General features: G+C 50.0%; 3 protein-coding genes across 16 annotated transcripts; 2 read left to right on the top strand and 1 right to left on the bottom strand.

Moving 5' to 3' along the window:
• The first annotated feature begins 6,465 nt into the window (after positions 1-6,465).
• On the top strand, positions 6,466-13,836 carry RFX5 (regulatory factor X5). Of its 3 annotated transcripts, XM_026486756.4 has the most exons (11): positions 6,466-6,557; positions 6,750-7,194; positions 8,039-8,167; positions 8,364-8,397; positions 9,303-9,385; positions 9,640-9,759; positions 9,953-10,072; positions 10,211-10,292; positions 10,613-10,814; positions 11,060-11,160; positions 11,303-13,836. In XM_026486756.4, exons 2-11 carry the CDS (start codon positions 7,061-7,063, stop codon positions 12,308-12,310), a joined length of 2,013 nt encoding a protein of 670 aa, XP_026342541.1. In that variant the 5' UTR covers positions 6,466-6,557; positions 6,750-7,060; the 3' UTR covers positions 12,311-13,836. The 3 variants fall into 3 exon arrangements, with proteins under 3 accessions (XP_026342541.1, XP_048076544.1, XP_048076543.1); XM_048220587.2 differs by lacking the exon at positions 6,466-6,557 and having other exon boundaries at positions 7,192-7,254; XM_048220586.2 differs by lacking the exons at positions 6,466-6,557; positions 6,750-7,194 and adding an exon at positions 7,531-7,635.
• An 8,032-nt stretch (positions 13,837-21,868) lies between these two features.
• PI4KB (phosphatidylinositol 4-kinase beta) lies at positions 21,869-48,039 on the top strand. Of its 11 annotated transcripts, none has more exons than XM_057310277.1 (12): positions 21,874-22,288; positions 29,676-30,612; positions 35,109-35,153; positions 37,553-37,780; positions 38,848-39,075; positions 40,889-40,998; positions 41,539-41,643; positions 41,866-41,989; positions 42,756-43,021; positions 45,559-45,691; positions 45,945-46,065; positions 46,432-48,039. In XM_057310277.1, exons 2-12 carry the CDS (start codon positions 29,704-29,706, stop codon positions 46,569-46,571), a joined length of 2,409 nt encoding a protein of 802 aa, XP_057166260.1. In that variant the 5' UTR covers positions 21,874-22,288; positions 29,676-29,703; the 3' UTR covers positions 46,572-48,039. The 11 variants fall into 11 exon arrangements, with proteins under 11 accessions (XP_057166266.1, XP_057166260.1, XP_026342434.1 ...); XM_026486649.4 differs by having other exon boundaries at positions 47,176-48,039; XM_057310279.1 differs by having other exon boundaries at positions 42,915-43,021.
• A 233-nt stretch (positions 48,040-48,272) lies between these two features.
• On the bottom strand, positions 48,273-60,596 carry ZNF687 (zinc finger protein 687). 2 transcript variants are annotated; one of them, XM_026486644.4, is made up of 9 exons: positions 56,833-60,596; positions 51,670-53,792; positions 51,354-51,532; positions 50,838-51,014; positions 50,587-50,749; positions 50,105-50,437; positions 49,898-50,010; positions 49,538-49,679; positions 48,273-49,392 (listed from the first exon to the last, which is right to left on the bottom strand). In XM_026486644.4, exons 2-9 carry the CDS (start codon positions 53,773-53,775, stop codon positions 48,895-48,897), a joined length of 3,711 nt encoding a protein of 1,236 aa, XP_026342429.2. In that variant the 5' UTR covers positions 53,776-53,792; positions 56,833-60,596; the 3' UTR covers positions 48,273-48,894. The 2 variants fall into 2 exon arrangements, with proteins under 2 accessions (XP_026342429.2, XP_026342430.2); XM_026486645.4 differs by lacking the exon at positions 56,833-60,596 and adding an exon at positions 56,627-56,774.
• Positions 60,597-60,948: the final 352 nt, after the last annotated feature.

A 60,948-nucleotide genomic window follows, 5' to 3' on the forward strand; every position in this document is an offset into this window, starting at 1 on the left:
TAAAGGGTACATGAGATCTCTGTGTATTATTTCTTGCAACTACATGTGAATCCACAATTATCTCAAAAGAAAAAAATAATACATAACTCAACTTGAAGGAGTTTCCCCGGCCAAAGACAGAACAATTTGAGTTTCAAAAAGAACGATAATCGAAATAGATTGAAATATGCTAACTATGATAAAATCCAGGAGCTCATGAAAACACACAGAAAAACCCTAACTGATCACTTTCAAAAGATCCTAGAAAACTGTCTTGTTATTCTGAAAACTGGAGAACAAAGAGAAGGAATCGAGTATTTATCTTGATTTTCCTCAGGAACTTGCCTTGGGATAACCAAATAGTTGATGGGGGAAAGTTTTTTGTAGAATTTCAACTAGTACATTTAGAAGGAATGATAGAATTTTAATAACACTGATTTGTAACCTTTAGTGACACGTGGACCTAAGCAATGATCATAAGTGGCTGCTAAACCCGTTAAATGAAACACTAAAATGGAAGTTTATGATGGTTAGAGCTGACCGACAAAACCTGAACACACTAACCAATCTGCACCACAGGAAGGAAGATGACGAGCATTATGTGCCCCTCGAAGTATCCGTGCCAAAAAATCAAACTGAATCTGACCAAGTCTCTAGATCTCACTGTCAGTTTACAGGGAGCACAGGAGACAGAAGAACAAGTTTTAAAAGTTTAAAAACACTACAAAGATACAATCATAAAAATGAAAAGTGTGGGAAACTCTATAGAGCAAATGACCTGTTTCCTCAAGGAATGAATTGAAAGAGAGACGGTATAGATTAGAAAGATTTAAGAAACACATCAACCGAAACTAAATGCAACGCAATGTGTGGACCTTGATACTGATGTGAACATTACAGAACATAGCGTTTTTTGAGAAAGGTGAAGAAATTTGTAGCTGTTCGATGATAAGAAGAAACTATGTTTTATTTTTTAGGTATGATAATGGCATTGGGACTATGTTTAAAAGAGTCCTTATTTTTTAGCCATAGTCAAGTATTTACATGAATACTTAATTATATACAGATGTACTGATACAATGAGTGTCTCCATTAAAATGACCTAGAGCAGATAAGTTGGAGAGTGGAGGGATGCAGATAAAACAAGATTGACGAGATGTTAATAATTCTTTTTTTTTTTTAAAGATTTTATTTATTTATTCGACAGAGACAGAGACAGCCAGTGAGAGAGGGAACACAAGCAGGGGGAGTGGGAGAGGAAGAAGCAGGCTCATAGCGGAGGAGCCTGATGTGGGGCTCGATCCCATAATGCCGGGATCACGCCCTGAGCCAAAGGCAGACGCCCAACCGCTGTGCCACCCAGGCGCCCCGAGATGTTAATAATTCTTAAAGCAAGATGATAGGTATATGTATGCAGGGGATTATATTCTTCTTTCTACTTTTGTATGTTTGAAAATTTTTCATAATAAAAACTTTAAAAAAAGCTACTCACCTGTATCCTGGTCCTGGCTTCATCTCACTATTTCTGACCCTACGCCACTGAAACAGACACTCCAAAGAGAGTCCCTTCTGTCCCAGATGCCACACCCACCTGCAGTATGTGACCCAATCTTCCCTAATCCCTGTCGTACCTACTCGGACAGGACCATCTCTGTTGTACGCACAAAGATTCCACCCCATACCCCAGCACCAGGCTAGAAGAGCATGAATGGCAAAACTGAGCTTACCATGTCAAAGTCTAGCGTATCATCTAGGGAGTCCTGCTAGCACCCTGGTCAGCTCCACGAGTTGGTTTATGACACCATCCGGAAAGTTCTAGAGAGTTTGCTGAGCTCAGGGACATCCCCAGAAAATCTGTAGCTCTGGTCCACCATGACAAAGGATTGACAGAGTACTGGAAGGTGTCCACCCATCATTGGTCCTTTTAGCATAGTTAGCCCTCCCACCCATTGCGACTGGGTCCGTCTTTAAGGACAACCTCAGGTAGTTGCATTTACCTCAGGGATTACTGAGGATCACTGTCCTTCCTGCGCCTTACAAGCATTTGATTGCCTGGCTCCATGTTCTAAATATCTGCTTCTTGCCATTCTCTGGCACACTATTAGAAGTCCCTCTCCTGGGGCGCCTGGGTGGCGCAGTCGTTAAAGCGTCTGCCTTTGGCTCAGGGCGTGATCCCGGCGTACTGGGATCGAGTCCCACATCGGGCTCCTCCGCTATGAGCCTGCTTCTTCCTCTCCCACTCCACCTGCTGTGTTCCCTCTCTCGCTGGCTGTCTCTCTGTCACATAAATAAATAAAAAAATCTAAAAAAAAAAAAAAAAAAAAGAAGTCCCTCTCCTGACTTACTGATTTTAAGGCCTAGCAAACTCTCTGCTCGAAACACTACCTGATTCAGAGGAATATGTACTACATTATGTTAAGTAAACAAATTAAGTTGCAGAGTTATATATATAAGAGAATAGTATAAAATCCCTATTTTCAAAAAAAAAATTGAACAAAAACTTCTAGTTAGGTGGACTTGTGTTTGTAAGAACATGGAAATGGGCCTGGAGGATACTTACCAGAACATGTTGCCCCAAAAGGGTGAGGACTTTTTATGAAACGTATAAGCTGTTTCTAAAGCTAGCCTGGAAATGTAAATGTATAGTGTTCCAGTTATCTGCTGCTGTGTAACAAACCACCTCAAAACTTAGTGGCTTAAAGCAATGGCAACAGTTTTTGTTCACAAATCTGTAATTTGGACAGGGCTCTGAGGGAACTCTGTTCGGTGTCAGCTGGAGCAGCTTGAAAACTAGAGGCTAGAATCATCCGATGGCTCACTCACTCACATGCCCAGTGATTGAGGCTGGCTGTCATCGGCAACCTGGGCTGGGGCTATGACCTACACATGACCTTTCCATGTGGCTGCTTGGCCTCCTCACAACATGGTGGCTGGGTTCTAAGGGTGAGTGTCCTGAGAGAGAGAAAAGAGGAAACTGTATCATCTATTCTAACCTAGACTTAGAAGTCCACATCTTCTACCACATTCCATTCACGGAGATAGTTACAAAGACTTTCTGAGCTTCAAGGAGACAGGAAATAGATTCATCTCTTGATGAGGAAGGGGCAAAGTTCTGGAATAGTCTGTGAAACCAGAAATACTGTTGTGGCCACATTTGGAAAATACGATTTTCTGTATGTAGAAACTAATAATGGCAAATGTTCAGCATCAGATATCAAAACATAATTACATTAATTAAAACAGTGTGGGATGGAGGAATAGACAAATAGAATGGACAGAAGAGCAGAAGGTCCAGAAACAGACCCAACTATAAAAGGAAACTTAGTATACGATAAAAGTATGAAAGGAAACAGCTATAATAAGAAGGAAATGAGGGGCACCTGGCTGGCTCAGTTGGTGGAGTGCGAGACTCTTGATCTCCAGGTTGTGAGTTTGAGTCCTACGTTGGGTGTACAGATTACTTTAAAAAAAAATCTTTTTTTTAAAAAAAGAAGGAAATTATAAATATTTTGAAAAGACTGGCCAAGACAAAAAAAAAAGAAAAAGAAGAGAAAGAAGAGAAAGAAAGAAGAGAAAGAAAGAAAGAAAGAAAGAAAGAAAGAAAGAAAGAAAGAAAGAAAGAAAGAAGAAAGAAAGAAAGAAAAAGAAAGAGGGGCGCCTGGGTGGCACAGTGGTTGGGCATCTGCCTTTGGCTCAGGGCGTGATCCCGGCAATCTGGGGTCGAGCCCCACATCAGGCTCCTCCGCTGGGAGCCTGCTTCTTCCTCTCCCACTCGCCCTGCTTGTGTTCCCTCTCTCGCTGGCTGTCTCTATCTCTGTCGAATAAATAAATAAAATCTTAAAAAAAAAAAAAAAAAAAGAAAGAAAGAACGAACGAACCAGCCATCCATTTGGAAAACAAATTAGATCCTATGGAAGACATTGTTGTTGGCTGAACAACCATTCCTGAAACTCTTTTTCCTTGCTCACCAGAAGTAACTTACATCTTTAATTTTATGGTAATGATTCTATTACTTTTACACTTTACCACATATGTATTTATCCATAAACAATATATTGTTCAGTTTTGCCTGCCATCAAATATTTGTAAATTGCATTGCACCGTATGTTTTCTTCTGTTTCCTCAGTTTCTAAAGTCCATCTGTGTAGACGCATGTAGCCCTACGACATCCCATCATATAAATATACCGCAACGTACCACTCTGCTACTGATGGACATTGGGGTTTCCAGTTTTTGCTAATGCAAACAGTGAGACTATAAGCCTTATTGCCTCTGTCTTTAGAGCATGTCTGTAGGAGTAGGATTGTTGAATCATAGAATATTCACATATTCAACACTATCAAGTGATTCCAAACTCTTTTCCAAAATTATAGCAAATTGCATCCCCACCAGCAGTGAGGCTCCTGTTGGCTCACAGCCTGTCAGCTCTCAGCATTGCCAGACTTTGTAATTGTTTCCAATTTAGTGGGTATGAAATAGTATCTTATTGTGGTTTTAATTTGCACTTTCTTGATTACTATAGAGAGAGAACAACTTCATATTTTTGTGAGCCATTTCTGCTTCTTTTATGAAATTCCTGTTGATTTTCTCTGCCCATTTTTCTATTTGGGTGTTTATCTTTTCATTTGTAGAAGTCCCTTATGAATTCCAGATGATAATCCTTTGTCAATTATGTGTCTTGAAAATATCTTCCAGGGGCGCCTGGGTGGCTCAGTCTGCCTTCGGCCCAGGACGTGATCCCAGAGTCCTGGGATCGAGTCCCACATCAGGCTCCTCTGCTGGGAGCCTGCTTCTTCCTCTCCCAGTCCCCCTGCTTGTGTTCCTTCTCTCGCTGGCTGCCTCTCTCTCTGTCAAATAAATAAATAAAATCTTAAAAAAAAAAAAAAAGAAAAGAAAATATCTTCCAATTTGGAGCTTGATTTTACATTCTTTTCAGAGTGGTTTTTAAAATAAATTTAGGTTTTTAATATTAATTATCTAAATTTATCAATATTGTCTTTTATAGTTTGCTTTCTTGTGTTTAAAAATTCACTCCCAATAGCAGAAGGCATTGTGTCCAGAGCATATTCTGAATCCAGAGAGCCTAGTTTCAGATCTTGGCTCCCTCACTTACTGTGTAACACTGGGCAAATTATTAACCTCTTAGTGCCTTAGTCTTCTCATCTGTATAATAGGGTTAATCACAGCACCTATCTGATAGAGTTGCTATGAGATAAAGTGGCAACATATGTGAGGCCCTTAGAAAAATCCTCAGCACATATTAAGCTCTAGATAAATACTTGCTGTTATTGTGGTGATGCTTATCAGATCATTTTTATTGTTACTTCTCAGGGCAAGGAACATTATACCTTATTCAGCGCTGTATCCCCTGCTTTTAACACAGTGCTTGGCATAAGTGAATACTTGCCTGTTTTTCTCCGTCTTAAGCCTTTCCCCCCATGCAACCTCACCTTCTTATAGTGCTGTCAAAATAATCTCCCTTACACAGCTATGATACTTTTTCTCCCTTTACTGAAGTTTCCATTTATTCCCTGGCACCTGCAAATTCCTAAGCCAGCATAATTTACCCCAATCTCTTTTTCTAATCAAAGTGCCCTATATCTCCCTTCATAAAACAGTGGTGGTTGGGGGTATCTTTCCATCAGTCTATACCCATATTTGTATATGAGTATTTTCAAGTATGTATACACATAGTCTAGGTCAGTGCTCGAGAGAATGGGCTCTGAAGGCAGACTGCCTGTCTTTGGATCCTGACTCCAGCACTTACTACATATATAACTGCGGCCAAGTCCCTTCACTTCTCCGAATCTCAGTTTCTTTGCCTGTAAAACAGAGACAGTAACTACCTACTTCAAAGAGCTGCCATGAGCATTAAATGAGGTGTTTATCATTTGGGATGGTGTCTAGCACACAGTAAACACCAATAAATTTTTGCTGTTATTAGAAAACCTTCTTGTGAGTATATCCTTATTCCCCCAAACTCTGCAATTCCTTGGGTTCTCCAGTACCCACAGAAGAGAGTAGTAGGTTATTGCAGGCTGTAAAGGGCAAATCAAAGGTGACTCGATCAGACAGTATTGCTGTCCTCTTTACAAAAGTACACCGATGATGAGACTAGAGAATGTTTTAAAAGTCGGACTGCGAATATGTTTTCAGTGTAACATACCTGTTGTGCAAAACAAAATACATCCATGCAAAAGAATGTTAACCTACAGTCCCTGACCTCTGAAATTAGATGCGAAACTTGGTCTGCATGTGCATTTTTCATGGCAGAGGGTTCACTGCTTTCGTTTGATTCATGACCTAAAATAATTCTTAACGAAAAGGGTTAAGAACCCATGACCTATACAATACAGTGTTCTCTGAGAGTAGAGAGTTCCTGTGGGCATCCAGCACCCCCTGGGGGTGTCAGTCAAAATTCCAAGGTTCGCTGAGTGCCGAACTACGGGGATGCAGAGACCTTAGCAATTCTTCGTAAGGAAATAAAGTACCCACGGGAAATCCAGGAACGCTTGGCATTTTAATTAAATGCGGTACAGCTGCGGAGGTGTCGAGGCCTCCATCCATCAGAGAGGAATGTAAGCCTGTGTTTGCAGATTTGTTGTGGAGTGCCTGTATGCTGTTGAGGACGGGGGGGGGGGGGTGCTCAACTTGTTTCTCATCAAAAGGAGGGTATGTGAGCTTACAGCGAACCTCCATCACTACTACCCATTATTTTCTAGCTTTTTTTTTTTTTTTTTTTAGTCATCCATTGATTTCTTTTCTTCCAGTAGCTCTGACGATCGAAGGCAAAACTGAAACCCGGAAGGAGGGGGCAAAGGAAAAGTAAGCTCCAAAGGGAACCCAGCGCCTGGTCTTTCGTCCTGCGGTCCCTTTAAGAGAAGAACCTCTTGGGACCGGCAGTCCCAACCGACCCCAGTTTTAACCGAAACCTAACCCGGACTTCCCCCTCTTCACTCAAATAAGACCAACTTTGGATTTTCCCTCTCCTATTGACCAATCAGAATCTGTTACCAGGCAGACTTAAGCTGCCGCCGGTGCGAGCACGGCGCCTTCTGTCTCCGGGTGGTAGCAACGACCAATGAGAGAGCAGGTCGTCGGAGTATCTAGGCAGATCGGGACTGTTCCAGCCATTCAGAAAAAAGAAAATAAAGCAACGCACGAGCCCGCTGGGCCAGGACCGTGGGGCTGGGCTGAAGTGAAGGTGGCTACGAGGTAGTTTCTCTTTCTCCCTTACCTTTATTGTTGCTTGTGTTGGAAGGCGACTGTTCAAAGGTAGGGAGGGGGCAGTATGAGTTGGGAGGAGAGCAGAAAAAGATTTTGGCTGTATTTTCAACAGCTCCTTCACCCATGTGCACGTGCCCGGAATCTGGGACCCCGTTCCCCCAACCGGGTTTCCTACGCCCAGCCCAGGAGTTTGCCACCCTGAAACCCCCACCTTGCAGCAACGCGGGATTGAATGCAGGGGGAAGGGAGGGGGTGCGCCTCAGGATGGGAGGTTGAGGGAGATGACGTAGGGACTGGCGACGTGGGGAGGGGGAGCCGCGGGGGAAGCCGTGGTGAGATTAAGTAATGAGAACTTGGGCCCAGTGTTTTCCAAGGCTGGAAGGGCAGAATATGTCCGTATCCTTTCTGACCTCCCAGGAAAATTCAGGGGTGAGGAGTAGCTTAGAGAATTGGAGAACTTTGTTTTGTGGTTGTTATTGTTTTTTTAAGGGGATGAGGGCAGTTCGGGGCAGAGGCACAGATGGACATGTCTAACGTCGATTCCCAGTCCCTCTATCTCTTCCTTTACGGTTTTCCACATTGAGGAGACTGCAGAAAGGTGGGGCAGATAGAATGGAGATGGCAAAGATCTCTTTGGGTATATGCGGGCCTGGAGAAGTAATGGGATAATTTCTAATTTTTGGAGAAGGCAAGTGGTGAAAAAAAAGACCACTGAGGAAATTCAGAGGCTTTCTTTCTGTTTTTCTGTGTTTTGGGGTAGGGAGATGAGGAGTGTCCCGGGGCCTCCAGGGGAAGGGAGGTTAAATCTTTATGCCTGGTCTCTCAACTCTAGCCCTCATGCCGGGATGGCAGAAGATGAACCGGATGCTAAGAGCCCGAAGACTGGGGGAAGGGCCCCCTCAGGTAGCGCTGAGGCGGGAGAACCCACCACCCTTCTTCAGAGGCTCCGAGGTACCATTTCGTAAGTACTCATCACCACGTCCAAACCTTGCTCCAGGACTGTAGCCCTTCACTGCCTCTCCCTGAGCAAGTGCATCTGAGCATGGGGAGCAGTTGCTGGGCACCTGTGAAGCATCTCATCCCTCTTCCTCTCCCTAACAATAAGACACCAGAGAAAAGCTTGTGTGTGACCTCCAGCTTTCTCCTCTTCTCCGCAGCAAGGCCGTGCAGAACAAAGTCGAGGGAATCCTGGTAAGTATTTTTGGGAAGAGGGCAATAGAGAGGTGGAGTTGGTGCGGGATGAGGACGATGAAGCTATGCATGGCTGAAAGGTTCATGTGGCAGAGGCAGTGTTGTCTTCTCTGTCAGAAGATAATTGGCTTTGCAACTTGTGCCAGTTTGACCTTGGGCATCTTACTTCCTCTCTCTGTGACCTGTTGTATAGACGCTCAGTAGGAATATCAAAGCCGATCTCCTGCGCTACCCCTCTCAGCACGGTAGCTACAAGGGCACTCCTTAGAGCACAGTGAACACCTAGCCCCAAGTCATTTCTAGGGTCCTTTTCGGTCTGACAGTCTCTAAGGCAGCTAGACTTTTGGGGAAGGATCAGAAGATCCTATCTTGCTGACTGGATTAAGAAGTTGTGGTCCGTATATACAATGGAATATTACTCAGCTATCAGAAAGAATGAGTTCTCAACATTTGCTGCAACATGGACGGCACTGGAGGAGATAATGCTAAGTGAAATAAGTCAAGCAGAGAAAGACAATTATCATTAGGTTTCTCTCATCTATGGAACATAAGAACTAGGATGATCGGTAGGGGAAGAAAGGGATAAAGAAAGGGGGGGTAATCAGAAGGGGGAATGAAACATGAGAGACTATGGACTATGAGAAACAAACTGAGGGCCTCAGAGGGGAGGGGGGTGGGGGAATGGGATAGGCTGGTGATGGGTAGTAAGGAGGGCACGTATTGCATGGTGCACTGGGTGTTATACACAACTAATGAATCATCGAGCCTTACATCGGAAACCGGGGATGTACTGTATGGTGGCTAACATAATATAATAAAAAATCATTAAAAAAAAAAGAAGATCCTATCTTGGGTCTTTCTTGGCCTTATTTTTTCTCCTGCCTCTCTCTTCCTCCCTACCTCAGCAAGATGTACAGAAATTCTCAGACAACGACAAGCTATATCTCTACCTTCAGCTCCCCTCAGGGCCCAGTACTGGAGACAAAAGGTAGGTGGGTGCTAGAGTTTCAGATATCAGAGGTTCTGGTTCTTAAAGGAGGGCTCTGTGGGATGGAGCTGGGGAAATAGGAATACCCATAACAGCTGTCCTTGAGGAGAAGAATCGTCCCGGTTCTGCCCTGGTTCACCAGGAAAAGGTGGGTTCTGGGTGAAGTGATTTGGTGCAGTACTGCCAAAGTGGTCTGGCTAGAACCACAACTGTTAGGATCTTAGTAAGGCTTGTCCCTTTTACTTCTCTTGCAGCTCAGAGCCAAGTACACTCAGCAATGAGGAGTACATGTATGCCTACAGGTGGATCCGCAACCACCTAGAAGAGCATACTGACACCTGTTTGCCAAAGCAAAGTGTTTATGATGCCTATCGGTGGGTGAATGGGACGGGGGCAGGGGGTGTGGGTTGGTGGGCATAGAATTACCCCCTCATCCCTGGAGAGCTCCCTGCCTTGATAGAGCCTGACTTCTTAAAGGGTTTCCCAGACGTGATGCCAGGGACCCTCCAAATCTAACCATGACCTCCTTCTCTGAGTGTCTTCCCACTCTGCCCCCCACACACTCAGGAAGTATTGTGAGAGCCTCGCCTGTTGCCGCCCACTCAGCACAGCCAACTTCGGCAAAATCATCAGAGAGATCTTCCCTGACATCAAGGCCCGAAGGCTTGGCGGTCGGGGCCAATCCAAATATCCTTGAATGGAGAGATTGGGGTTGGAGGACCCGGGGAGGAAAACTTAGGGTGTGGAGGGCCGGGAGTGGAAACAGCTTAACCTTCCCACGGGCTTGGAGCTCCCCACTGTTGGCTGCTCTTTAACTCGCCTCAGATATTGCTACAGTGGCATACGACGGAAGACCTTGGTATCTATGCCACCCTTGCCTGGACTTGACCTGAAGGGCTCCGACAGTGTAAGTAACGACCAACCCTCCGATTGCACTCTTCTCCCCAAGGCGGAGGGCTGACACAGCCTAGGTCATTCTGCACATAGCTTCTAGGTATCCTATATACCTAGGATACCTATATACCTATCCTATATACCATATCCATATAGGATATGCCCTTCTCCCTACCCTGTGGCTCAGGCAGAGGATGAAGAGAATTTGTGGGTTTCTGGGATGAGTTACTCCCATCTCCAGTCTGATCTTAACTATGGCTGACATTGGTATCTGAGAGGGGCCAAGGGTTCTTTAGTTTGGAGTGTGATTGGGCATGTTCTTCCCCACTGTAGCCAGAAATGGGCCCAGAAGTAACCCCAGCACCTCGGGATGAGTTGGTGGAGGCGGCCTGTGCTCTGACCTGTGACTGGGCAGAACGAATCCTGAAACGGTCCTTCAGCTCCATTGTTGAGGTCGCCCGCTTCCTGCTACAGCAGCACCTCATCTCTGCTCGATCGGCCCATGCCCACGTGCTCAAGGCGATGGGGCTTGCTGGTGGGTGGAGACTCTCTCATGTCCTAAGAAACTCTCAGCCACTTTCAACTTCATAGGCCCTCCCCCCTACTAGGACAGAGACACCGTGCGTGTGTCTTCTATTCCTAGTGACCCTTGTAGGACATTAGGACATGCCTTAGACCACCTCTTCCCCCTTCTCCACCAGTCAGTCAGTCAGAGTCACCTCACTTGGCCATTGTTCCCTCCTCACCCTCGCCTTATTACCTTTTCCGGCACCTCTACAGAAGACGATGAACGTGGCCCTCGGGAGCGGTCATCTAAATCCAAGAATGGTGTAGAGAGCCTAGAAGGTGGAGTCCATAAGAAACCAGAGAGACCAGCCCAGGTAAGGAAGTCGATGCCCCTGACCTAGCTGCCCTGGGCTGGAGGCTAAGTATCCCCTTTCCCATATTTTCTCACCCTCCTGTGTCTGTGTTTGCTCTGATGTCTAGTCTTCCCACTTACTGTGTCCTCTCTTTACCTTTTAGCCTCCTAAGGAGCTGGAACCCCGGGCTGGGGCTGGCCCCCCTGCACGTGGCGAGCGGAAGAAAAGTGTAGTGGAGAGCCCAGCCCCAGCAGCCAATAACCCACAGGTTAATGCCCTGGTGGCCCGGCTGCCTCTGCTCCTTCCCCGGGCCCCTCGCTCACTTATTCCACCAATCCGAGTCTCTCCACCCATCCTGGCCCCCAAGCTTTCTTCAGGCCTGAAAGTGGCTACACTGCCTCTGCCCAGTAGGGCTGGGGGACCCCAGGCAGCTGTGCCCATCATTAACATGATCTTACCAACCGTTCCTGCTTTGCCTGGACCTGGACCCGGACCCGGACCCGGACCCGGGCCTGGGCAAGCCCTGCCTGGGGCACTCACTCAGCCGCAAGGCACAGAGAACAGGGAAGTAGGCATAGGTGGTGACCCGGGACCCCATGACAAGGGTGTCAAGAGGACAGCTGAAGTACCTGTGAGTGAGGCCATTGGGCAGGATCCACCTGCTAAAGCAGCAAAGCAGGATATAGAGGATACAGGAAGTGATGCCAAAAGAAAACGGGGGCGCCCTCGAAAAAAATCGGGTGGAAGTAAGGAAAGGACCTCTCCCCCTGACAAGTCAGCAGTTGCCATGGACTCTGCCCAGTCCCCAAGGTTACCACGGGAGACATGGGCCTCTGGAGGGGAAAGCAACTCAGCTGGAGGGTCCGGGAGGCCAGGGCCAGTGGGAGAGGCTGAGAAGGGGATGGTGCTTGCCCAGGATCAGGAAGATGGCGCTGTTTCCAGGGGAGGAAGGGGCCCCAGTTCCCGGCATGCCAAAGAAGCAGAAGATAAAATTCCTCTGGTCACCTCAAAAGTGAGTGTCATCAAGGGCAGTAGAAGCCAAAAGGAAGCTCTTCATTTGGTAAAGGGAGAGGCAGACACCGCAGCGCAGGGTAATAAAGACTTAAAGGGGCACATGCTTCACAATTCCTTATCCCACGAGGGGAAAGACCCCAGCGCCACACCCCCATGATAGGTATGTGGGGAAGAGCGTTTATATCCGCATCAACTCTGCCTGCCTAGTAGAGGCCCCTCTGCACTTGCTTCTCGTTTGGCTCTTCTTTTCCTGAGGGAATTCGTTCTCATGCACAGACAGCTGAGGCACCCTGTCTTACACAGTGTCTGGCTCCTGCCTCTGACCATTCCAGCTTGATACCCTTGGCTAAAGCCATTGATAGATCTGTCATGACTGTCCTACCAGGATCTCTGTGCTCTCCTATGGGAAGATAGGGATGGACTAAGTATGATGAATGTACAGGCTAGGAATCTTTTGGTTTTAAATCGTAAAACTAACTCAAACTGGCTTAAAAATAGACTTACTGGCTCACGTAACTGGAAAGTCCAGAGGTAGTACTGGCTCCAGGAAAAGCTGATGCCGTGGCTCAGTGTGTCTCTAAATACCTGATTGATTTCTCCCCTGCTGCTACCTTCTGTAGGATCATCTGAAACCTGGGCCACCTAGTGGCTGCCAGAACTCCTGGGGGTATACATTTTCTCGTTTATATCCAACCAGAAAGGGGGGGGGGGGCATCTTTGCACCAGGCATCCTAGCAAAGCCTAAGATGGACTCTGATTAGGCCAGCCTGGGTCACATGCCAATCCCTAACCAATCACTGTGGCCAGAAGGATGGTGTATGCTAATTTACTCTTTCTACATCAGGGAAAGGCTGTGATCAGCCTCCTTAGAATCACATAGGTCTCCAATTGGGAACTGATGCGGGCAGTTCCTGGGGAGGCAGCTGACACCTGGCCAATACCAGGAAGTACTTGTGGTTTTAGCTTGCTAGGTTGGGATAAGCTACACCTGTTTCCTTTTTCCCTCACCATCTTGCATTTTCCTTACTGCAGCTATAACCTCTTTCCTCTTGTAGGCTCAGAAGGAATGAGAAGGAAGACACTCTCCTTTAGGGACTATCTCTTTTGTCTCATTTAGATGACAATCCCTACATTTCAGAGATGGAGATCCTTCCCTTTCTTGTTTCTGAATGTTAGTTTTCTCCTCATTCTGCTTCCCTATCCCCGACCCTACTGCCACTTTCACCAAGTGGAGTGAAAGATTTACTTCCTAGTCATTTTATTAAATCCATTCTGTATCCACCAGGTGTCAGTCTCTTGTCATACATGTGTCAGGATTTCAGCCAGGATTGTGGGTCTAGGCTAGGTGTATGGCAGGAGGTAGCTTTGCACATCAGCCAGCACCAGTAAGAAGGGAACCCAGACGTTATCCTTCAAAAAGCAGTAAACCAACCAATATTTACTGAGGACCTACGTCGTCTTCTGCATAAGGGTAGCTTCTGTCAGGGAATCTTGGTTCTACCCAGGAAACAGATTTTCTTTCAGGGAGACTTCACTCATTTGTTTCCACCAGATTTTTTAAAATTATAATATGTAATATTTGGTATCTATAAAGAATATATTTAACATGAATAAATTATGAAACATAATATTAAATGAACACCTTTGACCCATCACCCAACTTATACATTAAAACATTAGAAATACCATTGAGTTTCTTGTGTTCCTATCCATTCCTATCCCAGTGCCTCTCCCTAGAGGTGACCACTGTCCTTAATTTTGTGTTTATTACTTGCCTGCCATAAACACACACACGTGTGTGTGTATCTATTTAACCATTATGTATGATATTCTTTAAAAATTATCATTCAATTTTGTTTTTAGCTTTACAAAAATTTTGTGCTCTAATAGTCCCCTGAAGTTTGCCTTTTTTCACTTAACATTATTTCTAAGATTCATCTATGTTGTAAGTAGCTGTAATTCGTTCATTTTCACCTGTGTGATATTCCATCAAGTACATAAACCATGAGTTATTTATGCATTCACCTATTAATGGACATTTGGGTTGTTTCCAATTTTTTGCTATTGCAAACAATGCTGCTAAGAACATTCTTGTAACTGTTAGTGTCTTTTTTGAAGTAAGATTTTTAAAAAGGTTTCTAAGATGGTTCATTTGGTCTATACACCCTCTGAGTTGGGGACTGTTCCCTCTTTTCTTGTTCTTTTTTTTTAAAGATTTTATGTATTTATTCGACAGAGATAGAGACAGCCAGCGAGAGAGGGAACACAAGCAGGGGGAGTGGGAGAGGAAGAAGCAGGCTCATAGCGGAGGAGCCTGATGTGGGGCTCGATCCCACAACGCCGGGATCACGCCCTGAGCCGAAGGCAGACGCTTAACCGCTGTGCCACCCAGGCGCCCCCCTCTTTTCTTATTCTTTGGAACAGTTGACATTAGATTGAAATGAGCTGTCCCTTGACAGTTTGGTAAAACTCAGCTGTCGAACCATCTTTGCCTGGCATTTATTTTGGGAAAAATTTTAACCCTCGATTCAATTTCTTTAATAATTATAGGCTGTCTGGACTTTCTATTTCTTTTTGAGTCAATTTAGGTTAAGAGTTTTTCTAGGATTTTGTGCATTTCATGTCTTTTTTTTTTTTAATGAAATTTTTCTTTTCTTTTTTTTTTTTTTGCCTCTGCTCTCTGGGTAGTCATGTCCGTCTTTTCTTTTCTTTTCCTTTAAGACTTTTATTTATTTATTTGACAGACAGAGAGACAGCCAGCGAGAGGGAACACAGCAGGGGGAGTGGGAGAGGAAGAAGCAGGCTCCCAGCGGAGGAGCCCGGCGTAGGGCTCCATCGCAGAATGCCAGGATCACGCCCTGAGCCAAAGGCAGATGCTTAACAACTGAGCCACCCAGGCGCCCCAGTCATGTCCTTCTTTTCATTTCTACTGTTTACTTTTACCTTCTTATTTCCTCCTCATCAATTGCACCAGAAATGTGTTATTTTATTTGTCTATGTTCAGCTACTACTTTGGGCTTTGTCAATCTTCTCCCTTATGTATTGTTCTCCATTTCATTAATTATGGATATTATCTATAATATTTCCTTCTGCTTTCTTTAGATTTAATTTTATGTTCTTCCATAACATCTTAATTTGACACTTATCTAATTAATTTTCAAGCTCTGTTTTTCTACTATAAGTTTTTAAGGACCTGTTTCTCTACATTCCTTCAAATTTTTTTTTTTTGCTGTATTTTAATTATAACTTAGTCCTAAGAATATTTAAATTACCTTCATGACTTTTTTAAACTTATGAGTTATTTAGAAAAGTTTTATGAATTTCCAAATGTTTGAGTGTTTAAAATTTTATCTTTTTGATATCCATTTTCAGCTTAATCATTTGTGCTCAGAGATGTGGTGCTCTGATACTAACCTTTGAAATTTGTTGGTATTGTTGTGTTTCTGTAACTTATGCTCGATATCTAACTGTTTTGTTTTCTGGTCAGTCTTGCCTGTGGTAGCTTGTTTCCTCGTATATTCTCAATTTGGGGGTTTTGAGCTCATATTTTGTTAAACGTAATCTATGGGAGTCCAGAGAGCCTAAATTGGGGATACTTTCTTCCGGAGAGGATTTGCATTTGCTTGTGCCAGAAGCCAAATGGTGCTCCTGACCGAGACTCTATTAGCCCCTCAGGAGTCTCAGTTCAATCCGGGAGTCCCAGGTGTTCCCCCGTTCCGTGGCTAGGTCCAAGGCTTAGCCTCAGTTCACAATACTGATGTTGGCATTTGTTCCCAAGGGAAACCCGCTGCTCCTGCTGCATGTTGCTCGTCTTTCAGATAGGTTTCAGCTTAATGTTATTTTTTTTCTTCCTTTCATGATTTCTCTTACTTTCTAAAGAGCCCAGCAATGTACTAAACATTATGTTGTAATTTATCCAGGCTTTACTTGTATTTTAATGGGAGAGCCCTTTGCCTTATCCAGGCTGCCAGAAATAGGCATTACTGCAGTTTTTATATTTTCCTTCTTGTTTTTTAAGTGCCAGGAACTTATTAGAAGCCAGTCGACTTAGGCTCTGACTTCAAGTCAATAATGATCACAGCACAGTGGCACCATAACAGTTATGTTAGCATTAAGCACAAAGAGCTGTGGGGGCCCAGAGGACTAGCATATAGGTCACAAGGGGATCAGGGCTGACTTCCAGTAGAGGTAAGTAGGAGTTAGCTGGACAATTCTAACTCATAAAGCAAGGACAGAACAACATAAGACATATGGTAAAAAGAGTTAAATCACAGTACTCATTCTGCATAAGAGCTATTAAGTTCAGAGAGATTACTTTGGGCTGAATAATTTGGGAAAGGTTTCATGGAAAAGATACGCTTGAGTTAAGCCTTTAAGGTATGTGGAGCTTAGGTGAAAAAGAGGAAGACATTCCAGAAAAAGCAGAGTTTTGGGGATGTGAGATGTGACTAGAGGCATGGCAGAACAACCCCCCCATAGAGACCTAGCAGGCAGAAGGGGTGTGTATGAACAATACTGAGAAGTCAACTAGAAGAACATAAAACCAATATTATAGTTACCTGTTGACTGAATGAATGGATGAAAGGTATGAAGTTTCGATTAGAGGATGAAGGAACTGGAATCAGAAGGAACCAGCCAGGCAGACGGTTCCATGTAGGAGGAGAAGAGGGACTAGACCCGGTTGCTGACACATTAGAAGTGACAGGCACATGGGAAAATAAACCACTGGTGTTAGAATAGATGGAAGCATCCAAGGAAACGTCCTTACTTTGGTTGGGACTGGGGATGTATCCATTCATTCAGGGAGACCAGCCCACCTGAGGATTTTGAGATTTATATTTTTTTAAGTTTATTTTTTATTTTTTTAGTAATCTCTACACCCAGTGTGGGGCTAGAACTCTTGACCCCAAGATCAAGAGCTCTTCTGACTGAGCCGGCCAGTACCTGCCCCCCCACCATGGGTTTTTAAGTAGCCTGTTTTTAAAAGTAGCCTATTTTTTTACCTATATTAAAAATCTAACATGAGGGGCACCTGGCTGGCTCAGTTGGAAAAGTGTGCAACTCTTGACCTTGGGGTCGTGTGTTCAAAACCCACGTTGGATATAGAGATTACTTAAATTACTTAAATAAATAAAACTTTTAAAAATATCTAACATGAAACAAGTTATTGTAGTTTAGGCAGTCTTCAGTTTACTAAATGAAAGGTTTGGGGACTGCCTACTGCTTCCTCTCTACCATTCCTTATTCTCTCCCCAGCACCCTACTCTGCACTCCCATGGCCTCACCCACCAAGTGTCATATTTTTTTCATTTTCATTTACTAAAATTTGAAATAATCATTTACTTTTAAATCAAGACAAGCTCTACACGTCTAGTCTGTGGCCCCAAGTAAATGAACTTATTGTTTATTTTTGTGGATAATAAGCAACTTTTTTCAGAAATGAAAGCAAATGCCACATTCACTCACATACTAAACAGGGGGACTAATGTCATTATATACTTGTCTAAGTATTTTATCTCACATTATGATTCCTCAGTAGGCCTATCCCTTCTTTGCCTAGGATTGTCCTGCTGGCTGTATACTAAAGCTAAGCACAACATATATATATATAATGTATCATTCAAGAAATGTTCATGAGAAGGCATTTGTTTGCTGGAAAGAGCATGAATTCAGTTCACATCTTGACCTTACCACTTATGATTTTGAACATTTATTTAGTCCAGTTTTTCAAACTGTAGATTGCAACCCATTCATGGGTTGTGACACTGATTTAGCAGGATGCAAAACTGTTTTCAAAAAGGGAAAGAAAATAGCATAGAAAATATCAGAATGCATTGCATATAGTTAGGGTATTATTTCATGAAACCCTTATTTCAGTGAAGACACATTTGTGTGTTCTTCAGTGATCCTGATACAAAATGTATTTTATTGTGGGTTGAAATAAAAAAACCTTGAAAACAAATGACTTGACCATTCTGAAGCTCAGTTTCCATGAAATGGTATAGTATCTCTTTCACAGGATTGTAATGAGGAATAAATGAAGTAATGTTTGTTTTCATACACAGTAGGGGCTTGGGCAGTAACTGCTGGCTTCTTCATCTTTTCTCTGAAAAAAATCCCAGGGGCGCCTGGGTGGCTCAGTCGGTTAAGGGTTGGGCTCCTGATTTCAGCTCAGGTCATGACCTCACGGTCCTAAGATCAAGCCTGGCGTTGGGCTCTATACTCAGTGCAGAGTCTGCTTGTCCCTCCCTCTCTGCTTCTCCCCCAGCTCCCTGCTGCTCACGCTCTCTCTCTCTAAAATAAATAAAATCTTTAAAAAATAAAATAAAAATAGGTTTAGCATGGTGAGGAATTTTAGAGAATATCATAAATGTCATGCTTTTAATATAAGAAACGAGTAGCATTCAGTTTTATAATTTGACAACTGAGATCAAGAAGAAAAGCAAATAGGAAGAAAGAAGAAAAACTAGTTTAGTCAAATTATTTACTTGTTAATATTTTTAATTTAACTCATTTATGAAAAATAACTTTTCCCAAACAAACAAACAAAAAAAAATCAGTAAGACAGTTGGCATTGTTTTACGTTTTTGGAAATCCCTTTAATGCCTGACTGGATTCTCCTATCTGCTTCTGCATTCCATCTGTTGCTGTATCAACAAACATAATTTTTTCTCCATGTGGTAGGAACTAAGGATACGGCTAGAACACAAAGATAAAAGCTCTCCTGCCTGAGTTCAGACCAGAGGGGTTTGGAGACTCATAGAGAGAGTGAGTGAGTGAGTCAATAAATAAATAAATAAATAAATAAATAAATAAATAAATAAACGAGTGGGTGAGTAAATAAATAAATAAATCTCCAGAAAAAGAAAGACCAAGTCATATAGAGATGCAAAGAAGGGGCGCCTGGGTGGCACAGCGGTTAAGCGTCTGCTTTCGGCTCAGGGCGTGATCCCGGCGTTCTGGGATCGAGCCCCACATCAGGCTCCTCCGCTGTGAGCCTGCTTCTTCCTCTCCCACTCCCCCTGCTTGTGTTCCCTCTCTCGCTGGCTGTCTCTATCTCTGTCGAATAAATAAATAAAATCTTTAAAAAAAAAAGAGAGATGCAAAGAAATTCACACTCGAGCCCTTAGAGCTATAAACACAGAAAACTCAACACTCTTCCGCTTAATATTGTGTTTGTGAGAGGAGGACAGCGGAGAAAGCCTCACCTGGTTAATGGAAGTCTTAATAGGGGCACCTCGGTGGTTCAGTCGGTTAAGTGTCAGACTCTTGATTTCAGCTCAGGTCATGATCTCAGGGTTGTGAGATCAAGTCTGCATAGGGCTCTGAACTAGGCATGGAGCCTGCTTAAGATTTTTTCTCTCCCTCTCTTTCTGCCCCTCCACCACCCCCATCTCCCTCTAAAAAAATAATAAAGGACTTAATAACTGTCTGTAGCTATAAAAAGTTCCTGCTTCAAAGTCTGAGCACAGCTGTTCCTGAAATCTTGTTTTGTTGTTGTTGGAAAATAAAAAACTTCCTAATATTAAAAGTAGGGCTTTCACATCCCTTTTCACAATGTTTCAAAAACTGGCCTTAAGGGGGCACCTGGGTGGCTCAGTCCGGTAAGTGTCTGACTTCTGCTGGGGTCATGGTCTTGGGGTCCTGGGATGCTGGGATCGAGCCCCATGTCCAGCTCTGCATTCAGCAGGGAGTCTACTCCTCCCTCTGTACCCTCCCCCCCCACTCATCCTCTCTCTCTCAAATAAATAAACAAAATCTTATTTTATTTATTTATTTGTCAGAGAGAGACAGAGTACAAGCAGGGGGAGCAGCAGGCAGAGGGGGAGGCAGGCTCCCCACTGAATAGGGAGCCAAATGCAGGATTCAATCCCAGGAAGGACCCTGCGATACCGACCTGAGCCGAAGGCAGATGCTTAACCAATTGAGCCACCCAGGCATCTCTAAATAAATAAAATCTTTTAAAAAGGGGGGGCAGGGGGCTCAAGGCCTTTGGGAAAATATCCCTGGAAGGGAGGGATGTTTGATACTTTAAACTCGAGGCTAAAGCAAGATCATCACCTCCTGCCCCTTGCCTGACAGCTGATTGGGAGCTGGCCAAGAGTTACAGGACCTGACAGGTGGACTGGTGATTCCCCCTCCAGACCAGTGGTGACAAATTCAAACTATCTTTGGCACTCTTGGCCTCTTTTTTTTTCTCATCTTTCATTACTGTACTCCTGCTTTAACCTAGTTTATCAGCTTGCCCTCTCCTCAGGATTCAAGCAAATTCCCATTTCTATTTTTCAACATACAGTTGTTTAGTCTTCAGAATGCTCTCACCGCTTTTTTGTTCTGCTGGATCCTGCCCAGTATGTCTTCTAGTACGTGGCTTACAGTATTTTTGAGAAGTCTTCCATTCATTCATTCACCATATACTGAATGGCTAGCCCTTCTGTATTAATTAATCATACTCCTCTCTATTCCTTCAGCAGTTGGGTACCCCATTTGCTACTTTTGTACACACTGCATGTTTTACTTAGGTATTTTCAAGCTACTATTTTTTTTACTCTGCCTCCCCATTTGCTTCCATGTATTTTTAAAATTTCTTCTTTAATTTTCTTATTATTCCGGAAATTCATTCTATTCTGCCTCCCCATTAAACAGAAGCAGTGACCGTTTTCTTTCATCATGCTATATTATTGTCCCAAGAATAGTAATGTAGTGCTATGGTAGTAACCTGTACTCTCTTTTAATCCTCACAAAACCCTGTAAAGTGTTAATATTCCTGGAGCCACTTTGCAGACATAGAAACTGAGGTTGAAAGAGTTTACTTCAGTCCTCCCAAATCAGACTTTACGTGGCAGGGAAGGTGGCATCCAACCAAGGACAAATATTAAGTAAGGCCCTATGAGGGTTGGGACAGACATTCTAAGGGAGAGGGCTCCCAATCAATAATACTGACAAATACACAAAACCAAAACCAGACGTCCAGCTGCAGGGCGCGTTTTTGTTTATTTGTTTAGTTGTATATGGTTTGGTTTTGTTTGGAAGGGGTATGATCACTCACCTCTCCCGACCTGGCCCTGTCCAACCCCTCCCTGGAGGGATCGACGTCCGGCAGCTGGAGGCGGGAGGCCAAAGGCTACCCAGGCAGGTGGTGACCTCGGAGGCAGAACCACGGCCTCGAGTCGCGCCGCTAACGGCGACAGATTGACGCGGTTCTACCGCGCCATTCCCGAAGCGATAAGGAGCGTAATCTTGGCAGCGTCCTTAAAGATGAATAGAAGAAGGGTGGTGAGGGTGACTATCTTCACCGCCGGCCCTTTCTCTTTCTCCACTCCCCTCCGGGCCCCCCGCGCCCCTCCCACGGCCTAATTTACTAAGAGAGTCTTGCGGAATAGGGGAGGGGAGAAAGCCACCGATAGCAATTACGGTAACTCGGTTGCTAACACAAACGGGCTCATTTACATATAATTTGCGTGTTCAGGTACTTATGGAAGTACCCAATGTGTCTGTACTTCCCTTCTAACAGGGCACCCGCGCCTGCCTGCCGGCCTGACGCCTTCTGCTTTAGGCCAGGAACCCCTGTCCCTTACCCAGTAAATTTTACTACCTTCTCGAATCCCTAGCCTCGCAAACACGACCTCTTAGCCTCGGGAAGATTGGCCCCTCCTCCCACCCGTAGGTCCCTCCCCTCGTCCTCTCCTCCCTCCCCAGCTTCCAAATGCGTCTTCCCCGCCCCCCTTTCTATTTCTGAACAGGCATGTTCCAGGCAGCTCACCCGACTCCTTAGATTGCTGTGGGATTGGTAGGGTCCTGAGCTTCGGAGAAGCAGGAAGGCATATCCCCGAGCAGGGTTGCTGGGACTCACAAGAAGAACTGAGTCCTACTGGGATTTTTTTTTTTTTTGGTGTTGCTTTTGTGGAGGGAAGGCGAGGAGGCTGTGCGGCCCGGTCGAACTTGAGCCAGTGCGAAGGCCCCCTCAGGCGGCGCCCAGGGCAGCCTCTAAGCCGGGCCTGGCTCAGCCGCCGCCGCCGCTGTCAGGGAAGCGCAGGCGGCCAATGGAACCCGGGAGCGGCCGCTGCTGCTGAGGCGGCGGTGTCCGCAGCCCGACCCCGACCGCCCGCACCCCCTCCGCGGGCGTCCCCAGGAGGTAAGCGACTCCTACCCCGTGAGTCTCCCTGGCCCTGTGAGTCGGGGGGTCCCTCTCCCACCCTGTCCCGCACAGCCTCCCCCCGCCCCCACACCTAGGTTTGACTACAAAACTGCCCTCCGGGTGGCAGCTGCACCCCGGGTGCCTTCTCCACCCTTTCCCCTCAAGTCTGGGGTCTTCCTCTGCTTTTTTGGCTTCCTCTTCTGTTTAGCTCCTCCCTCCGCCCCGGGGATCCCCCCCCCCACACACACACATACCCTTATCCCTGTTGCCTCCGTCCCGGATTATTTTCTAAGTCACGAACCCTTTCCACATCAGGGTACTCTGTAATGTCCATCCTTGTTTGCCCTTCCTCGTCATCTGTGTTCCTGCCCCAAACCTTTCCCACAGCCTCCGCCTACATCCCTTTTCCTATTTTTGCTCCTTTCCTCGGATGTCTCCGTGCAACCCCAGCACAGGGTTCCCATTTCCCCGAGCTCTCTCTTCCCCGTGGTCCTCTATTCCTCTGTTGCTGATTCCATTACCTCAGCGCCGCCCACCCAGCTCCTGGCTTCCAAGAATTGCCTATTCCCCTCCCCTTAAGGAATCTCAGGCCCTCATCGTCCTTCCCAAAGTACCATTTGCATTGTACTTTGACCTTAATCCTTACCCTTCTCGAGAGTGCTTTATGATCCCTGTAACTTGCTTTAGCTTCCCGTTCACCCTCTCCTCAATACCCCAACCTCTGGAGGTTTGCGCCTATAGAAAAGACCTGACAGTGCCCCTTCCCATTCAGGATTTCCGTCTCTGACACCTTCTCTCTCGAGTTTCAAGGATTTTACTGATCCTTGTGACCCTTGGTTTTGTTTTCCCTGGGTCTTTATGTGTTCTCTGTCACATTCTTTATCTCTATATACCACTTATTTCAGGATCCCCTGAACCTTGAACTAAGAGGAGAATGTGTTGGGAGGGGGGGGGGTTCAGCTGTCTCACTCAGGCTTTTCTGGACAGAAGGGTTTTTCTGAAGGATGGAGTAAGTTTTGAAGAAGTTCCTATCGGATTCCACTTTGTTGGCTACCCAGGATCAGCCACTAGGAGGGATGAACAGGCCTTCATGGAAACTGTAAGATTGTGAGATATTTTGTTTTGGATTACTTAATTTTAGGCTTGTCCTTAAGGGATCACTGAGTAGAGTGTCTTCCAGATCCAAAAGGAGTCAATTTATTGTCTGTGGCTTACTGGAATAGTTTGGTTGATTCCATAAGGGCTTAGGCCTACGGTGGGGTTGAGGGTAGCTGGGAAAAGAAACATGAGACATTAGAAACAGCTTGGACATTCAGTATCAGGACTCCTGGGTTCAGCTTGTGACTTCCTCACTTGACCTCTAGAGTGACCTTTTGGGGAGAATGGCCCACTCTGTGGGCATCAGTGCAGTATAGGCTGCTTGTAGAATGTGGGTTGGGGGGAAAATTAGACTCGGCTTACTTGTTTACAAAACATTCTGGGTTTCACAGACAAAAGGCATTTCTTAGTAGTGGTTTAGCTGACCTGAGAGTTTTCCTTCATTGTGATCTCTCTGTTGGGTCTTTCTAGTCAACAGCTGTGGCAATAACTCCATTTGAAAGACAAGCTCCAGGCCTGCTTCCTTTGTCTGCCTTGCCTTCTCTCTCCACTACATGAAGTTGCTGACCACCTGTGCTGTTCCTCTTGGACTTGATCCATAACTCCAGATTCTATAGGTGGAAAGTATGTTTGTGGGAAGGCCCTTTGAGGAAGATGGCTGGAAAAGAGACTTTGGAGTGAGGTGGGAGTGGGACTCGGGAAACTAGTTGCTCCCTTGTATGCCATGTCTCTCTTGGCCTGTGATATTGAAGGGGGCACATGAAGTTGCATTTATCTTCCAATTTTAGGTCTTTTTGAAAATAATCATGCTTCCTCTTCCCACTTCTCCCTTGTCTCCCTCTTCATTTGTTAGCCCGAGTGCAGTCTCCTCATCCTGCTTTGTAGGAGTAGTTTCACTCCTTGAAAACCCCCCCAAAGAGAAATCATATTTCCCCTAGTTTCCCTGCTTCGTTCTCAGCTGGGTCCATGCTGCATGAGAACATGTTTGCTGAACGCCATCCAAAGGAGCAAATTGAGATTCTTTGATTTGGGGAAGAACTTTGGGAGGAACCTTTCAGTAATTGGCATGAGACAAGAGAGGGCCTAGTCCAAGCGCATTTGGGGCTTGCAGCAGGGAGGAACAGTTCAGAGAGAGGTGAGTGCACAGGTTACTTTCTTTGCCATCTGCCTGTTTCAGCAGGGGCTCCCAGAGCTGGCTTGGGCTGTCTGACTGGAATCTGCTTATCCCAGCTCCCATGGCCCTGCGCAGAGACTTCTCAGCCTGATTCAATATTGACTTAACAACCCTGAGACCACTGCCTTCCCTACCATTCTGCCACTAGCTCGAGATGCCCTCTTCCCTGATGCCAATCCCTCAGTGGGGCCTTTACATGATTCCTGCTAGGGCCTGAGCCTACTTCACTGTTCGGCCCTGAGTTTCTATGAGGAAAAAGTGGTACTTCATCTCCACTTTGTCCATTGAGGTCAAGGGGGAAAGACGAGCTGAGACCTTTTTACCAAAAGGTTTGAGTTAGACTTTAAGATATGAGGAGGAACTTCTCATCAGCAGAACAGGCAGCCTAGGGTGATACGGAGTCTCTTTGGAAAAGACTTCTTTTAAAAGCTTCTTTTAAAAGAAGAGCAACTTCTTTTAAAAAGTTATCAAAGGTGGGGCGCCTGGCTGGCTCAGTTGGTGGAGCACACAACTCTTGGCCTCTGACTTGTAAGTTCAAGCCCCACGTTGAGTGTAGAGATTACTTAAAAAAGTAAAATCTTTAAAAGAAAATTATTATCAAAGGCAAACATGCACTTGGTACTAAATCCAATGGTACTTAAGAGTTTATGATGAAATCAACAGTCCCTTTCCATTCTTCCCACTCCTCCTTTAGAGTTAACATCTTAATTATCTCAATGTTTGTTTCTTTTTGTTTTTTTTTAAGATTTTATTTATTTGATAGAGACACAGTGAGAGAGAGGGAACACAAGCAGGGGGAGTGGGAGAGGGAGAAGCAGGATTCCCACTGAGCAGGGAGCCTGATACGGGCCCGATCCCAGGACCTGGGATCATGACCTGAGTGGAAGGCAGATGCTTAACGACTGAGCCACCCAGGCACCCCTCAATGTTTATTTCTGAAGGTTATCACCATAGCATTGGATAAAATGCTTGTGCCTCTATTTCTTGATTTATTAATTGTTACAAAAGAGGATTGAACTTTAGAGGATTTGCACTTCTTGTTTATATAATTGTCATTTTTATTTATTAGAAGCCTGTGTCATTGTAAATAACATACGTGAACTTCCCTTTCTTTTCCATGAACTTGTAACAGTCTCTCTTAACTACCCACCTTGTAGGATGAAGATAGTGGCTTCACTATCCTTTTTTCCAACTCACATGATCCATCTCAAAGGGAGGAAAATTGAGCTTGCCTACCTGCTTGGAAATCAGATGGTCTCTTAAGACAATTCCATGAGAATTCAGGAGCCTGTAAAAACATGAGGATTGTTCTGAACCAATCCATATTTTTCTAGTCCCCCAAGAACGGAATGGTCATTAACTGGTGAGGGGATTGATTTGGGGCTCTCTTCTGTGCTGTCCTAGGGGAGACCAATCCAGGAAATCCTTTAATAGAGATCGTTAGGGGGTCGGAGGGTTCTTTGCCTGAAATCTTTTGAGGTGATGAGAAGCTGGAAGTCAGGTTAAATATCCCCTCCCTCTAGAGTTTTTGCAGACATTTACTTAAATACTAGGTCATACAGAACACAAGCATGTACACCCTGTCTGTCCTCGATAGCCGCTGCTGTGCTCAGCCCTGAACAGCCCCTGATGCTCAGAGAAGGACTGCCTACATTGCCGAGACGATTAGCTGTGGAGCCCCATCAGTTGTTAACACTCCCCACTCCCACCCCAGCGCCTCGAAGCCAGCTGCTAGGCTGGGGTTGGGAGAGGTCTCTTTCGGCTCCTTCATCATCTAAGCGGAAGGCCAGTTTAGGCTCCCAGTGTGAAATGTGGAGTCTCAGTTATTTGAACATCCTTGAGAGCATTGGAGCCATTTGATATTAAAAGTTTGGATTTTCTCCTTTTTTCCTATTCTCTTACAAGGTGAAGGGTGATGAATACCGGACCTCTTCCTTTTTTCTTTCGCTTTCTAATCCTTTCACTTTCTTTAGAATAGTTACTTAACCAAAATATATTGTCTTTGCTTTTGAAAATGAATGAATTGATGTTGAAGACCATATTAGGACTTAGGTTTTGAAGAATCCCTTTCCTATCTCTTATTGTCTAAATTGGCAACTCAACACTTCTCCCCCCATGACTTGTTTCAGATGGAGGCAATCCTTGAGGCTCAGGGAGGTGAGGGAGGTCCAGCTCCAATTTGGTAGTTTCTAGTGGCAGAGCCACTAGAGAGGAGTCCAGTTTTCCTGCATCTCTTGACACCATCTGGTTCCCTGGGGAATAAAGACTGTGAGACGGGGGATCTATTCAGTGGATAAGTCTTACCTGAGTACTATGATGCAGGATTCGTGGGTGAGCCCTGGAATAAATAATAATAATAATAATAATAATAATAATAATAGCATCCTTCCCTCCCCTCCTGGTGCCAGTAATAATCCATCCCAGTTGTGAAATTGTGATCAGCTGGGGCAGGCATCTGCTGAGTACCCTAGTGAGGTCTGAGGTGCTATATATATGGGAAGATGTCTGAATTTCATGTCCCTTGGAAGTTTTTGGGTTTCTTTTTTTTTAAGATTTTATTTATTTGAAAGAGAGAGCGAGAGCACACGCAGGCAGAGGGAGAGGGAGAAGCAGGCTCTCCGCTGGGCAGGAAGCCCGATGTGGGGCTCAGTCCAAGGACCCTGAGATCATGACCTGAGCCGAAGGCAGACGCTTAACCAACTGAGCCACTCAGGCGCCCCTCCCTTGGAAGTTTTGAAAAGTGAATTTTAGGAGCTTTCGTTAACTTGGAAGTCTCCAGAGTAGAGGGAAGGGGAAAGATTTGCCAAGCATAGAGAGATTGAGGGGGGGGAGTTGGTTGTATAACAAAATTGAGGCTATTATGTGAGTTTTTCAGCAGACCTAAAAGGTGGTGGTCTCAGTTGGATTAGAGTGCCCTGCAAAGGTGTGGCAAGGAGTGATTAAAGCGTTCTTATTATTTCTGTGTAACCTAAAGTTGCGAGTAGAGACAGATCCACATAGGCAGCCATGCTGGTTCTACTGCTCAGAGGGCTCTTCCTAATTTCAGGAGAGAGCATGATGAACGAGTTGCCAGATTTTTACTGATACCAAGCTCAAGCTGCATCAGAGAAATTAAATTCAGGGATGGGAACTTCTTGTTTGACAGAGTTGGGAGAAAGATAAACTGAAGTAGCCTTTTTTGGCGATCTCTGAGAACAGAAGAGTTCCCCATCTGTCTTCCTGCAAGGCTTTAGTGGTGACTGCTGGGAGGCATGGAGCTAGGCTCTGTAGTGTTGGGCAGAGAAGAGTAACTGACTCTTAACATTTCAGAGGTGCAGGAAGAGGCACTGGACTGGAAGGGGGGTGGTGGAAAATGGGGCTTCCCAGAGTAATTAGAGAAATTGTATCAAAATCCTCCTTTCACCTACCCAAAGTTATATGCACCCAGATTCACTAGCATCAAAGGTAATGTCACTAATAGTTGGAAACTACCTGCATTTCAGCTCTCCAGTAAATTCTGCCTTCCTCTTGCTTACGCTCTTGAGTTGATCTTAGACTCACTCTTATTTGTGTTTTTGTGAAGAGGCCTCTGAGCCCATTGTTGGCTCTGGAGCTGGGTTGATCTGACATTAACATGTGCCCCTCCCAGTCCCTGCTTTGAGATTTCCTTCTGTTCTACACTATTCTGATCCAAATTTGGTGGGGCTCCGAAGAATCGTTCTAGGAGGGCAGTGGCTTTAGTCAGCAATGTTCTCACTCCAGAAAGGGATTCTTGGTGATGTGATTCCTGTTCCTCCCCATTCTTTGGATGTTATAGACCCATGAGCTCTAGCTGAATTCTTTTTGCCTTCTCCCAGCCTTCCAGTTCTTTGGCTATGTGTATGATAATGGAGAAAGTAGCGTTGGGGTAGGAGAGGGCTATCATAAATGTTTTGGGAGATTCTTAGACAACAAATGTAATTCTAATTCACTTTTCTTATAAGCAGTATATGTGTGTGCACACACACTCGTACACATACACAGTTTACTAACTTGTTAGGTGATTAGGATTCACCTAACATTTATTGAGTACTACTGTGTGCCAAGGACTGTGCTAGATCCTTCTACACTCATAAAGTTTTCCCACACAGCAACAATGAGAAGTAGATATGTTTTTCCCATTTTGCAGTTGAGGAAACAAACTCAGAAGATATATGGTTTGCATAAGTTTACACATCTCATAATGACAGAGCCAGGATCTTGAATCCCAGCCCATCTGACTCCAAGTTCAGGAGTCTTTCCACTATACTTAACTGCTGCAGCACTTGAGGAAGAGGGAATGATGTCATGAAGTCAGACAAGCAGAGAAACGGCACAGTTCAGCAAGGTTATTTGTGGTTGTTGAGCTGTTTTCTTCTTGGTGACGCCTGGATGGTATTGCTGGCCCTTAGTCCTTGGGAACTTTGAGTCTGAAGGGAAGGTAAGAAAGTATCTGTAGCTAGAAAACACATCAGGACTTGGATACCAGGGGCATCTGGCTGTTTCGGTTGGAAGAGAGTGGGACTGTTGATCTCACGGTCTTGAGTTCGATCGAGCCCCACACTGCGTGTAGAGATTACTTAAATAAAAAATAAAACTTAAAAAAAAAAAGACTTTGATACTGAATGGAGGTGAGATGCTAAGACCCGTGTCTGGAGTGTTATATGAGTGAGGAAATACAATCTAAAGAGGAAAAGAGAAAGGTTATTGGCAGGCATGTCAAGGGAGACACAAGAAGAACACAAAGATAGAAAAGCATTTGAAGAGTTAGGGACAGGGAATAAGACCCGAATTGCTTTCCAGTCTACCTGAAGAATTTGTAAACTTATGTAAACGTAACATTTTTTTTTTGCAGACGCAAGGTAGGAACAGAGGCTAAGCTGATAGCTAAGCGCAGAAGGAAGGAAGAGTGATGCGGCAATCAGCAGGGGAGGTAGTGAGGGAGGCTTCCTGGCAGATGACTTCTTATCTGATTTTGAAGGAGTCCAGGAAGACAAAAGAGAGGAGGTGCCTGGGAAGGTTTCATGTAGACGAAAGGAAGACCTGAGGATGGCACCACTAACCAGTATGTGTGTATGTGTCTCCTTTTCTGTTTCTCCCTCTTTCCTCCCGTAGCTTGGAAGCTCGAAGTCTGGCTGTGGCCATGGGAGACATGGTGGTGGAACCTGCCCCCCTGAAGCCAACTTGTGAGCCCACTCCTGGCCCGCCAGGGAATAATGGGGGTTCCTTGCTAGGCGTCATCACAGAGGGGGTCGGGGAACTATCAGTGATTGACCGTGAGGTGGCCCAGAAGGCCTGCCAGGAGGTGCTGGAGCAAGTCAAGCTTTTGCGTGGAGGCGTGGCTGTATCTAGCACAGACAGCCCACTGGAGCTGGTCAATGGGGATGTTTTGGACAGTGCGATCCGTTGCTTGGACGATCCACCTGCCCAGATAAGGGAGGAGGAAGATGAAATGGGGGCCACGGTGGCCTCGGGCACAGCCAAGGGAGCAAGGAGGCGACGGCAGAACAACTCAGCCAAACAGTCCTGGCTGCTGAGGCTATTTGAGTCAAAACTATTTGACATCTCCATGGCCATTTCATACCTGTACAACTCCAAAGAGCCTGGAGTACAAGCCTACATCGGCAACCGGCTCTTCTGCTTTCGCAACGAGGATGTGGATTTCTACCTGCCCCAGTTGCTTAACATGTACATCCACATGGACGAGGACGTGGGTGACGCCATCAAGCCCTACATAGTCCATCGCTGCCGCCAGAGCATTAACTTTTCCCTCCAGTGCGCCCTGTTGCTTGGGGCCTACTCTTCAGACATGCACATTTCCACTCAGCGACACTCCCGTGGGACCAAGCTCCGGAAGCTGATTCTCTCAGATGAGCTGAAGCCAGCTCACCGGAAGAGGGAGCTGCCCTCCTTGAGCCCAGCCCCTGACATGGGGCTGTCCCCCTCTAAGAGGACTCACCAGCGCTCTAAGTCCGATGCCACCGCCAGCATAAGTCTCAGCAGCAACCTGAAACGAACAGCCAGCAACCCTAAAGTGGAAAATGAGGATGAGGTAAAATGCCTGGGAGGGGCAGCGGGGCAAGACGGCATGGAGACAGGATGTCTGACATACAGTTCCTCTGTCCTTTTCTTTCCTTCCCTCTGTTTCATTTCACTGATAAACGCATGGGATGTCAGAGTGGAAAAGGATCTTAGAATTCATGTATTCCTACTGTCTCGTTTTACAAAGGAAGAACTCAGAGACCTAGAGAAATGGAAGTGACTTGCCTCAGGTCATGTAGCTAATAGCAAGGCTGACACTCCCGACCAGTTGTTTTTACTCAACTTCTGCCATTCCATTAACTACTTACTTACTGAGAACTGTGGCAGAGACCCTACCCACCCTGACTTGAGACCTGGGTTATCTACCAGAACCTCTCAGGGTAGCAGCCACCAGGGAGGAAAAGGGATGGCGAGTGTGCTGGGGGGAGGGGTATTAAATAGAGCCTTAACTTCATTCTCCTGGTTGCTCCTCCTCATATTCCCTCTGCCCCACTCTCCAGAGATTCTGCTTTTTGTTGACTTAAGAGTAGGGTTCATTCGTATCACTGAGGCATCTGCAGAATGCCCTCATGCCTGCCTTTCCTGAGGGGAAGGGATGTCTTAGCATTTGGGAAAAGCACAGAGGGAAGAGGGAAACGGTCTTGGTGTAGAGTAAATCTTGGGCATGCCCAGAATCTAGTCAGAGACCTGAAGTCTGGAAAGAAGAGAAGGCTGCAGGAGCAGTTGGGGGTGTCCAGAGCAGTGAAGAGATAAGCACATCAGTAGGTTATGCCCACCTTCCATTCTGTGTCTGGACAGATAGCTTGGGAAGTTGCCAGTGGACAACCAAGTGTCAGTGACCTGGTGTCCCAGCCAGACAATGATGCCCCAGTCCCCCCACTCTGACTCACCACTGTCCCAGCTCTCATCCTGGCTGCCAGCCCAGCCTAGGAAAGAAGGGGAGAAAAGAACAAGGAATTTGCACTTGTTGGAAAATGCGTATAGCCGTGGTGCTGGCATCTGCCTCTGTGGGGCACATAACCCACCCACGGTTTTGATACAATAGGACTTCTTTTCAGCTTCTTTCAGAGTGACTAGGGAAGGGGAAAGGCAGGATGGAGGGAGACTGTAGAGCCTGCTTTCTGGAAATTTGGGATTTTGTTGTGATAACTTAATAACAGTGAAGCTAAAAGAGTTAACATTGGGCACTTATTCTGTGCCAAGCATCGTGCCAAGTACTTTACATACTTTACGTTTCATCCTCAACAGTCCTAAGAGACAGGGATTATTTTACCATTGAAGAGACAAGCTTAGAGAGGTGAGGTGATTTGCCCAGGGTCCCTCAGCTAGGCCTCAGATCACAGCCGGTGCTCTTAATCATTCAGCTGAGCCATCTTGCTCATTGCCCAGCATCTGTGTTCCCGTGCCCTCAGCTGTTCCGAGTCCACTTGGGGAAGAATGGCCTAGGTCCTAGCCATCCAGGTTTCCACAATTCCATGCACAGGCGGAAGAGCCCAACTGTTCTCAGAACCAAAATGGACCGTTTTCTGGTTGAGCTTGGCAAGGAAGTTCAAAGTCATGAAGGGAGGTTGTTGCAGAATAAGAAGAATCATCCAGATCTGGTGGGACTGAGGTCCTGAAGGGTTTGGGAGCTCCTCCTCTTGGGGTCAAGCCCATAGCAGTATGTGTGTGAGCAGCTGCAGGTGAGCCCCTTGGTGCCTCCAGTCAGGCATGGCTTTTCCCCGTGTGCATTTGGTAGTCATCATCTCAGGACCAGAAAAGTTGAGGCCTCGGGCCTACTCTGTGCTGGTCCTTGGTTCCTCTTCCTTGGATCTAACTCCTTCCCAAGATGGGACTATGAGTGACTCTGCGACACGGGTATTCTGTGAGAGCTTAAATCCTCTGGGGTGGCTTCTCTGGCTGCCATTCTTCCCAGCCTGGCTCCTTATCATAGGTTATTAGATCCAGGAAAGGAAGGAGATACCAGATCCCTAGGCATTCCTAGGTTACCTGATGCTGGCAGAATGAGACACCTGAATCCACTGTGCGTTCTTAGGAAATGTGAGAGCAGAAGTGAGAGAATAAATATGGATATCTCTAGGGGTCTGAGCACTGGAGTCTTCGGGCACAGAGGTCTGGCCAAACCCCTTTGGCAGTTCGAGGATATCTCTCAAGGCTTTTGTTCCCCAGATAGCAAGGGAATTGGTTTTCCTCCTTCTGCTCCTCCTCCCCTGTTACGCAACATTCATTCACTCAACGAATGAGCTCATACTGTGTGCACAGCCCATGCCAGAGGCAGTGAGGGATGAAGGGTAAAGTGCAGCTCTTCCCTCCAGGAACTTGTAATGTGGAGACCCCATTATCTGAGAGTCCATTTAGTGTGTGACTCTCAATTTTGTATACTGGAACTTTACTTAATTTATCAGTTCTAACAGTTTTTTGGTGGAATGTGGCTCTCTTGAAAAGCTGTTTCCTGCATATAAGGAGGAAGTCTACAGCTTACTAAACAAAGCACGTAATTATCTAAAGAGAAGCTCTGGAGGGTAAAGTGAGGCCACAGAGAAGAGGCCCTGGCTGTCGTGTAGCTCTCTTCCTGCCCAGAGTCTCCCTGCACGGTCATTTTCTGCCGAGATCTCACACAGGGTTCTGTTTTTTTAATGACGGCTCTTTCACGCTCTCCACTACAGGCCAAGGGCTCGAGCACGGGTTTCTCCCAGCCCCCATTTCAGCCCCCGAAGCCTACTGCTTCCAAGCAGTTTTTGTCAGCCTCATTGAAGGACTCTGCTCAGGTAGTCTTTCTTCCCATTAGTAACCAGATGGTAGACATTTTGGCCTAGAACGGGGCCCAGGGGTCAGAGATGATTTGGGTACCACCCCCACCCCACACCCTGCTCCACATAATGACACTCATAGTTGATCAGCTTTGTCTTTTCAGGACTATAACCTTTGTACAGAGAAATCTGCTGCATGTCACACTGGAAGCCCCAGTGGGCCTTCCAGCGTGATGTGGTGTGATGGCAGCTTCTTGGCCTCAGCTTTTCTCCTGGAGCTGACTCAGTAGGAGTGACTCAAGCCTACAGAGTAGGAGAGAGGGACAGATCATGATATACCTCCCTTCCCCCAAGGCTACTAATGAGTCAGACAGGAACGAATCAGCTGGAGCGTTGCTCGTGGAGCTAGTATCCTGCCTGCTGTTCCTTCCCCAGCCAGCTCATGGATAGAAATTGAGCCACTAAGTCTGGCACCCTCACTGCCTCAGTTCTCCCTGCCACCTCTACCCAAAGCAGAGGGGTTGTTGCCTTGGGAGAGTGGTTGGCCCGCCTTCTCCCTCCAAGTGCCCCTCTCCTCAGATTCTTCAAGGAATGACCTGACTATAGGACCTCCAGCTAGAAGAGAATGTAAACCATGGAATGGAATTAAGCAGATGCTTGGAATGCTGACTGCAGAGTAGAAGCTCAGTGACCACTGCCCTCCTGACCTGGGAGCTCCCAGGACTTTGTCTAAGTCCAGGCCCCTGCCCTCCTGCACGTTTGTGCATGCGTGTTGCCCCTTCTCCCTGCCCCGGCGGACCTTGGTGGACAGAACCCAGGATGGGCTCATGGACAAGCTGCAGTAGAGCTGCCGAAAGCGAGTTTGACCACAGCTCTTTCCCCCGTTTTGCTCACGGGCACCAGTAAGACACAGGCATGGGGTGAGATTTAGATAAATCTCCTAGGCTGGGACCTGGACAGCTGCTGCTCGGCTACTCAGCTTTCTCAGGTGGTTGCAGCTAGGACCAACTCCCCAACTGAGGTCCAAAAATTGTAGTTTACTGAGTGTGACACGAAATAGCCTGATAGGAAGTCTGCAGAGGTTGAGTGTAGGAGAGTTGTCCATCCTGTATGCCCAGCAGCATCTAGCCCAGGGGTGTCACGCCCAGGGCCTGGGGTGGCCCTCATCACATGGCTCAAGGTTGGGACTGGTCTTCCCAGGATGATAATGAGGCTGATTGAAAAGGAGACACCTCTGGCACTGAAAGTTCAGCTCTTCTGCTTCCTCCCTGACATTCACAAGAAGCTGAAGGAATGCAGGCTTTCCAGTATGGGGGCCATGCTGCTTGTTAAATTCAGTTCCTTTGTGGTGGTTTCCACAGAGAAGAGTTTGGTTGGGAGCGTGTTGAGTGACTGAAGAGAAAGCAGGCAGTTTGGCAGTGCAGTTACCGCCCCGAGGCACCCAGCTGTAAGGTCTGTCCTGGAGGGAGAGCTCGGTACAGGCTAGGAGAGAAGGGGAGAAAGTGAAAAGCTGAGGCCCTCTGTCTCTTCAGCCATTCTGACCTCATGGTCTGAGCCAGCCCTCCAGTGTCTCCCACAAGGGTCAAGAATTTGGGCAAGTCGTGTTTCTGGGTTGACTTTCTCTCATTAAAGCAGCCAGGTAGAGATACACGAGAGAAGCAGTTACGATCCAAGTTGGAGCTAAATTCTTTGCCTTTGTCTCTCTCCCCTCCCTCCCTGCCCGTCCTCCTCCCCTTGCCCTCTGGCCCTTTCCCAGGAGCTCTCCTCCAGCACCGAGAGTATTGATAATTCATTCAGTTCCGTAAGTGGGGCCAGGCTGGGACTGGGTGGCAGGCTCCCCCCTGTGGCCGCATTTCCTCTCCGTCCCCAGGTCTTCTGAGTCCCCAGGCCAAGGCTGGAATTAAAAGGTGCCTTTTCTTCCTGGGAGATCAGTCCCTCCCTCCCAGGGCTCCCCAGCCTGGAGGAGTCCACTGCCCTTTGTCACCAGTGCCCTGAGCCCAGGCTTAGTCCGGCTGGATCCTTCTCCCAGACACAGCTGGGATGCAGTGCAACTCAGCCCCCAGTTCCTGGGTCTCTAGAGCAAACAGCTGGGAGAGAGGTAGAATTTACCCCTGGATTGGAGCCAAGAACTGCTTGGCAGAAACCCCTAGGATCCTGTTTCTCCCATCCAGAACCTTTGCCCCATGGCTTCTGCCATCAGACCATTGGTTCTTCTAAATGCTAGGCCCTGTGCTGGGGGAGCAGACCCCAAAAGTAACAGGATTTGGCCTGAAGGAAAGTTTTACCTCCCCACAGCTGGTTTTCTTTTTTAGTTTCAACCATCTTTCTTCCAGGTCTGAGTTCTTCCCTTTCCCAGCTCACTGTCCAGGAGGTTCCTTAATCTGCATTCTCCTTTCTTGTTCCCTCTGGACTAACCCCTGACCCTCTGGTCCCACAGGGTCTCAGACCTTGTTGCTGGGCAGAGACGTGAGAGGAAATGCTGGACCCTCTGGGAGTTTGGATGATTTTTTTACATTTTCTTTTTGATTTGTCTACCCAATCAGTTTTCTCCGTTCTGTGCTGATCCCCTTTCAGTCATGATTCCTATCTCCTCCCATGTGGCAGGGCCTGTCTCGAGGCCTGTGGTCACATCTCCAACGTGCTGAAGGAACGTAGGGGCCCCTGACCCAAATGCTGATTTGAAGATGGGAAGGAATTCTGCCTTTTCTAATCTGAGATGACTGAATTGGTTGGGGTGAAGGGTCCTTGGAACAGTGACCATTTGCCACCTGAGTGGATGGATTAGGGGATCAGGATGAATGAAGGAGTGAGTTTCCAGATTTCCTCTTCCTTTCTTTTGCTTTCTCCCTGAGGCTCCTGGGATATTTCCAGGGACCACAGAAGCCCAGTTCTACTGTCTTCCTGTCTTGATCTCTTTTCAACCCCGTCTCCCAGAGCATCCCCGATTGATTCCGACACCCTGTTTCATTATTATGTGGGACCCTCAGCCAGCCCCCAGTGGGGCAGAGGCTGAGAGATGAGCTATTCCTTTGAACCCTGGCTCTTTGCACATGTAGAGATGGGCCTGATACTACCCAGCTTTCGAAAGAAGCTCTTTTTTGTAGTGTGAGAGAGTGAGGGTAAAAATTCTTAGTTCTCAGGAAACTAAGCAGGATCCACAGAGAGGGAGAGAAAGGCCTGGTGAGTGAAATACTGTTTCTATAAGAAGAGGAATGTTCTTATCTAGCTGAGGGGAGCTGGGGTGGGGATGCTGGTGGCTACCTTGATAAAGTGCCCTTAGTGGTAGAAGGACTTAGGCTGGGAAAAGAGCCCTTCTTTGTGTCCATCTTTTCCCCCACCCTCACCTCACCACCCGGACGGACTTTGCCCTTTCTGGGAATGATGAAGTACCCAGTCTGAGGAGCCAAGCTCACAGCAGGGAGCTAATATGGGGAGCCTATCCCTGAGAGGTAGGGGAGGAGGACGTAAGGAGGAATCACCGAAAGAGACAGACCTTCAGGGCCTTTGTCAAGGGCTGAAAGGAGCTGTTGCTTTCTCCACCCACTCCCCACATCCACCTCCCTCCATCTGCTTTTTCTGTCCCCGTTGATTGTTCCCTCATTAATGCAAAGTCTGCTCATCCCCTTCACATCCCCTGCATGTGTGCTTGACCCCTTTAAGAGATTGTGGGGTGGACAGGGGGATGCTATGAAAGGTAACAAAAGTCATTTGAATGGAGTAAGTCCTCCTTCTTTGAAAGGCGACATAATGACGCAGAGCGCCCCTCCCTAGCCTTGGGGGGCACTGGCAGTGCCCCTCAGCAGAGACTCAGCCCACGGATCTGGAGATAAGTGAAGCACGTCATGTCAGCTGCTTATGCAGCTCTGCTCTCTGGATGTTGTCCCCCGACCCATCTCAAAGCCTTGGGACAGTTTGTAACAAACTCAGGTCCCAGAGAAGAGGGGTACCTCCCAGTGACACAGATTCATACCCCCTTCACCCTCAAGAATCAGCCTGTGGAGGAGTGGGCTGGCTTTTCTACCTTTTCCCAGCTGAATTTGTCAGGGGTGGAGTGGTGGGACCTCCCACCAGTGCTGAAAGGTAGCTCCTTCCCTAGAGTTCTCCAGACATTGGGATCCATGACCAGGAGTGACTAAGTGGGTGGGCCACTTTTTTCTATGGTTTCTTCACCGTCTTTTACTTTGCCCCAACCTCCTGTAGCCTGTCAGACTGGCTCCTGAGCGAGAATTCATCAAGTCCCTGATGGCGATTGGCAAGCGGCTGGCCACGCTCCCCACCAAGGAGCAGAAAACACAGCGGCTGATCTCAGAGCTCTCCCTGCTCAACCATAAGCTCCCTGCCCGAGTCTGGCTGCCCACTGCTGGCTTTGACCACCACGTGGTCCGTGTGCCCCACACCCAGGCTGTTGTCCTCAACTCCAAGGACAAGGTAGGTGGGCTCTGGCTCAAACCCTACCCCCATTTGGCTCCTCCCGTGGTTGTCCAGGTTTGTGTGTACACCAGGGACGCCCCACCAACATCCTCGCCTCCACAGTTCATGCGCATGTGTCAGTCTTGACTTTACCTCAGTGCTGTTGTGATTCTGGGGGCCCTCTTGTTCCCCTCCTTGGGGCTTGTTTTTCTGGACCAAAGAGGCCTAACCTTTTCAGCTTGCCTCTTCCTTCCCATGTCTCAGGAGAGAATTGCTCTCGAATCTCCTTCCAGCCCTTTGGTAGCTTTTCACCAGTCCTTCCATAACTCTTAGGCTTTCTAGGTACAGTGACAGTGGGAGTAGAGAAGTCTCTTATTTCCAGGATGTTTTCCAATCAGAATGGGAAGGTAAAAGGAGAGAATGTTGCTGAACTTATGTTGGAGAGAGTTAGCTGTTTGCTGATTGGAATGAGTACTGATGGTTCAGATTCTTCTTTCAGAAGAAGTATTGAGGATTAGAACCCTGCTTGGAACAGTGCCCGGCTTTTCCCGTCTCTGTCTGTCTTTAGGACAAGACCCTAAGATAGGCTCCCAGGCCTCTCTGAAGGTGGTAATTGATAGTTTTGCCCAAGTATATCATCTGTACCTGTTGAAGCCCAGCTGAAACATTTTATTTTTTAAAAGATTTTATTTATTTGAGAGAGAGAGAGAGATTGAGAGAATGAGTGGGAGGAGGGGCAGAGGGAGAAGCAGACTCCCTGCAGAGCAGGGAGCCCAATGCGGAACTCAGTCCCAGGACCCTGGGATCATGACCTGAGCCGAAGGCAGACGCTTACCCAACGGAGATACCCAGGTGCCCATCAGCTGAAACATTTTAAAGACCTGTGCACTCTCTCACCCAAATTCTTGAAATGCATGTTCACAGAACAAGTTCCTGCCTTGAATGTGGCATTCATAGTGTCAAGGGACTGACAGGTAAGGGTTGGAGCTAGGAGTGGGCAGCTGGAAAGACTGTTAGCAGAGTTGAGATTTGGGGGGCGGTGGTGGAGGGAATTCTATTCTCACACACACACACCGCCCCACCAGGCTCCCTACCTGATCTATGTGGAAGTCCTTGAATGTGAGAACTTCGACACCACCAACGTCCCCGCCCGGATACCCGAGAACCGAATTCGGAGCACACGGTCCGTGGAGAACCTGCCCGAATGCGGTATCACCCATGAGCAGCGGGCAGGCAGCTTCAGCACGGTGCCCAACTATGACAACGATGATGAGGCCTGGTCGGTGGATGACATAGGCGAGCTGCAGGTGGAGGTGAGGGAGCTCCCAGGAGGTGGTCCTGGGTCCCAGCACCCGTTCCCCAGGAGCTTTCATTGTATTCGAGACAAGGCAACACACCCTGAGACAGGCTGAGGCAAGTGCCCACACGGGTGAGGTAGGTAGTAATGGGGAGGAGGGGGAAAGCCCTGAATACCGCTAGTCTGGAATATTCAGGTGGAGCTCACTTTCCTGCAGAAGGAATTTAGGTTAAATAAAAGGATGAACTTCTAAGCCTAAGGGAGTGAGGGAAACTGAAAATATTTATTGAACATCTGCTATATAAAGTTGTCTTAGGAAAGTAGAGAATAAGTCATACATTCATTCCTTCAAGAAATATTTATGGAGAGCCTTCTTGTTGCCAGCCTGGAGTACTGTGGACTTGTGAACCAGGGGCCCCTGCCTACAAGGAGTTTATGACCTAAAAAGAAAGGGAACCAAGCCAGTCAGCAGGTAGCTGTAGTGTGGTGAGGTCCAGGTTGTACTGCAGAAAGCGGGGCGTTTTGGCAGCCCTTGAGGGTGGGGGTAGGACTTAACTCCAGACTTGGGCCTGGGCACACCCCAGATGATTTCCTGAGTAGGAAATAGGTCAGCGGGGCCCTGAAGATGGGTAGGAATTTGCTGGACAGAACATTCCCAGCAGAGGGAAGAGCAAATGTGCAGAGACTGGAGGACGAGACAGCTCGGCCCAGTTGAGGAACCGAAGGACATTATGTGTGGCTGTGATGTGCAGTGTGGGTGAGAAGTGGTCAAGAAGGGGGCTAGAGAGGTTGGCGTGAGCCAGTTTGTAGGAAGGATCCTGTCAACTGTGGAAGGAAACTCGGACTCTCTGCTGGGGTTGTGAAGAGCCAGAGCCGCATTTTTTTTTTTTTAAAGATTTTATTTATTTATTTGACAGAGATGGAGACAGCCAGCGAGAGAGGGAACACAAGCAGGGGGAGTGGGAGAGGAAGAAGCAGGCTCATAGCGGAGGAGCCTGATGTGGGGCCCGATCCCATAACGCCGGGATCACGCCCTGAGCCGAAGGCAGACGTAGAGCCGCATTTTATGTAGGACTCTGACACAACCAGATTTCACTTTGTGAAGACAGACTCTCTGCCCTTGAGCTTACAGTCCAATTAGGGAGATTGGACACAGACATTTAGGGGGAAGAATCTGTTTATAGGATATACAACAAGGCAGTGTGTGGTAAGTGCCAAGTGGAGTGGAGGATGCAATCTGCTCCGGAGGAAGAAGAAGGGAAGGGCCTTGCTGTGGACCATGGGGTCTGGTAGAATATTTTGTATTTGAGAGAGATGGGGAGATTAGACTGAATGGCTGAGACTGAAGAAATGGTCAGAGGGGCCTAGTTGGGAGAGGCTCTGTTCTGGACCCTACGGGAGAACGCAACTATAGCCAGGGAGAACTCCTAGTAGAAGGCTGAAAGTCCAGCTTTCTCTGGCAGTCGTGGCGGGGTCTTCTGGAGAATTTGTTAAACATACAGACTTCAGATCCCATTCCCAGTAATTCTACTTCAGACTGATGGTGGGATACGGCAATTTGCATTTTAGCAGCATCCCAGGTAATGCTGATGAGGTAGTTCACACTTACGGAAACATTGCTGTAAGGCCCGTGTGAGTGCCCAGGCGTTTGGGGTCCAAGTGGTGAGGATGGCGTGGCAGCAGGGCAGGCTTTCTGGAACAGAGCCCAGGCGGGGGTGGGGGGGCGATCACGATGCAGGGGCGGCAAGCATGCAAAGTGACTGGAGGAGCGGGTGACAAAGTGAGGCCTGTGTTTGGCGCTTCTGACCCATGGTTCCCTGCTCTCCCAGCTCCCTGAAGTGCACACCAACAGCTGTGACAACATCTCCCAGTTCTCTGTGGACAGCATCACCAGCCAGGAGAGCAAGGAGCCTGTGTTCATAGCAGCAGGGGACATCCGGTATGGCCACACCACCCTGCCCCAAGTTCCTCCTCCCTCTCAGGCACTGTCTGTCTCTGTCCCTTTCCTGTCAGCCTCTCCTTTCCCTCTTCTCTGTCCTTACTCCATTCTTGTCCTGAAGTCCCCAAGCTTGAGGCAGTGAAGGTACAGGTTGAGAAATTACTGGGCTACCACAGAAGGAAGTTACGTTTAAGAGGACTCCAAAGGGATGAAAGCCCAGAGGAAGGAATTGGAGCAGCAGTTCTTGGAGCGGGTCACACGTGTCAGAATCAAGGGAGAGGGAGGAGAGCTTGCTGGAAATGCAGATGCTGGAGCCACACCTGATCTGAATCAGAGACTCGGTGGAGAAATGGGGAGGGCCTGGTAACCTGCATTGCAACATGATAGCAAACCACCAGGTTAGCAAAACTCTCAGCCCAGGTTTCTATCTCTGTGTGCCCAGAATCAAGGAAAGAGTACAGGAAATGTCTAGACATTAGACAGGGACATGAGGCTCTGGGGTAACTCCTCCAAGCAAATGATATAGTTTCTTCCTGCTAGACGGCGGCTCTCGGAGCAGCTGGCTCACACCCCCACAGCCTTCAGACGAGACCCGGAAGACCCTTCTGCAGTTGCTCTCAAAGAGCCCTGGCAGGAGAAAGTAAGGTGAGTCGGGCGGGTGTGGTCGTTAGGCCCCTCCAAAGCTCAGAGGCAGCCTCAGGTACTTACCTCAGCGTCCGGATTATCCACCAGTCTCTCCCAAACAATCAGGCTCCCAGGCATCTGAATCCTTGCCTTGTGGGGAGTCTGATTTGGACTTCAGGCGGAAGCGATGTCTGTCCTCTCCTGGCGTCAACGCTTTGACACATTTTGCTTCCTTCTTCACAGGCGAATCCGAGAGGGCTCCCCCTATGGCCACCTTCCCAACTGGCGGCTCCTGTCAGTCATTGTCAAGTGCGGGGATGATCTTCGGCAGGAGCTCCTGGCTTTCCAGGTGTTGAAGCAACTGCAGGTAAGAGAGGGGGGGAGGAAGAAGGGGAACTCAGCCCAGCTGAGGTGAGCGTGTAGGTTGTTACGCAGGTGGTTCCACGGGGAGCTCTGCCGGGGACCAGCTCCCTGCCCAGGTCTGAATTGGATGCAGACCAGCGGACGCTGGTGCTCCTTGCTTCCCCTGTCCACCTCCCTGGGAAGTACAGCCACAGGAACAGCTCCACAGCGACGCCTCGTGGCCCTTTTTGACCTGCGCCTGCTGTGATCTCTGAACTCGGGAGGCTGGATTTGTGCTTTAGTCTCCTAACTGGTCTGTGGCAGCTGCTCCGCAGTGTGCTGAGATGTCGATCCCCTGAACCTTTGGATTGGTCACCTGCAAGCAACTTCACCTGTTAATCCTATTCTTTCTATAAATATTGTGATTTTCTTAAGAGGCTTTCTCTGGACCTAAATCCTTTCCTGTCTTCTCCGTATTATTTGAATTTGGATTAATGGCTCATTCTCTGTGCCTTTGAGGTGTCAGTGTGAATTCCTGTTCTCCCTGCCTTTTTTGGGGCTTTCTACCTATATGATGCCTTTTCTCACATACTTCCCTGTATCTTTTTGAACCCTGGACTTCTTTCAGAACTCCCTGGTCCTCAGGGGGATCAGTGGGTTTTACTCATTTGATGGCCTAGAATCCACGGCCACAAGGATGGGAACTGTCCAAGGTGGGGGACAGGGGGAATTTTAGCCCCCTTCCCTAGTTTGGAAAGATGATAGTTTCGTGCCTCTGTGTCTCCTCACAGTCCATTTGGGAACAGGAGCGAGTGCCCCTGTGGATCAAGCCATACAAGATCCTTGTGATTTCTGCCGACAGTGGCATGATTGAGCCAGTGGTCAACGCCGTGTCCATTCACCAGGTGAAGAAGCAGTCACAGCTCTCCTTGCTCGATTACTTCCTGCAGGAGCATGGCAGTTACACCACTGAGGCGTTCCTCAGCGCGCAGCGCAACTTCGTACAAAGCTGTGCTGGCTACTGCTTGGTCTGCTACCTCCTGCAGGTGAAGGACAGGTGGGTGAACTCCTCCTAACCTGTCCCCTCCTGGCGGTCTCACTTGCTCCTCACCTCCCGTCGCCTAGACGTACAAGTGGAGCACACAGCACGTCTTAAGCAGAGACGTGTTGATGTGCCGTTAAGCAGAGAGACATAAACAGGGGCTAGGGTCCAGGGGCAAAGAAGTGAAGGACTTGTGGGAGGAGCAAGGATTGGAGCGAACAGGGTCTCCAGGGACAAAGGAAGGGGAGGACCGGAAGCTGCGGGGGAAGGACGCTCCAGGCAAGGGCACGGCGCAGTGTGCCGGAAGCTCGGGCTACACTGGCTGGCAGAGGAGGAGGCGGTGGTGTCACAGGGAAGCCGCGGTCGGTCAGAGGGGCCTTCAGTATGAGGCTGAGGAGCTTTGTTTTGCACGCAGAGGGTGACAAGGTCCAGGCTGTGTTTAGGGACTGCCCCCCGGGCACAGACGGTGAGGTGGGTGTAAGTGGCTCTTCAGTAAAGCAGGAGGTCCTGAGGCCTGGCCCGAGGGTAGCGGTGGCCACCGAGAGCCAGAAAGAGAAGACGGGTATGAGGGCCACGGTGAGGTACAGTTGCAGCTCCCGGCCCTGACCTCTTCTTATTCCAACGTGTGAATTTCAGAACTTTTAAGTATCTCTCGTTTTGCCCAGAGCTGTCATTTCTTCCAATATCACACTGACCTTTGTGAGGTCCAGCTTCGCATATAGGCGAGCATGTCGGACAGAGATAACCACACCGCCTAGGGTCTTGCTTTCTAAGACAGTGACTCAGGGTCAGCCCCCTGAATGTGCCTGTGAGCCGCGCCTCTCACCGCGCAGAGGGCAGCCTCCTGAAAAGGCTGAGCTGCGGTGGCCCATGCTCCTTGGGTTCCCAGTGGCATGGCAGCACATGAAGACCTAACTCACAGGGCTGCTTCTCAGAAATCTAACATCTGTTAAGTGCCTGTCATTCTTCTGTTAAAACCCGACGAAAACCCTGTCAGGCAGGCGTTTTCTTGTGAGGGAAATGAGGGTCGGGGAGCTTTCAGAACCTCTGCTCATTCTACCCTGCCAGCCCCGTAAACGAGCCCGGCAGAGGCTCTGCATGTGCAGGCTGACGGGAAACGGAACTATATTTATAAGGAGTTTGGTTGCAAGCTTTCGACTGTCCCTGAAGTGGCAGGATTTTGAACCCAGGGCCCAGGGAGTCTAGAGCTGAGCCCTGGATTGAATAAGTGGGTGGCAGGGAGGCAGGGGCTAGTCAGGCCTCTGGGCTTTCCTGTAGAAACTAATGTCTGGAAGATTTAGTCCATCCCTTTAAAGAGGGGGAGGGGGCAGGCAGCTGATAAACCTTTTCTAATAACGCAAAAAAAGAATCGTAGTGAAGCCATGAATGGAATCAGCCACTGGAAAAAAGTGGCAACAGTGAATGGGCCCCAAACTGAAATCAGGTGCGCGATCTCCCCAACTGCTTCAGAATGAGCCCCGAACACCTGTGCTTCTGGAGCTACTCCGGCAGTTAGGAGAGAAGCTGTCCCCGGCAGCCCTGGGTCCTTGTGCTCGAAAGTCACTTTTCCCCTCTGGGCCTCTGTTTCCTCACCTGCAAAATGAGAGGTTGGACGAGGACATCTAGAACCTTTCTTACTCCCAAGATGGTGCCTGTGTTGGTAAATTTTCTAATGCTTTCCCCAAGGGGGAAGGACTGAGGTGGGACCAGTTCTCCCTCCGTCCCGCTTGTGGCCAGTCAGACCAAAGAAGATGGCTTCAGACCAGGAGCTCTTAGCCTAACAAAGCCTCTGCTGACACGGAGGGGGTCGGTTATGCTGAATGGGCCTGGCTCACATGCTTAGCATGTTAATTGTTCCTCCTCCTGCTGGCCGTTCATGTGGGAATCACAGAGACCTGGGATTTATCTCCCTCTAACTCTTCTTCCTGCAGCTAGACCCTAGTAATTGCTTCCTGAGATTTTCTTTACATAAGTGATCTTACCAAATGGCTAAAACCTACTCCTCTGCTCCTCAGAGCCCCCACACAGTATTTAACATTTAAACTCCACTCAGCCCGCTCTCTTGTGGTGGGGCTCTTGCTCTGCAGTGGGCTGACGGGAATTACCAATAAAACTCGGTAAGTAGGGTCTGACTGGAGGCCTCCCACCGAGCGGAGGGCTTGGCCTCTGAGATGGTTGGCTGGAGCTATAGAGACCTTTCCTTGCTTCCAGGTTCTCTACTCAGCTGGAGTCAGTTTGGGTGCTAGAAGCATGATTTTTAAAAATGGGGATATTCTTAAACTGTTTTTAAGTTGTCAGTTAATGGTGATTTCGAAAAAAATCATGATGGCAGTTTCAGACCCCAGAGCCTTTGACAGCAGTTTACTTTTCTGATTTCCCTTCTTTCCTCTGATTAGCTTTAGGTCGTAAGAGGTTGGGCCCAGAGTTCTAGGCAGCAGCAAACTTGGCAGGAGGCTCCCTAACCTGGTATCACGTGGCCAGGGTGTTGCAGCTCGGGGCTCCCGCCTCAGTCAGACTTACGACTGCTCTTTCTCTCCTCTGCCCCTCCTCAGACACAACGGAAACATCCTTTTGGACGCAGAAGGCCACATCATCCACATCGACTTTGGCTTCATCCTGTCCAGCTCACCCCGAAACCTGGGCTTCGAGACGTCAGCCTTTAAGCTGACCACAGAGTTTGTGGACGTGAGTCAGGAAGGAGAGGTGCCTCACTGTGTTCTTTCTCTGTCATGGGAGAGGGAGCTGTGGGCTCCCCCCAAATTAGGGACCAACAGAACAGAGACGGCAGCGAGTCAGGGTGAGGCTAGATGTCCTGGGAGGCTTCCTGCCTGAAAAGAGAGCGGGGAAGTCACGGAGTTTGGCATGTTTGCCCCGATGGAGGAAGTCCTGTCCCGGCTGGCTTGTGAGCCCCCGTACACATACAGGTCTCCCTTCGCAGGTGATGGGGGGCCTGGACGGCGACATGTTCAACTACTACAAGATGCTGATGCTGCAGGGGCTGATCGCTGCTCGGAAGCACATGGATAAAGTGGTGCAGATCGTGGAGATCATGCAGCAAGGTGGGCTGGGAAGAGGCCGTGCATTGGGGGTAGGGCAGTGCCCATAGAGTTTCAGGTTTCCCACTTAATGTTGGGGTCCTGGGGCATGGAACTTCCAAAACGTGGATTCTACCTCAAAACTGGGGGTGTGGTTTCCCGGAGGGTTTCCAAGCTCCAGTGCCATTTGTCCTTTGGGACATTCCTCCTGACTCCTGACAGGGATGGGAGGGGGTGGGGGGTACAGACTGCAGTAACTACCCCTTAGGCACCCTCAGGGAGAGAACAGCCCCATCTCCAGCCTCCCGGTCCCTACCCGTCTCCCCATCCCTTGTCCGCCTGATTTTTTGTTTCCTTCCATCCCTCTGGCTCTGCTCTTTGCCAGTCCAGGTGTTTCCGGTCACCACTTTCCTCCCTGTTGGCCCTTGACCACTGACTGCCCTGTCCCCAGCCCCCTTCCCTGTCCCAACACTGGCTCCTCTCGGTGCGCTGAAAGTATTTCCTCTCTGCTCTTGATCTGCTCTCCCTGAGCCATTTCCTCACTGCCTTGCCGCCCAGAGTCTCTCCTCTCCCAGCTCTTCTGGGCCCTCGTCTCCAGCCCCCTCCTCAAGGCTGCAGTGTGCACTTGGGCTGAGCTGCCAGTCTCCTCCTCCCCCCCCATCCCTGCCCCCACCCCGCAGGTTGTCGCCGTTGCTCGGGAGCATCCCCGGCTGGCCCCGTGATGACGGTGGCCCAGGTCATCTGTGAGTGTCAGACGTAGCATAGGCAGAGGCCTGCAACCAGATAAGTGCCCGGCTCAGGGCCCGTTCCCCAGACCCTCTTCCCAGCTTTCCCTCTGGGTCCTGAGACTCTGCTCCCTCCGCGCTTACTGGGGGCGATGTGGTGCCGGCCCTCTCCCCCTCCCTTACACCCTCACCTAGAGGGGCTTAGGAGTGTGGAAGAAGATGGGCTCAAGCCAGGGCCCCCCAACTCCACCTTCCCGTCCCAGGCAGAACCGCATCCGGTCAGGGAGCCCTCCGACGTGGGAGGGAGGGGGCACTTCAGATACCCCGGCTCTGTATCACTTGCTGTGGCTGTTACCGCTGCCCCTCCCCCCTTTCCTGCTGTGACCTGCTGTCCTCACCGCTCCCCCAGGTTCTCAGCTTCCTTGCTTCCATGGCTCCAGCACCATCCGCAACCTCAAGGAGCGGTTCCACATGAGCATGACGGAGGAGCAGCTCCAGCTGCTGGTGGAGCAGATGGTGGACGGCAGCATGCGGTCTATCACCACCAAACTCTACGACGGCTTCCAGTACCTCACCAACGGCATCATGTGACACCTGCTTCTCAGGCCCTGGAGTGCTGGGGGATTCGGAGCACCCTCCCCGGGAGGGGCCGTGTCCAAGAAACCCCAGACCAGGAAACCCCACCCACGGGAAATGGAAGGCAAGAAATACAAAGGATCATGTGGTAACGGTAGCGCTCCCCGGGGGTGGGAGAGCCGGCTGCGGGGCCCAGACTTGCTGGGGCTTCCCTGTCCCCGGCGGTGTCACTGTCCCCATGTGACAGACTGCAGGACTCGCACCCTCCAGAGAACAGAGGTGATAGACAGTGAGGGGCACTGGGGCCTTTCTTCTCACCAGGGTCCAAGAGGTTCTTTCCACAGGACATCCTTACTCCGTTCTGGGTCCCAGGAATGGGGGGGGAGGGAGCGGGGAAGAGAAGGTTCTTGGTACTTAGGACTTGATCCTGTGGTCGGCCTTTGGCCATGCTGCTGCCCAACTCTGTCCCCTCCCCGCAACTGGCCCAAGCCGAGCTCCCCTTGCTCTGGCGTAGGGTCTACACTTGCAGAGGTTCCCCATCCCAGGGGCGGGGAAGGGAAGGATCACGACCCCTCCAGTGGACAAGGGGATCAGCCGAGTCATAGGGGATTCCCTGGCCTGATCCCCTCCCCACACCCAGGGAACTAGCTCTCAACTTTTCAATTTTTGTTTGAAATAAAGTCCTTAGTTAGCCATCTGTGTCCTTTCCGGATTGTATTTTTTTCAGGGGTTGGGGGTAGGTGAGGATTATGAGCAGATGCCTCAGTGTCCTGGACGCCAGAGGCACCACGAAGAACGGGGTGGAAGAAGACTGCTCTTTCCCTGTCTCAGTCAGCGTTGCCTTGTTCTGGGAAGGGCCTCCCACCTTGACTCTCGCCCCCTCCCTGACAAGCCCACAATGTCCGGGTCACATAAAAAGAGGAGCCTGAATGGGGATTAAACCACGAGCAGTTTTAATGGTCTGGTTTTTCTCCCTCCCATTTCCCCACTGTTAGTATTATTACTACAAGAATAAAGGATTCCTGAGAGCCTGTCCCCTCCTCTCCCTTGGGCCCCCCTTGACAGGACTCATCCCTACCAACCCCCCTGGATTTCTGGGTAAAAAAAAAAAGTGAAAGGCACTGCAGGGGTGGGGGTGGGGGGCTCAAGTGCCAGGGAGTCTGAAGGATGGTGCAGGCGCAGGGCCAGGCCCTTGAGCGTTGAGAAGCATCCTGAGGGCCCCAGCGGGGGCCTTCCCTGGGCCCAGCTAACAGGCCTAGGAAAGTCCCTCCTCCCAGCCTGACCCACTCGGGGTCTGCGGCAGGAGGATAATTAGTGTTGGGCTCAGAAAGGAGGAATGGAGGGCCCACTCTACCAGGACCCAAAGGCCAAACCCAAAGGGGGGACTGCAAATCACTATGATCCTCAAAAGCCTGTGTTTGGGGGTTGGGGGAGAGGAGCTGAACAAAACATGAATTCGGATGAAATCCCTAGCCCAGGGACCAGACAGCAGCAGTGACCCAGGCTCCTGACGAAGAGGGAGGGGAGGGGGCGGGTCAGTCCAGGCCCGGGCCTAGTTGTCCCCACTGCCCCCTTGCCGAGCCCTGATGAATGCCATGCCGTGTGTGCGGAAATGGGTCTTGAGGTTGAGCGGGCTGTCGCAGCTCTTGCCACAGACCTTACAGGTCAGAGGGCCTCCAGGAGCAGGCAAGGGAGACTCTCCACCCTCTGGGTCAGACCTCAGTGGAGGAGGGGCCTCCTCTTCCCCATCACGCAGGCCCAGGGCACTGGCGCTACCCGCACCCCGTTTCTTCTTGTGGCTGATGAAACGGTGCCTGCTGAGAGAGCCGGGGGAGGCGAAGCACAAGCCACAGTCGAGGCACTGCTGGGCACCGCCATCCACCCTCAAGCCCACCATGAGGCTCTGCTCCACGGAGCCACTGCTCCGGTAGCGCAGGGGGCCGTGGCCTCCCGAGCCAGGCCCACCCCTGGGGGACTTGGCTGGAGGTGTTGTGCTGTCAGGCTCCTCACTACAGGAGTCAGAGGACTGGCGCCGTTTCCGTCCTTGCCCCTGGCGACGAGAGGGAAGAAATGAGGCCTCCCCCGATCCCCACGCTGATCCTGGCACCCCCGCCTAGCTTCCTGAGGCCAGGGCCTCCAACCCTGCGGCTTCCCAGTCCCACAGCCCTGAAACAGCAGGCTGGGCCTCTGCCTACCTGGGCTCTGGCACCGGGGCCCCGAGCCAGGGTGCTCCCCCGGCTGGGGGACTGGGCCCCGAGCGGCAAGCCATGCCGGACCTGGACGTGTTTCTCCAGGATGAGGCGGCTGCTGAAGGTGCGTTTTCCCTCTGTGCAATACCTACAGGGGGACAGCGGGCGGCGTGGGCGCCAGGGGACTGTCCCAAAGACCAAGGCCTGGGGCTTGGCGGGGGGGGGGGGGGGTCCCAGAGCAGAGGGAGGCCTCAACCTTTGGTCCACTCAGATGAGTCATGGCTGGAAGGTACTTAGAGGGGCTGGGGGCATGGGGTGGGCAGGCCACTTGCTCAGAAAGAGGAAGGAGACGGGAGTGGGGGTTACCTGCATGGATAAACTCGCTTGATACCCTCATGATTGACCCTGACATGACGCCTCAGGCTGGGGGCAGAACAGAAGGAGCGCTCACACAGGCGACAGGGAAACTTTTTCACTGACTGGAAGAGCAGAGGGTAGGGAACCTCAAAACCAGGCTCTAAGACCCCATCCCCACAGCCACACAGCCCAATCCCAAGGGGAAGCCCCACTCACCTTGCCATGCTCCTTCTTCATGTGAGCCACATACTCATCTCGCTCTGGAAACCAGGAGTGACAAAGGCCACAGGTCCAGCCTCCAGGGCCCCCACCCCCACCCTTGATGCCTTTGTTCCCTAGTTCCCGTCGGGGCCGTTTGGTTGGGCGAGGGGGCTCAGGAGAGCTGGGTAGTTCTTCCTCTTCTGAGGATGAAGACGATTCCTCAGTAGGGGCAGCTGTTCCTCCCCGAGACACAGCCAACTCCTCGGGCTCAGCCTTGGGGGTCATCAGGGCACCCGCAGCCCCTTTCCCAGCAGTCTCCTCCCCCGGGCGCCCGGACTGATGGGTGTTCTGAGGGAGACAAGGGGGTAGCCGCTGTGGGGGAGGGCCTGGCTTTGCCAGAGGCCTCGTCGCTCCCCCACCCACTTCCTGAGGGTTATGTTACCCTAGCCCCAGGTCAACACAGCTAAGCACCCGCCTCTGTCCCTTAACTCCTATACCTTAAGATGTTCCAGCATGGTCCTTTTTTGGGCAAAAAGCAGAGGACAAGATGGGCACTTAAAGACGCTGACACGCTGGGGCAGCAGGTGCTGGTCGAAGTGTGAGGAGAGGAGGGGTTTGTGAGTGAAGACCGTGTCACACATGGCGCACTTGTAGATCATCCTGTGTGGGTGGAGAGGACAGTGCAGACACCCTGCCCGGCGGGGCCCCAGCCCCGCTCCAGCCCACCCCACTCCCTGCCAGGTCGTACTTGGCCTGCTGCGTGTGGAAGCTGGGGTGCTGGGTGTACAGGTGGGCATGGGCGCTGGGTGCAGACTTGAAGGCCATGGGGCAGATGGGGCACTTGTGGAAAACCTCGCAGTGCGACGTCTGGATGTGGGACTTGATGGAGTTCACACCCCCGAACACCACTGCACAGCTGGGGCACCTGGGGGCAAGGGGGCGCTGAGGTGAGGCAGGTTGTCTCGGCCCGTCCCCCAGCCCCGTCATTCCTGGGAACTGCCGGACTCAAAAGTTCACCGGCGGCAGCGGAGCGTGAGCAAGGTGGGACAAGGGGGGTACGCGGACCCTGCTCCTTGAGGCCTGTGGAGGCGGGGCAGAGACAGATCTCAGACTGAGGGGTTCGGCAGGAGAGACGGGGCTCTCCCTGACAGGCCAGCTAAAAGGCTGGTGCTGGGACACAGGAGGCCACTGAGCACTGGAGGGGTGGTGGCGGGGGGGGGGGGGGGACAGTGGCAAGACCACGGGCAGGAGAGGCGGGCGGCACCTGTATCCCACACGGCGAGACAAATGTAGACAGGCCTCCCGAAGATGGGTCTGGAAGTTGGCCTGCAGGAAGTTGCCCCCGCACTCCGGGCAGACGTGGGGGGGCCGGTTCTTATGCATGCGCTGGTGGGCGCTGAAGCTGCAGCGATTGGGGAGCATCATGGGGCAGGTTGGGCACACCTGTCAAGGGGGTGGAAACGAGGTCAGTGAGGAGTGGCCTGCCCCCATGACTTCTCCTGGCCAAGCCCCAACACCCCGGATCCTACTCCCATGGCCTCGGGCTCCACCCCTGGGAAGGGCCGCGAGAGGGAACTCACAGTGCTGTTGGCCCCAGGGGCGGGGGCCCCGAGCTGCTGGAAGTGGGCAGCCATGCCGGCCTTGTCCCGGCACTGCTCCTTGCACTCCAGGCAGCGAAAGCACGTGTACGCCGAGCTGGCAGGGGCGGCGGGCGGCTCGGACGAGAGCGGCAGCACAGGGGCCTCGGCAGCAACCGCGGTAATGGCGGCGGTGATGGCCCCGTCACCCTTGCCCAAGGCGGGCAAGGCGGGAGGTCCGAGGGCGGGCGGGACAGCCAGCAGGGGCGTGATGTCCGGCTGCCCCACCATCTGGTCCAGGGCGACGGGCCTCATGACCAGGTGTGAGCACTGCATGACGAGCCCTTTGTCCTTGTGCTCTCGGGCGTGCAGCAGCAGGCTGCATTTGTTGAAAAAGACCAGGCGGCGGGCGCAGTGGTTGCAGGTGACCTCGATGCGCATGCTCCGGCGGTCATAGTGCCGCGCCAGGCTCTTCTCCAGCGAGAAGGCGTCCCCGCACTCGAGGCAGCGGTAGCCTGTCGGAGGCAGGGCCAGCCCGGCCTCAGCCGGGGGACTCAGGTTGGGCCGGTAGGCAGGCAGCAGGTTCTTGCTGTTGAGGATCTTGTTGAAGGCCTCCACCAGGCTGGACTGGGTCCGCGAGATCACCGTGCCACCCCCAGCGCCTGGCCCGGTGGCCGCCTTGGAAGGCTGCACCATCACCACTGAGGCCCCGTTCACCTTCTGCCCCCCTGTCCCCAGACCTGCCCGCCCCTCCGCCTTGGGCAGGGCTTGGGGCACCAGCCCTAGCACATTCTTAGCCATCGTCTTAGGGCTGGTGGTAGGGCCCCCAGGCAGAACCACAGCTTTGCGGGCCACGCTGGCCGCCATCAGCATGGCAGTACTCGCGTTCTGGATGGTGGCTACGGGCAGCACGGTACCCTTTAGCCTTGTGCCGTCACCCAGCTGGACGCTCACCACCTTTGGACCCTCAGGGGTCGAGGTTGCGGGGGACAGCTTCAGGAGGCCAGCCTCAGCCAGGAGGGTCCCCTCAGCCAAGGGGGCAGGGGGATCGGGGTCTGAGGGGACCCGGGTTACAGTCCTTGTGATATTCCCGCAGGATGTTTTAATGGTCTTGATCCGCACCTTGAGAGGCCTTGAGGAGCTGGAAGAGGCAGGGGAGTCATTGCTGTCCTCATCTGCAGCTTCGGCTCCACTAGAGGGACTCTGGGGACTTTCGGGGGAAGCCTTATCCACTGGCCCCTCCTCCTCTTCTTCCTTCAGGGGCTGACAGCGGGGCACTTTGGGGGAGGCAACAGGGCTCTGATGCCCTGGAGACTGCTTGAAGAAGGGCAACCCAGCAACCCGGGGAGGCGAGGCGCTAGCAGTAATGCCCGTGGCCTCTGGGCTCAAGCCAGAGCCTAACCCGGCTAGGCCCTGAGGATGAAGGGGGCTGCAGCTGTCCTGCTTCATGGTCCCCAGCGGTGGGGGAGAACCAGGTGGCAGCAAGGCTGGGCCATTCTCCCGGGACAGCTCAAAGGGAGAGGGGAAAGGAGGAGGGGTCATGGCCCCTTCCCGAGGTGGGGAGGGTGCAGAGGGAGGGAGAGGATCGGGGTGCTCCCCTGGCTCAGGCCCAAAATGAGCAAAGAGGTCCAAAGGAGCTTTGCCTTCCATGGCTTTTTCTTTCCAGGTACCCCCACTGGGAGGAGCTGGAGAGTGGGGTGTACCTGGAAGGGATGACTCAGGGCCCCCAAAACCATTCTGCATCAGACGAGGCCCCACAGGCCCTTCCTTAGTCACCCCTCCAGCCCGGGTCCCTTCCCCTCCTGAACTCCCAGCCGGGGACTCAGGCTGCTCAGGACACACAGTGTTCTTGACAATAACGCTGACTGCTGAGATGTCTGGCGGCGGCAGGCCATGATCAGAGGCCTGAGCTGGAACCTCGGGACCATCCCTGGCAGCTGCTGCCGTTGCTTCTCCAGAGTCACCGCCTACACTGGGTTCTGGCTTTCCTGAGCCACCAGGCCCTTCGTTTTCTTCTGGCCCAGAGTGGATGGCTTCATTCGCGTCAATATCGGGGATGTCAAACGCAGCAAGAAGGTCATCAAAATCAGGGGTCTTCATGTCCCCCATGGCAGCAGGTCCCAGGCCTGATGAAAACAGAAAAAAGAGTGAGAAACTAAGCCCTCTGGAGGCAGGAACCCTGGCCCTCCTCCCTCGGGATCTCCATATTTATCCTCTCGGGACCACGAGCAGTCTGACTTGGGTACACTTCTACCACAGCGCGAATCCTAGAGCTGATGGAAGCGCCTGGTTTGCCAAACCCTAAAACTGAAAGGTAGGTTATGTGCACATTCCAGGGAAGACACCAACATCGAGGAAAAGCAGAAGCAAAGGAACTTCTCAGAAATACAGCTGAGAGACAAGGGTAATACAGACAGAGGGAGCTCAGTGAACACCTTGATTGAAACCACCTCGGCCCCTCCTGTGCCCAGCACAGAACCCGTTAATCAACACCACTGTTAAGGAGGAAGGTGTACACGATGCTCTGGGTCTAAGGGCTCGTTCATGGCAGCATGGGATCCACTCATAATTCTTCATGGATCTTCTGGGGGTCCGCAGAGATCTGACAGGCCACGTGTACAAAGGGACAGGGACTTAAGCCAAGATGAAGAAATGATTCGAGTTCCAGCTTTATCAATGACCTGATGTCCACTGCCTTACTTCTGAAAGGGGAGGCAAGTAACCCATACACAACAGGGTGATTCTGCGCACAGTATGAATCATAACCCTGAGAATCAGAACCCAGAATAGGATTTATTATTACAGCTGGGACAAACAAGGACATGTCAAGTCAAGGAGGAGCTGGGAAGGAGTAAGCACTAGGAATCTGGGGCTGGGGTCAGAGACAAGAGTCAGGGGTCAAGTCTGGGGACTTGGGGTCATCACTGACACCTGGCGATCTAGCTTGGTTAACAAGGAAAAGTGGACTCAGGGAAATCACCCAAGAGAGCAAGATGGAAAGAATAAGACACAGGAACAGAAAGAGACAAAGAGAAAAGACAGGGGAAAACCGTGCCGGCAGTCTGGTCACAAGGGCCCCAGCCTAGGCCTCTCCTGTCACAAACACCTGCCGCTAGCTCACCTACCTTCCCCAGAGTGCCTCTGCCCTCCCATGGCCCTCCCGGGGCCAGCCCCTCCTCTCTCCCTCCCTCTCCATCTTGCTCTCTCAGGGCCAAACTCCAGGGCAACTTATCCAGCACGCTGCCACAAAGGGGAAAGCCAAGCCCTCTCACCCGTGTCATCCCTGCTCTGAGCTCCTAACTCACACTCCTCACCCTTTTCATTTTCCCTTGGTAACACCAGTCCAGGAAGTCTTGCCCAACCCCAACCTGGCCCAGTGTGTGTGCACACATGCGTGCAGGCAGACACGCAGACGCGCGCGCGCGCGCACACACACACACACACACACACAAATATCCCACAAGACGCATGTGGCACTAAACCAACATGGCCAGCCTGGAGCTTGTGGGGGACCCAGGTCTGTTCCTCACCAGTTTCTCCCCACAAGTGTTTCTGTAAGTAGGAAAAAGAAACTGAAAAAGTCTCTGTCACAACACATTCTCTGCCCAGGATGCAAGCCCTTTCTCAGGGACAATTCTCTCACCTCCTGCCAGCCTTTAGACCGAAACTGGAGATAGTCCCAGCAGGTGGCAGCTGGCAATGCCGGGACCAAGGTAGGGTGTAGGAAGAGGGTACCAACAAGAGGAAGAAAGGGAAGTTTCCCCTCACCACCCCCTACTTAATTCTGCAGTCTCTGCGTTTGAACAAAGCCCTCCACCCTTTGCCTCTGCCCTGATGGGAGAGCTAGGGCCCTCCCTCCTCTGCCTGCTTCTCTCCCCACCAGGAGAGAGAAACCAAGCTACCTTCCACCCCGGCCCTCAGAAAAGTGGGCTGGTGGAGCACAATCAGTGGGGACTAGGAGAAAACATCTCCCCACTCGCCCTCCCCAAGCAACTCCCCCTCTGGCGTCCAAGTGACTTAGAGGTCATGCGATAGCCAGGAGCGGACAGTCCACCAAGCAGCTGGAGCTCAAGGCCAAAGAGGCTTCCCCCAGCCCACGGCCGAGGCCTTTCTGCGGCTGCTGTGCCCGGACTCTTGGGCTCGGGCCCTCCCCCCTTTTCCCTCTGTTCTTCCCCAAAAGCCAAAGGAAGGGGCCGAACAGGAAGAGGGTGAACTGGCCTGGGTCGGGAGGGGGTTCCACTGCTCTTTCCCTGGCCCGGGGCCTGCAGAGCAGGGCGAGGGGCCGGCGGCCGGGGGCGATTAGGCTGCCGCCGAGCTGGGCAGCGGGCGGAATTAAGTCCCTGCCATCTGCCGAGGGCCGGCGCCGGGAGCATGTCCGGGGTTGCAGGGAGGGGGCGGGGTATACAGAGAAGAAGCCAATGGGGAAACTGAGGCGGACCGCGCTTCTCTCGCTCCCACCGGCGTGAGAAGGGAAGGACGGGCCCCGGCCAGGCCAGGCCCTTGGGGAGCTGCCGCGCAGCACCTCCCGGCCCAGGACTTCAGCGGAGTAGGGGAGGCGCGCAGAAAGAGAGGAGTGGGGAGGGGACGGTCTTTGCGTGACTCGCAGCTCTCCGGCCGGGGTCCGTCCCAACTCCGACCTCCCACCCTCCCGTCCCGGCGCGGCACAGCCTCCTCCTCCCGCAGACTCCCGCGGCTCCCTCGAGACTGAGGAGTGATCCTTAGGCGCGCGGCGGCCCGGGGCACGAGCCTGCGTCCGGCCCGGGCCCGGACGCTGACCCGCGCCCAGTCGGGGTGCAGGCTCCGCTCCGGCCTGGCCCAGCTCCCCCGCCCCCGCCCCCGAACACGGACACCATTTTAGGTCGCGACATCCCGCAGCCACCAGTCACCGGGCCGTGCTTCGGACGCCTCTTAGGCTCGGGGCGCCAGGACTTGAGGACCCCGACCCTCCCTCCACGTTTACCCGGCTAGGGGCTGTGCTTTCAACAGGCTGGGAGTTTCGCCCATCCGCCTCAAGGGATGGAAGCGGTGGCGGGGCCTTCCTAGAAGCCGCCCCAGGGGGGCGGCGCGGAGAAGGGGGTAGTTGACCAAGTGGGGGAGGGGCGGGGGTATTTACCCGCCCCCCCAGGGGGCGGGGCCAAGGGCGGGTATTACCCCAGGCATGCTTACTTGTTCCGCTCCAAGTGCGGGCCGAGACCCGGCGGTCTCTACCCTGCTCCCACCGCCACCGCCGCCGTCGCCGCCCTCCCCGAGGCCGCCGCTACTTCCTGCTTCTCTCCGGTTCAGCCTCCCCCTTCTTCAGCTCCCTCCGCGTTCCAGGTCTGGGCTGCCCGCTTCCGCACTCGCCATTGGCCAACACCCTCGTCGTTCAGCACTGCGCCCCGCCCAAGCCCGCTCTGGGTTGGCCGTAAGTACTGCCGCTCGGAACTAGCCCCGCACAGTCCTCCCAGCCTCATTGGGCAAGGAGCCTAGTCCTTCTGAAGATGCCTCTCCCCATTGGTTACGCCGGGCCCACCTGCACCATCTGGGCATCTCAAAAACGACTGGCTTCCGCTACTGTCGCTTAGGAAAAAGCCAATCTGATCCCCTGCTTTCCCTCTAGAGGCGGTGACTATCCCAGGCGCGTCTCCGCCCCCTCACTCCTATTGGCCGCAATCTTTGAAGCTTGCAGTTCACTTATGCAAATTAAAAGAACTCTCGGCTTCTATTTGGTGGGCACTTTGTGGAGAACCTCGTCGACTCTGAGCGAAGCGCGGATGCGTAGCTCCGTTTGCTCTGTTTTCTCAAGCTAAACCCCAATGTCAGTCATGCTGTGCAGAAGTCACAAAATGGGACGTTACCCAAAACATTACGTCATCTGGTTGACCAGTTCCTTGCCGTTTTCCCACTGTCTAAATCGTCATATAATCTGGATGGATAGGGATCTCGCGCGGATGGCGTCACCCGTACCTTCTCCCTCTGCAGGAGGGCTTGCAGTAGGGGCGGGATTAGTTAGGAGTGTAGAAGGAACAGGCTCCTGGAGCCCGGGGCGGCCCTGCAGACCGGAAGTGGAGGAGAGATGACGTTAGAGTGCTGGCGTGGCCTGGGCCTTTTCCAAAGGGATCTTAAAGCGGTATGCTGGTAGGCTTCCTTAGCACGGGGATGGGGTGTGAGCCGGCTTTCGCTTGCATTTCCCATTTAAGAGCTCTCCTTTTCCCCGCCCCCAGCACGGGGTGGGGGTGGAGTCGAAGCCGGTTTTCCCGCGCTTTGTTGCCACGCCCCCTGGAGGCGGGGGAAGGGGAGGGGATGCTGGGAAAACCAGTTGCCGTGATACTCAGAATGCATATGCAAGCCCAGCGTGCCCACCAGTGGGAAGGTTTATCCGCCTGCCAACCTCCACGGTTGCGGAGCACGAAGCCGTTCACCGCCCGGACGTAGTTATTAAAAGTGGTTCTGTTACCCTGCGCAGGAGTCACCGGACCTCTGGGCCTCTGGGCCTCTGGATCTAGGACTCTTCGGCGCACCCTCAGAGTTTGCATGAGTAATAGCGACTGTATTGAGATGTGAATCCGAGCCCCTGGGTGGAAATCTTGGGAAATCAATGGTTCCATGGGGCAAGTCGCTCGATCTCCCTGAACCGGTTTCTCATGGATAAAATGGGGATTATAATACCAACCGACATGATTGTTTTAGTGAGGATTAAACGCGTTTAGTGCACCTGGGTGGCTCGGTGGGTTAAGCGGCTGCCTTCAGCTTGGGTGGTGATCCCAGGGTCCTGGGATGGAGTCCCGCGTGGGGCTCCCTGCTCAGCGGGGAGCCTGCTTCTCCTTTTCCCTCTGCCCCTCCTCCCCGCTCATGCTCTTTCTCTCTCAAATAAATAAAAATCTTTTAAAATTAAAAATAATAATAAACGCGTTTAGAACTTAACGTGATTTATAAAGTGATGGGCAAATGGAATTAGTACCCCCCTGTCTGCCGCCTTCTTACTCGAGGTTTGCCTGCAGTTACTCCAACTCAACAGCGCCCTTCCACCTCTGAACCACTAAGGAGAGTAGCTTCCTGGATGCGGCCGACTGACATTCCCTTCCCTCTGCATTTTCCTGCATGGAGTAATAATTACTACCGATGCACACGGACTGTGTGTGGGACCTATTATAAGAACTCCATGTATACTAACTTACATAATCCTTACCACAACTGAATGAGGGAGGTACTACTATTATCTCCATTTTAGTGGGGAGGAAACTGTGGCACAGGCAGGTTAGGTTAGGTATTAACCAAGGTCAAAGGCAGTGCAGTTGAAATTCTAAGGGCCTAGAAAGCTAAACACTGTTTCACAGATTCTTTTGCCAGGAGAGTTCTGAGTACAAGTTTGTTCTTCAATTAGATGCACTATTCACTCAATTAATTAATTCAACCAATACTTGAGCATCGTCTATAAGTAAAATACTGTTGTAGGCACTGAGGATACAGCAGTGAACAAAGCAGACAAGAATCTCTGTCCTCATGAAACATACGGAGAAGACAATAAATATGATAAGTAGGATAACTAGAAGCATGTTAAAATCGATAATTGCCAGGAGAAAAATTAAGCAAGATTCTTAAGCCATGAAAAGTAATGCAGGAAGTTTACATGCACATTGCTAAGTGAAAGAAGTCAACTGTGAAGTCTGTATACTGTATGATTCCAACTATATGACATTCCGGAAAAGGAGAAACCGTGGAAGCAGTAAAAAGATCCGTGGTTGCAAAGTGTTCAGATGGAGGGAGGGATGAATTGGTGGAGCATAGTGGATTTTTAGGCAGTGAAACTATTCTCCATGATACTGTCACAGTGGATACATGACATTATATATTTGTCAAAAGCCCTACTGTAAACTATGGGCTTTAGTTAATAATAATATATCAATTTGGCTCATTAATTGCAACAAATGTACCACACTAATACAAGATATTAGTAATAGGGAATACTAGGGAGAAGGAAGTTTACAGTAACTGTAGTTTCTACTCAATTTTTCCATAAACCTAAAACTGCTCTAAGAGGTATTCTATTAATCTGTTTTTAATGTGAAAAATAAAGCAGGGAAGGAGGACAGGAAGTGGGGGAGGGTTGCAATTTCAGATAGGACAGACAGTAAAGGCCTGAGAAGATGGCATTTAAGTAAAGGCTGAAAGTTAGTGAGCCAGGCAGCTATCTCCATAGTTATCTGTGAGAAAATTCCAGAAAGAGTAAATACTAGATCTTGAGGTGGGAGTGTGTTCCAGAGGGGAAAGGAGTAGAAGGAATGGATCAGATCATGGGATGCTTTGGGGGCTATTGGAAGGACTTCGGTGTTTTCTCAGAGTGAGATAGGAAGGAGACATGACATAGTGGCCTGACTTACTTTGGGGCTGGGTGTGCAGGGGAATGCAAATCAAAACTACAATGAGATATCACCTCACACCTGTCAGAATGTCTAAATAAAAAACACAAGAAACAAGTTTTCACACAGATGTGGAGAAATAGGAACCCTCATGCACTGTTGGTGGGAATGCAGACTGGTGCAGCCACCATGGAAAACAGTATGGAGGTTTCTCAAAAAATTAGAACTACCCTATGATCCAGTAATCACACTAATGGGTATTTACCCAAAGGATATAAAAACACTAATTCAAAGGGATACAAGCACCCTATGTTTATTGTAGCATTATTTACAATAGCCAAATTATGGAAGCAACCTAAGTGTCCATTGACAGTGGAATGGGTAAAGAAGATGTGGCAGATACATACAGTGAACTATTCTCAGCCGTAAAAAAAGAATGAAATCTTGCTATTTGCAGTGACATCTATGGATCTAGAGAGTATAATGCTAAACGAAATAAGTCAGTCAGAGAAAGACAAATACCCTATGATTTCACTTATATGTGGAATTTAAGAAACAAATGAACAGAAGAGGGGAAAAAGGAGACAAACCAAAAAATAGACACTTAACTAGAGAGAACAAGCTGATGGCTACCAGAGGGGAGCTGGGTGGAGGGCTGGGTGAAACAGGTGATGGGAACTAAGAGCACACTCACCTTGATGAGTACCAGGTAATGTATGCAAGTGTCCAATCACTCTATTGTATACCTGAAATTAACATAACACTATGTCAATTACACTGGAATTAAAATTTTAAAAATAAGAAATATCTGTCTAAATAAATAAATAAAACATTTTTAAAAAAGATTTTATAGATTTATTTGTCAGAGAGAGAGAGAGAGTGCCCAAGCAGGGAAGCAGCAGACAGGAGGAGAAGCAGGCTCCCCGCTGAGCAAGGAACCCGA

The sequence above is a fragment of the Ursus arctos genome, unplaced genomic scaffold, assembly GCF_023065955.2.
Source record: "Ursus arctos isolate Adak ecotype North America unplaced genomic scaffold, UrsArc2.0 scaffold_12, whole genome shotgun sequence".
NCBI lineage: Eukaryota > Metazoa > Chordata > Mammalia > Carnivora > Ursidae > Ursus > Ursus arctos.

What these genes read in the sequence shown, in the direction of transcription:
- RFX5 (XM_026486756.4), top strand. Translation starts at nt 7,061, where the DNA reads ATGAGAGAGCAGGTCGTCGGAGTATCTAGGCAGATCGGGACTGTTCCA. An exon ending in CCCAGTACTGGAGACAAAAG is followed by an intron (nt 9,386 to 9,639) that starts GTAGGTGGGTGC and finishes CTTCTCTTGCAG; the next exon opens with CTCAGAGCCAAGTACACTCA. An exon ending in AACCAGAGAGACCAGCCCAG is followed by an intron (nt 11,161 to 11,302) that starts GTAAGGAAGTCG and finishes TTTACCTTTTAG; the next exon opens with CCTCCTAAGGAGCTGGAACC.
- PI4KB (XM_026486649.4), top strand. Translation starts at nt 29,704, where the DNA reads ATGGGAGACATGGTGGTGGAACCTGCCCCCCTGAAGCCAACTTGTGAG. An exon ending in TCCTCAACTCCAAGGACAAG is followed by an intron (nt 37,781 to 38,847) that starts GTAGGTGGGCTC and finishes CCGCCCCACCAG; the next exon opens with GCTCCCTACCTGATCTATGT. An exon ending in CGTGGAGATCATGCAGCAAG is followed by an intron (nt 46,066 to 47,175) that starts GTGGGCTGGGAA and finishes CCGCTCCCCCAG; the next exon opens with GTTCTCAGCTTCCTTGCTTC.
- ZNF687 (XM_026486644.4), bottom strand. Translation starts at nt 53,775, where the DNA reads ATGGGGGACATGAAGACCCCTGATTTTGATGACCTTCTTGCTGCGTTT. An exon ending in CCATGCTGGAACATCTTAAG is followed by an intron (nt 50,438 to 50,586) that starts GTATAGGAGTTA and finishes TGTCTCCCTCAG; the next exon opens with AACACCCATCAGTCCGGGCG. An exon ending in GCCCCGGTGCCAGAGCCCAG is followed by an intron (nt 49,393 to 49,537) that starts GTAGGCAGAGGC and finishes TCTCGTCGCCAG; the next exon opens with GGGCAAGGACGGAAACGGCG.